Source organism: Micropterus salmoides, unplaced genomic scaffold (assembly GCF_014851395.1).
Source record: "Micropterus salmoides isolate LMB-PRFRI ecotype aquatic unplaced genomic scaffold, ASM1485139v1 Ms_hic_scaffold_18, whole genome shotgun sequence".
Lineage (NCBI taxonomy): Eukaryota > Metazoa > Chordata > Actinopteri > Centrarchiformes > Centrarchidae > Micropterus > Micropterus salmoides.
The window spans coordinates 212,576-284,664 of NW_024040928.1; the positions used below are offsets into that span (position 1 = coordinate 212,576).

Consider the following 72,089-nt stretch of genomic DNA (forward strand, 5'->3'; position numbering starts at 1 on the left):
GAGAGAGAGAGAGAGAAAGAGAGAGAAAAGAGAGTGAAAGAGAGAGAGAGAGAGAAAGAGAGAGGGATGTAAGGAGAGAGAGAGGGGAGGGAGGCAGCCTACACAATATACACACAGAGGTACAGACAGCGAAGGTAATGTTGCTATAAACTAAATGAAAAATGGTACAGATATTTATAATTGTGTTAATGGTAACCATCGTAATGTTAATGATTATAATAACAATAAGACTAGCAACAATAGTCGTTGCAGTAGAGGGTGTCGAGTAGGAACACGGGGGCAGCAGGCGACCCGCAGCCACAGATCCAGACTCCACAGCTCCAGAGCCAGAAAACCTGCAGGAAGTGATAGGAGGAGAGAGGAGAGGGACGAGAAAGCACAAGACTACCAGAAAGGGGAGAAGTTGTGTTAGTAACATGCAATAATGGGATAAGGTTGCATACAGAGGGAGAGAAAGTAGAGGAGAGAGGAGCTCAGTGCATCATGGGAAATCCCCCGGCAGTCTAGGCCTATAGCAGCATAACTAAGGGATGGTTCAGGACTACCTGAGCCAGCCCTAACTATAAGCTTTATCAAAGAGGAAAGTCTTAAGCCTACTCTTAAATGTGGAGATGGTGTCTGCCTCCTGTACCCAAACTGGAACCTGGTTCCACAGGAGAGGAGCTTGATAGCTGAACGCTCTGGCTCCTAGTCTACTTTTGGAGACTCTAGGAACCACAAGTAACCCTGCATTCTGGGAGCGCAGTGCTCTGGTGGGGTAGTAAGGTACTATGAGCTCTTTAAGATAAGATGGTGCCTGACCATTAAGAGCTTTGTAGGTAAGAAGAATGATTTTAAATTCTATTCTGGATTTTACTGGAAGCCAATGCAAAGAAGCTAAAACAGGAGAAATGTGATCTCTTTTCCTGGTTCCTGTCAGAACACGTGCTGCAGCATTCTGGATCAGCTGAAGAGTCTTAATGGACTTTTTCGAGCAGCCTGATAATAAGGAATTGCAGTAATCCAGCCTAGAAGTAACAAATGCATGGACTAGTTTTTCTGCATCATTTTTAGACAGGATGTTCCTGATTTTCGCAATATTACGTAGGTGAAAAAAGGCGGTCCTTGAAATTTGCTTAATGTGGGACTTAAACGACATGTCCTGATCAAAGATAACTCCAAGATTCCTCACAGTGGTGCTGGAGGCCAAGGCGATGCCATCCAGGGAAACTATATCTTTAGATAATGCGTCACGGAGGTGCTTAGGCCCCAGAACAATAACTTCAGTTTTATCTGAGTTTAACATGAGAAAATTACAGGTCATCCAGGTTTTAACATCCTGAAGGCACATTTGAAGTTTAGCTAACTGATGAGTTTCATCTGGCTTGATCGATAGATATAACTGAGTATCATCTGCATAACAATGAAAGCTAATGGAATGTTTCCTGATAATATTGCCTAAAGGAAGCATATATAAAGTGAAGAGGATTGGTCCAAGGACAGATCCTTGAGGAACTCCATGAGTAACTTTGGCATGCATGGAGGACTCATCGTTAACATGTACAAACTGAAATCGATCTGATAAATAGGACTTAAACCAGCTTAGAGCGGTTCCTTTAATGCCAATGAAATATTCCAGTCTCTGCAATAGGATCTGATGGTCAATGGTATCAAATGCAGCACTAAGATCTAATAAAACCAGTACAGAGACAAGTCCTTTGTCTGATGCAATAAGGAGGTCATTAGTAATTTTCACCAGTGCTGTCTCTGTGCTATGATGAGCTCTAAATCCTGACTGAAAATCCTCAAATAAACTATTGCTCTGTAGAAAGTCACACAGCTGTTTAGCAACTGCTTTCTCCAGAACCTTAGAGAGAAATGGAAGGTTAGATATAGGTCTATAGTTTGATAAAACATCCGGATCAAGTTTGGGCTTTTTCAGAAGAGGTTTAATTACAGCTACTTTAAAGTACTGTGGTACATAGCCTGTTGATAAAGATAGATTGATCATATCTAGTATAGAGGTGCTGACTAAGGGTAAAACATCTTTAAGCAGCCTAGTCGGGATGGGGTCTAAGAGGCAGGTTGATGGTTTAGATGAAGAAATTATTGAAGTTAGTTGGTAAAGATTGAGGGAAGCAAAACAGTCTAAACATGTATCTGGTTCTACAGCTGTTTCTAAGGTTCCTGAGTGAGCAATGCAACTGAAATATAGAAGAAACAAATTCGCATTGTCCAAAAGCTGATTACTGCATTGTATTTCATTATATTTTTATTTTATTCTATTTTCCCCTTCATATAAATAAAGACATTTCCTCCATAAATTGGTGCAGAAAATGTGTTCAGTGTTCAGACAGTGTTCGGCTTGAATACCCAAAAGGGTTCCCACCCTAAAGCATACCCTGCTTTATTAGCTATTTACTAAATTAACATCTTTCTTTCATTATATTACATTCAGTTTACAATAAGTTTATTGGAACTGAGTTTCAAACTAATAAATTTAGTTTCACATTATACTATTCAGATCAAGCGGGAAGCTTCCGGTCAGCAAACTGATGCGAACACGGAAGTCACTTAATAAACCTGCATTCTATCAAACGGCCAGCAGGGGGCAACTCTTCTGGTTGCAAAAAGAAGTCTAGATCCATTACAAATAATGGTAAAAGGAGGCTACTTCTCACCTGATTTATTACCTAAATAAACACTTTCCTAATGGGTTTATGGTCTCAATTGCTAGTTTCAAGTCATCTTCAATACAACATGATTTTCATTTAGTAAATTATGGTCCAGTGTAGAGGAAAATAGACCACAAAGCAGAGTATGCTTCAGGGCGGGATTATCTATTATTGACATTGTTAAGTCGTTACCATGGCAACCTGTCAATCATGCTAGAGTGACTCATACCCACAGCACAGTGTAAAATTAACCAGCGCCGTTGAAAAAGCGTATTAGGAGTTGGCTGTTCACTTTCTCTGGTGAGTATATTTAGTTTTAAGACTGTTGTCAGCTGTTAAAATGACGTTGTTAACGTGAATTACAGATGCACCTAGTTAAGCAAGTTAGCTCCACTGTCTCCTTCAAATATGGTCACATCCAGTGCCGCTGGTTGCAAAAACATCAACCCAACGGGTGATGTCACAATGACTATATACACTTCTTATACACAGTCTATGATTCAGATTCAGTTTTTTTCAGATTCAGCACTAGTGGGAATTAGGAGCTCTCACTCTGGCACTCTCAGCAGCTAGCTCTGCCTCCACATGGGACAAGGGAAGAAAGGCTCTGCTCCTCTACTTCAACTTACAGAACAGCACGCAGCTCACATTTCCATCATCCTCATTGTCTTTGTGCTATGTGCTATAAATATGATCCCTGTGCTTGCTTTATTTCCCCTCAGTCCAATCTAATGAGCATCATCTCTGTCTAGGGATGCTGGCTGAGGCTGAAGTCTCCTTTGTGTCGCTGGACAGGTGTCTAACAGAATGATGAATGACCCTCTTTCTCCCCACATAATTGGCTCCTTGCTGTTTGGCCTTAGACTGGCTACTTGTCTGCTGGGGACTCGCCTCCATCTGTCAATCACCAACCTGCTGCTGCCTGGCTGGACCTCTGATAGCTATGCTAATGTACAGTCCTTGCATCCCACTGGCTGAACCTCCTCTGGTCCAAGCTAATCCATTAAAGCTGTGACAGTAATAATCTCCCCCCAAACACAGGGTTCCCAGTGTGCTAAACGTTATTTGACTGTTCCCGTCGCATTGGTGCTGCACGGCACACTGGTAAGGTGATGGATGAGCCCAGCCCTGGCCTACTCATTCATCACCTGCTGACTAGTGTTTGTGTGCTGTTTCAATAATTTAAAAGGTTTTTGTGATTTTTGATTAGTTTCAATTAAGATGCGTCCTCCTACCCTCATACTGCTATTGGGACTGTAAAGTATTTCTTTGTGTGAAGGCCCTTCTTTTCTTCAAGTATGTCAAAATAGGACTCATATATTGATGAATAATATTTTTGATAGGAGTAGACGTTTTTGTGATGAAATATCAAAGGCCCAAATGTTCTGACAAACAAAAAACGTCAAGGTGACTGGCTGATATGTTTATGTTTGGGAGTAATTGCACTGGCTCACAGTGATGATCAAATGGCCTCACCTGACAAGACCAAATATAATCTGGAGCACACCCATTAACTCCACTGTTTTATTTTGCTCTCTCTTTCACGCTTTCAACAGCTGTGGAGGAACGATCACGCTGGTACCTTCACAGATTCACAGGTAGTCTTCACACCTGTGAAGGAATCTTTTTACTTATTAGAGATACAAGTTAAAATCCTGACAACGCCAAATAATTTGGTGTGCTTGTACTTAAGTCACACTGACATTTTATGATACAAATTTGATTCCTTAGACTTATCTTCCTAGTGAGTGCATTCATCTTTAAAAAGTGGCTTGCAAATATGTTCCTATGGCAACTGGCAGCACAGCCGGTAGCTGCTTCAGACTTTGCTACACATTTGTTTTTAATCTGTTTTTTCTGGCTTTGTTGCAAAACATGTGTTACCTATGACAGAAATACAGTCATTGGAAAAGGGAAAGAGGCTTTTTGGATTAAAGAGCAGCGGACCAGCATCCGCCAGCCACAACAACTGGACCAGGCACCATGGCGGGTGTGGTGATCACTCAGCAGAGAGGAAAGAGAGCCAGGATAGGAGCCATGTTGACCCAGCAGTTTGGCTGCTCCTAAAGGTTTGGTCTAGATAAAATGGTACTCATGTTGGCCAAGCAACAGAAATCAGAGACTGTTGTGCCTACATCTTTACAGAAACCTGCCCCATCAACATCTCAGATCAAGCACTCGGTGGGTGGACTGTGTTCCGAGCTGTCAGCGCAAGACTCCGGAAAACTGAGAGGAGGCGGACGCTGTGTTTAACATCCATAGTGCTTGGTGCAAAGACACAGTCAAGATGGACACCGTTTCCCAAATGTCAGACTTTTTAACGTGAACATGAAACCATAGTATCATCTTAACACCACAGAGTACGGTCTAGACCTGCTCTTTTATGAAAAGCGCTGTGAGATAACTGTTGTTGTGATTTGGCGCTATATAAATAAAATTGAATTGAAATTGAATTGAATCTTGTTGCTGCTGCTTACATTCTCCCAGACGCAAATGCAAAAAATACACTGCAGAATGTTCTGGTTGTATATGTGTATGTATATAGCCTTTATATATAAAAAACTGTATATGGCCTATATTATTTTATTTTATATGTTACCATATTTGCCCTGCGATGGACTGGCGATCTGTCTAGGGTGTACCCTGCCTTTTGCCCAATGTCAGCTGGGATAGGCTCCAGCGCCCCAGCGACCCTGTACACAGGATAAGCAGTTGACGATGGATGGAACCATATTTTAATACATATTAAATTATCTGTTAAGTTGTGTAAGTTGTGTGTGTAGTATAAATAGAATACAAACAATTTTTGTTATACAACCTTCTGTTGTGTAGTGGAGCTAATTAGTAGAGTTTTAGGAGCGGGAACACATCAATGATGTCATTGCCAGCATTTTTATAAATACCCACACATCCCATCTCCTCTTTTTAACTCTCACATTCTGCATCCGAACCGAGACCAAGCAATAGCGTGTTGAGCACGCTATGTTAATGCTACTATCCCATAACGTGAATTATTACAAGCTACTCCATCCATTTACTTTCCTCTTTCAGAAAGTATCGGTATATCACTCTCGGACGAAGAATTATTCGAACGGACTCACGACAGTCATTTTCAGTGTTCACATCAGCAGACCCTGCACCAAAAAACAAACTCTTCCCCTCCTGTCTCCATGCCTGAGACCACAATCCTAAAGCCAACCAGGAAGTGGGTGAGTCCAGCTTTAACTCTTCCATGGTCCACTTCTCCTCAACATTTCACCTGACGAATCCTCTGCCTCACAGCATACAGCTGATCACAGAGTTACCCCGCTCCAGCGAGGTCCCATGTATAACAGTCTTCATAAAAATTTTTTAGGAGTCAACCAACACTAGAAATCTAGGGCCTCCTCCTCTCATCAGTGTTTACAGCAACAGCACCACCAGCTTACACCATATAGAACAAACCACATCAAGTCATCAGCACCACTGCCATTTAGCTCCAGCAGCTACATCAGCCAGCCTTAACAGGGGAGCACCCCTGCAAGCACCCCCAGCAATCTACTTCAGCCAACCACAGTAGCCATGTTAACAGTCATTTCAAGCCAACATCAGGCTAACAGTTGTTTTGAGCTCACAGTCGTTTTGAGCTAACCTCCGGCTAAAAGTTGTTTTCGAGCTCACAGTCGTTTCAAGCTAACATCCGGCTAACAGTCGTTTCGAGCTAACATTCAGCTCACAGTTACTACCACTGCTTTTGTACTGTGGCAACCTGAAACATTCTGTTAGCTCCCCATCTGCCACAGCTTGTCATGGGGAGGGTGAGAAGGGTTATCCAGGATGGACTTCTCTCTACCAGTGACCCCAGGCTATCGACATACAGTCCCACAACAGAACTGGGCTTCCTTACTAGCTTTTTTATGTTTTGATAATGCCTGTCTATAATGTTTGTAAGGTTGTTATACTCAGGGGTGCACATAATTGGTGCGCATGCGTGGTAAAATAAATGATGCACAGTGGAAAACATGGTCGACAAGCAATTTGGCTTACCAACATTTTTGGCATTTTTGGGGACAGGGACATGTTTACTTACTAGAGTAGGATTTTTCTCCATCTCTGGTAAGATAGCAATCACGATGATAAGTGTGTTCAGTAATTATTAGTTGTTAAATGTCTTTTGAGTTGGCTTTTCCCAAATTAGCAAGATGTTAAATCCAGCAAATAGATAGCTTAAGTTGCAACTAGTTTATATTACTGGTATTTCACTGGTTTTAATATTTGCAATCATTCATTGAAATTTCCAAGAAGCAAGCCCCTACTTTGGCATTCAACCAACTACAAAGAAACACCAGACTAAACCTGAAAATAAAAAATGTGTTTTTGCAGAAAAGTGGCTTTAGGAGATACCCTGGCACCGGATTGAGATATTGCAGATAAAAGCAACACATTTTACACAGGCACAAAAAAATCTTCCTTTGAAAAAAAACATGAAAAGAGTAAAGAACACATGAACATAGTCCAATCTATTGATAACAGGCGCAGCCTGAGTCAGACATCCTCTCATCCTCTTGACAGGTGGCAGGGCAAAATTAATTAAAGAACAGCTTTGTAATTTTTTCTGTTGGTCTCTCACAAAGTGAAACATGCACTACCTATGCGCTCATATGAGAAAGATATCCTGCTTTTCAAAAGACTTTGAGTCAGTGTCGGGGGCCACATATCACTCACAAGAAGGGGGCATGTGCATTATGCAGTGCATTGCACAGACAATCAGGATATCAAGGATGGGCTTGAGCAATTTTTCCATGCGTGTGATTTAGGGAATTAGTGGAAGAAGAAGTTGGTTTCAGTGTGCACCGATGGCTAAAGTTTAATTTACAGAAAGGGGCTGCAAAAAGAACAGAGGAACTAAAGAAGATAGGTGAAGATAGATAAGTTTCACAATATCAGATGGTCTGCATGGATGCAAGATGTACTGGAAACAATCTGCAAATCACCACCCTCAAGAGAATTTGACTATTGATCATTCTTCTTACCTACAAAGCTCTTAATGGTCAGGCACCATCTTATCTTAAAGAGCTCATAGTACCTTACTACCCCACCAGAGCACTGCGCTCCCAGAATGCAGGGTTACTTGTGGTTCCTAGAGTCTCCAAAAGTAGACTAGGAGCCAGAGCGTTCAGCTATCAAGCTCCTCTCCTGTGGAACCAGGTTCCAGTTTGGGTTCAGGAGGCAGACACCATCTCCACATTTAAGAGTAGGCTTAAGACTTTCCTCTTTGATGAAGCTTATAGTTAGGGCTGGCTCAGGTAGTCCTGAACCATCCCTTAGTTATGCTGCTATAGGCCTAGACTGCCGGGGGATTTCCCATGATGCACTGAGCTCCTCTCTCCTCTACTTTCTCTCCCTCTGTATGGAACCTTATCCCATTATTGCATGTTACTAACACAATTTCTCCCCTTTCTGGTAGTCTTGTGCTTTCTCGTCTCTCTCCTCTCTCCTATCACTTCCTGCAGGTTTTCTGGCTCTGGAGCTGTGGAGTCTGGATCTGTGGCTGCGGGTCACCTGCTGCCCCTGTGTTCCTGCTCGACACCCTCTACTGCAACGACTATTGTTGCTAGTCTTATTGTTATTATTGTTATTATAATCATTAACATTACGATGGTTACCATTAACACTATTATAAATATCTGTACCATTTTTCATTTAGTCTATAGCAACATTACCTTCACTGTCTGTACCTCTGTGTGTATATTGTGTAGGCTGCCTCCCTCCCCTCTCTCTCTCCTTACATCCCTCTCTCTCTCTCTCTCTCTCTCTCTCTCTCACCCCAACCGGTCGAGGCAGATGGCCGCCCACCCTGAGCCATGGTTCTGCTCGAGGTTTCTGCCTCTTAAAAGGAAGTTTTTCCTTGCCTCTGTCGCCTAGTGCTTGCTCTTGGTGGGAACTGTTGGGCTTCTGTAAATATCATCACAGAGTATGGTCTAGACCTGCTCTTTTATGAAAAGCGCTGTGAGATAACTGTTGTTGTGATTTGGCGCTATATAAAATAAAATTGAATTGAATTGAAAATTGAATTGCCAGATGAGCTCATGATAGCTATTGGAAAGCTGACACTTCTGCTGGACAATGAATGCAAGTACAGAATAGAGACTGTTTCAAATTCTGATGCAGACGTGGATAAGATCGATGTATTGAGAGGTCTCCTTTGCGAGTTGGAGAGCAGATATGATATTAATATTTGACCCCTTAGCTTAGACTTGCTCAGTTTTGGCAACCCAACACTTGGTAACATAATTCAGAAATATGAAGCCTGCTTGTGTGTGAGACTCCACTGTAAGATAATGGATGTTGTTTGAAGCAAGCAGGAAAACATATGTCTACTTTTTTGTGAATGACTTTGTCAAGTGAACACAAGCAATCCAGATATCAATTCCAACATTTGGAAAGTCCTTGTGTTGTCACTCACACTGGCACCGAGTAGCACAAGAGGGAATTTTTATATCTCAATATAATCAAAAACAAGTACATATCCGGCCTGTCAGACTTCACCGCTCATCTCTATAGCACATTTACTTGTCTAAGATAACAACAGAGAATTATGACCCAAAGCCAGCTGTTGACTTGCTGATGAAAAGTGATGATTGGGAAAATGCTCCACATAAAGTTTGAGTACCAAGCAACATCTCCAGGTGCTCCATTTCATAAGGGACCAAGAAAGTTATGGGCACCCTATACTGAATAACAGAGATTGCTTTTAATAGAAGCATTTATCACCTGTGAGTGATTCTTGCCAAGAAAGTTCAGTCCATCCAAAAGAAGATTCATTGTGGAGTCTAATTCAGTCCACCCTTGACTCCAACGGTGAAAGTTGTTTCTACGCATCAAAATCAAAACACAAACACCACTTGCTACTACTTCTCACATCTAATCTAATAAGAGCTGACGATTTGGTAACATTTCAAATGCTATCACTCTGACCTGGTGCTGCTGTCATCAGCACTGCCTATACGAGCGACAGGGTGGTAAATACTACTGTAATCTGAGAATAAGTGAAATGGCTGTGAGTTTATAAATCCAGTCTGACTCAGAGTCCCCTGTCTTAATCCCTACTATTTCCCCTCAAGAAAAGCCTCACACATGTTCCCTCTGTTTGACCCGACCATCCATCAGACGAGACCCACACTGTACTGTCGTAACGGAACAGATGAGCTCAGCCAGGTCCCTCACTGGCATTTGACCTGAGGAAGGATCACACCAAAGTGGTTTGAGCTGGGGTTGAATGTCTCGAATGTTTTTGACGTCAGTGATGTGTCAGTGGTGCACACCAAACTGTCGATCGCTGATTTAATCGGCCGTAAAATTGTATGGTGTGACCTAGGCTTTACACTGACTTATGAATACAGACTGCAGCTATTGCCGTGCAGACTTCCCCTGTAAATATAACTAGTGGTAGTTTCTCCATGAGGAGGAGGAGAAGGAGGGTTGGGTAGGTGGGTGGGGGCATTAGAGGCACAGGGTCGGGGGTTGTAGAAATGCGCTAACTATAGTATGAGGGGCTGTCACACATGCTGAACAGTGGCACCAAAAATGTTCGGTGAGAAACCTGGGAGGACATGTGTCACTTTAATTCCAGAGCATAGGCCAGTGCTGCAAGTTTCGTGTCCAGCATGCCTGTCTGAATCCTCCCCTGTCTCCCCCTAATCTGAAGGAAAACACTTAGAGCTGCAGGGGTAGAAGTGCATGGCTGACAGATAATACTGATTTCTTTGTAAAGAAAAAGGAGTGGGGCACTAGATAGATTTCCATCCACAGCGACTATATGCACATTTTCAGTTTGTACATAATGAAACCTGAGTGGAAATACCAAACATTTGAAAGCAAAACACAACAAAGTGCAATGGAAACAGATATAGCGAATAAATCATGACGAACATGAAGCATATGATTTAAACATCCACTGGAGAGACCACATCAATCTGTGTGGAGCAATAAGGAGACTGCAAAGTTCCTCAAATTAGTACATGAAACCGGTTCCATCGTGCTTTGTGATTTGACCGGTGCTCGTTTTTTCCCCTATTTTTTTGGTGCTCTTTAAACTACATAATCTTGTTGCACCCTCTTCTACTGCAGTGGTTAGGCAAGAACATCTTCCACTAAGAAGACACAGCTGTTGAATAACAGTCTGCCAATAAATGTGTAAGTGTTGTTGCATAAATACTTGTGTTTTCATGATGCACAGTTCATAATTGCTGTTATAATTTCAGGTAACAAATATAACTTAATTTGGTGTAAAGATAAAATGTAATACATGTTTAAGAACTAAAGGGTAGAATAAGCTGCTAAATGATATGTGGTTAACAGTGTATCTATCTCATTCTGTATATTTACGTTTGTCCCGGAACTAATGTTTTCTGTCTGTGTTACCGCTACAACGGTTTAAGTCGACACTCACTGCCTTGAATTCCGGCGGAGCAGATAGCTCCGATGCTTGTTAAACTGCATAAAAGTTAAAAATGTGGTTTGAAGTTAATGCAGACGACCAAATGGACATTCAAGAGACTTCAAAGAACTTAGTAACCTCTTTTCACGACAAGCGGCCAACGAGGTATTATTATATTGTCTTTATTGATCTGGATGTTGTTTGTATTTTCTCTGCTAAGCTATAATGTATTGATTTATTTGTACTGTGTTCACTTACAATGTAGTTCTCACGGCGTATAAGGCATATACGACGTTCAAGGCGTACATGGTGTGAAGTTGGATGTACCAAAGAGACCCGATGTGCCCACAGCAATAAACGCCCGTTGCAAAGAACTGACCTGTGTCTGTGTTGTCGCGAAGAGAGCTACAAAATGCTTGGTTTTCATATTTTTACTTCTTATTTATGCTTGAAAAAAGTCCTGCAGGGTCAGTAAATCTAACGGTTTAAACATTTAAAATAGTTTTATTCACTAAACATTTTGCTGCAGGGGTAGAAGATGTACTGCCATATTTTACTTAAGTAGCAATACCTTACTATGTAAAGTCTACTATGAATGCGTCAAAATATGCTTAAAAATATCCAATATAAAGTACAGCAAACAAATGTATCATATGTACGCTATCAGTTTTCATACAGCTTTGTGACAATGCATTTTCCAGATAATCCAATCAATTTGTTTAGCTTATGTTACGAGGGTGGTGTGGTGTGGGGACAGAGAGGACCCAAACGCAGTACTCTGAGCAAAGGAGGTTTATTTAGGGCAAAAGGGGGTTGAGGGACTGGAGTGGAGGATGCCGGGGAAACACTGGCACAGGGAAACCGACGGGACGGGAACCAGGGAACACTGGGGCCGAGGTGTGGCAGGCTGACGAGGTGGCTGATGAGGTGCAGGTGCGGGTCGTTGGCTGGGCTCAGGAGCAGAGGGAGAGAGAGCACACACAGGGGAGAAAACACAGGGAGGCAGGCAGGGAACAGAAAACCAAGGAAAAAGCAGAATAACTGCTGAACTGAAAAAAAACAGGACACTCACCGTCAGCCGGGCTGCCACCACAACAGCTTAAGAAGTAAGCTATAAAGGAACAATCCTTCAGTTTATCTGAAAAATTCAAAACCACCAAAATTGGTGATGCATGATTTTGTGTACAGTGGGTTATCAGAATTTTCTCAATGATAACAGCTGCCTGCTGCTAAAATGTTGGTTGATGAAAGACAGTTCTGTGCCAAGAAAAACAAAATGATGAGGACACTATAAAGCTCTGTAGAGTTAATTCTCTTGTCACAACGAGCACTTTGCACATTGTACATATTCATTTGATCCATATTTCTTAATTAACATAAATAAATATTTTCCCCGTAACAGTTAAAATCATAGATAACATAATTGTTGAGTTGCAAATCACACAAACCTAATACACAAACTACTAATACTGACATGGTATGATGTTGACCGCTAACTGTGTGATCATATGGTTGAGAGCGTTTCATTAGGCCACGACTTCCAGAAGGACCCGTGAAAGTCCACATTCTTTCCAATAAAAGAGCAATTCAAGAATTTCAACTTAAAGAAAATAAAGAAATTACACTGCTCAAAAAAATAAAGGGAACACTAAAATAACACATCCTAGATCTGAATGAATTAAATAATCTGATTAAATACAAATAAAATTACCCACATGACGACCTTTCAAGTGATAAACTCATCCGAGATGAGCCATCACACTCAGACACCTTGATGTCTGAAGGCCTAGTGATTCAGCAGCATTGTCTACACAACACTCTCAATAGCACCGGTATGTTGGGTATGCAGCTTTGTTCTTTTTGTTGGAAATATTTTACAAGAAACTTGTGAAGAGAGACTGCGCAGTTTATATTGCTGTGTGTAGCCTATACAAGTAACGTTAGACGGCAACATTATTTCTACCCACAGCTATATAAACAAATGCTCTGTTCACTTTGTTCTCGCTGTCTGAGGGAGAAAAGTTTCACAGGCGTCGAGGTCTGTTCTTTATAATGTAATTTCAATAAAACTATTCACTTTGAACTATTATTATTCCAGTAGTTAATTTAAAAAAAAACAACGTATTGTTCCATAACAATAAATATAGTATAGTAAGTATAGTTTGCCTGGAGGGCAAAACAACAGACCAACATAGCAGCTCACACTGTGATTCCCCCCCGTAGAGACGCCACAAAAGCAGTCAAATTTTATTTGGATCACCTCTCAACTTAAGAAAAAGAAAGATATGAACATTACAGCATCCGCTGCCACATTTCTACCATTAAAAACCTCCCACTGCGGTAATGTTTATTTTTACCTTCTGGGGAAATCCCTCACCTAATACAGCCCAGGTTTGTCTTCTCCTCAATTAGTGCATACAAAAGCACAACAACCATCCAGCATTTTGGCAAAGCAAAAGTAACAAACTCAAAGTAACAGTGTATCACTTGTTTATCGGTTGTTCAGAGGCCTAAACATGCTCAAAAACTCACTAAACTTTGCACATACAATTCATGCGGGGCAAAGACTTGCGTATTTTACGGGTTTCGCGCATGGGTGTGGCAAAATGGCTTGCATACGTGTATGAAATTTCTGTGCTACATATTCCATATCCAGACGTACAGAAAAGGCCCTTGGAACAATTCCCCACATCCAACAGGAAGTCGGCCATTTTGAATTTTATGGTAATTTTTGGATGATTTACACACTCCATACTTTAACGAACTCCTGCTAGAGAATTAGTCTGACCGTCTTCAGATTTTTGCTGTCTAATCCCACTAACGATTAAAGTTGTACAAACAGGGAGTTTTCATGAAACGGCGTGTCCGTGTCGTGGTGTTCAAAATTGATTATTCGGCATAAAAGAGGAAGTTGTTGTAACTTCGGTGTACATGCTCACATCTGCACCAAATTTTACATGCTTGATAACAATCATGCCCCAAACACATCTACATGTTCAGTTATAGTCGTAGTGCTTTGTAGCGCCACAAGGGGGACACAGGAAGTGATGATTAACACCTTTTCTTTTTAATAACCTACTCCTACAGAATTGATCCGATTGCACTGATGATAAAAAGATGTACTATCTGTGAGTTTTCGTCGATGGGCGTGTCCGTGGTATGGCACCGAAAATAAATGATTTGCCATGAAACAGAAAGTTATTGTAATTTCAGTGTAAATGCTCACGTCTGCACCAAACTTTGCATCTTTAATAAGAGTCCCGTCCTGAACATGACCCCACTCTCTGTGCAGATCACATACTGTCTCTCGGACATATCGGCATGGTTTAGTTGAAGGCTTGCCAACTTAAACTAAACCTCTCTAAGACTGAACTCTTGGTCATTCCAGCCAAGCAATCTATCCACCATAACACCAAACTACAAATTGGCTCCTCAACCATCACTCCAACCAGGGTGGTGAGAAACTTGGGTGTCATGATTGATGACCAGCCTTTCAGATCCTGTTGCTGCTGTCTCTCAGTCATGCCACTTTGCTTTATACAACATAAGAAAAATAAGTCGTTACCTTACTCAGTATGCCACCCAGCTTCTGGTACAGGCTATGACTATCCCTCACCTCAACTATTGCAATGCCCTCCTATTAGGTCTTCCAGAATCTGTGGTGAAACCCCACACACTGTCTTACGGGAGGCGTGGGCAGAGTGAGTTGAGTTCTGGGACTGAGTTTCCAGGGCTGAGATGATTCCTGAGACAGAGAGACACGGTTATTTGTGGGCAACAACAGACAAGAAGTAAATAGCTCAGGCAGGCAGAAACAGGTAACTAAGTTCAATAACTGGCTGGAAAGCGGTAGCATACATAATACTTCACAACGTTCTGGCAGTGACTGGATGTGTGGCTGCTCCTTAAATACTACTGGTTCATTACAAAAAATAATTCCTTCAGTTACAATAAGGTCCTTGCATGTTTTATTCTCGGGCCTTAAATATAATTCCTTCAGTTCTAATAGGGACCTTGCATGTTTCATGCTAATACACTGCTCACAAAAAGGAAGGGAATACTTTAAACAACACAATGTAACTCCTAGTCAATCACACTCCTGTCCACTTGATTGACTATCAATTCCACATGCTGTTGTGCAAATGGAATAGACAACAGGTAGAAATTATAGGCAATTAGCAAGACACCCCCAATAAAGGTGTGGTTCTGCAGGTGGTGACCACAGACCACTTCTCAGTTCCTATGCTTCCTGGCTGATGTTTTGGTCACTTTTGAATGCTGGCGGTGCTTTCACTCTAGTGGTAGCATGAGACAGAGTCTACAACCCACACAAGTGGTTCAGGTAGTGCAGCTCATCCAGGATCGCACATCAATGCGAGCTGTGGCAAGAAGGTTTGCTGTGTCTGTCAGCGTAGTGTCCAGAGCATGGAGGCGCTACCAGGAGACAGGCCAGTACATCAGGAGACGTGGAGGAGGCCGTAGGAGGGCAACAACCCAGCAGCAGGACCGCTACCTCCGACTTTGTGCAAGGAGGAGCAGGAGGAGCACTGCCAGAGCCCTGCAAAATGACCTCCAGCAGGTCACAAATGTGCATGTGTCTGCTCAAACGGTCAGAAACAGACTCCATGAGGGTGGTATGAGGGCCCGACTTCCACAGGTCTTTTGAGTGGTGACTCCAAATCCAGACTTCCATGGTTTGAGAATCTGATTTCCATTGATAATTTTTGTGTGATTTTGTTGTCAGCACATTCAACTATGTAAAGAAAATGCTGGATGGTTGTTGTGCTTTTGTATGCACTAATTGAGGAGAAGACAAACCTGGGCTGTATTAGGTGAGGGATTTCCCCAGAAGGTAAAAATAAACATTACCGCAGTGGGAGGTTTTTAATGGTAGAAATGTGGCAGTGGATGCTGTAATGTTCATATCTTTCTTTTTCTTAAGTTGAGAGGTGCTTTTGTGGCGTCTCTACGGGGGGGAATCACAGTGTGAGCTGCTATGTTGATCTGTTGTTTTGCCCTCCAGGTCACCGCGCATGTCACGTGATTGAAAACTATGAAGGACCTCACATGTTTCATGCTCGGGCCCTAATAATCCTAGCAATTTCAATAGGGTCCTTGCATAGTTCACGCTCAAGCCCTAAAAAGGGCTGACAAGTATAATTCATAGGTATGTAACACCCCTTTTTACCAATGTTGCTATATTTATTGTTATGGAACAATACGTTTTTTTTTTTTTTATTAACTACTGGAATAATAATAGTTCAAAGTGAATAGTTTTATTGAAATTACATTATAAAGAACAGAAAGAAATAATATATATATAAAGAACGCCTGTGAAACTTTTCTCCCTCAGACAGCGAGAACAAAGTGAACAGAGCATTTGTTTATATAGCTGTGGGTAGAAATAATGTTGCCGTCTAACGTTACTTGTATAGGCTACACACAGCAATATAAACTGCGCAGTCTCTCTTCACAAGTTTCTTGTAAAATATTTCCAACAAAAAGAACAAAGCTGCATACCCAACATACCGGTGCTATTGAGAGTGTTGTGTAGACAATGCTGCTGAATCACTAGGCCTTCAGACATCAAGGTGTCTGAGTGTGATGGCTCATCTCGGATGAGTTTATCACTTGAAAGGTCGTCATGTGGGTAATTTTATTTACGGCAAAATTATATTCATTAATTTTACTAATAGTTAGTATTAGTAAAATTAAGTAGGCATTCACAAAAGGGCCTTTACAAAAAATACCAAAAAAAGGAAAGGGCTTTTGTGAGCAAAGGTGCAAGTGCATGTTCAGGATCATTCCTCTTACTACTGGGGTCCAGTTCACATAGTTTTGGTCATTGTTCATTAACATTTTACTCAATAGTGTTAGTAGTGGAGAAGTGGGAACATTATGACAACACTGAAAAGAAGTAGATATATATTGGTGGATATTTTACAAGAGAATTGCAGTGTTTATAGACAGTGTCAAAAATCCCTCCCTAATTCACTACTTCCTATATAAGAGACTCAGTGATAGTGAGTTTATCATTGTGGACGTGTGGATTCACACAGTGGTATAAAATTTGCATTGCATTATGAGATTACCAGCAGAAAGAAGTGTCCACAGGCCCCAGCACACATTTTGACTTTTCATGTGTTGCTAATAGAATTAAGAATTCTGCATTCTATTCAGGTGTCCCAGTAAGACATGACAGTAGATAAATAGAATCCAGACATTGTAATGACATAGTCAGTGCCAGCAGGAGGCCACCAGCCTTTTCATATTTATGTTCTTTTGTAGTCTCTGTAAAAAAATAAAAAATAAAATAAAATTCCTAGATGTAGCCTATGTTTTAGTTTCAACACTGGGAAATAATCATTTGTGCATTTATTGTGTGGCTTATAAAAGAAGCTTAAATTTAAACATATTTAGTGTGTACTGGAAACAGCCAATTAAATGAAGAACCTAGATGAAATGACCTTAGTGTAAGACAGAAAAATTGTAACCAAAACTTCTAGTCTATACTTACTGTAGTGTGCTTACACAATTTCCCTGTACCATGAGGGATTATTAGTGAAATTTCAGGTGCACTCACTTTCAGTTTGACCTTCAGATCAAGTGGTGTCACTAATTTGTATTTTTATTACTGACAGAAATCTATGACTGTAAGACCCAGGTTTATGTATAACGTTCATTTCTGTTACTTGACCATATGGAACACTATAATATTCTTACAATATTCGCCTTTGAATGTTTGCCACTCAGAGACATGTATTTCTATAATGACAGATCTTTTTATGGTATATCTAATAATTCTAATATCACCATATACCTGGAGTGAAAGGAACTCTCTTGAAATACATTGTGTCCCTTTTTAATGCTATCTGTATACCAGACCCTAGTCTTTGGGTGTAGTTCTTCTTATAGTATATGTGTAATGTTCATATAATATCAACATAGACTTGGCAATGGAATTCAATAGTGATATTATACATCTATATATATAATATTATAGAACAATAATAATATAGTAACATTACTATATTTTAATAATTCTATAATATTCCAAATATTTTGGGCATGACCCTTATGATTTAAGAGTGTACTGAATTTATAGTGAATCTGTTTTTTAATTATATGCATGTTTTTTACTTCCTATTTTTGGCCTTTCTATAAAACAATGCATTATCACATTTTTTTTTAAAGTTTATTGTGACCTTATTTCAAGCCAAGTTGGTTTTACAGAGTACCTATAATATGATGCCATCAGTCTAATGTATTTAAAAGGGTTTTATTTCATTATATTAGCTTTTGAATTGTGTTATTCTCTTCGATAGTACGAAGCCTACTGTAGCTTATGCCTTGCTGTTAAGCGGGATTCTGAGTAAAAAAACAGTTTGTAGATCATGTGATGCAGCTTTCTGCAGGAGCTCTGACCCATATTTCATAAAGATATGCGCTTGTTTCCGGCAGCCTTCAAAACACATTTATCTTCAGCACAGTCGGCAGGAATGAATGAATTAGGCCTGTTAGAGCTGCGCTCATATGCACTGCATGAGAGGATGATTTTTACTCTGTATTTGTCTTTTCACTGCTATTTCTCCTGCCAGATGCGGAATATTCGATCATTTCCCTCAGAAGAAGATGAAAACACATTCGTTCTACGCACTAACGGATAGGCCTACGCTTTCTACCCATAAAGGTTAGACCTGGGCCCATATTATCTCATTGTGTGGAAACTGCAGACTTCTGCCATTTTCACCATCTGATTATTAAGTGGAAATAGACCCCTGCAATAAATGTTAATTTGCTGAGATTAAAGCGGATTTACTGGTCAGTATGCCGCCAGACTGTATGGCATTAGAGTTTATGTGTTGTATTTTTTCCACTGGAAATATAGGTCGGAAAATGTTTTTTTTATTTTATTTTTCATGTTTAGATTTTACCACGTTAAGAGCCAGAGCGGGAAGGTTTTAAAACAGGCTTCAGACACACGGTCACACCCGTGCCCGAAAAGAAGTCCATTCAGCAAGAAGTCTATTTAAAGCAGCGATTCCGTCTTAACCGGAAGGGACAGACTAAAATATGGCTTAAAATGTTTTTTTATTTGCGGACAGTGTGACAGCACCTTCCCGAAAACAAGAGCCCTTCATCGGACAGATTCATCCTTTGTAAAAGCCAGCTGCCGAGTCAACTAAATACACGGCTGGTTAGCTATAATAATAATAATAATAATTATTGTGTTATGAATCGAAATTATCCGCGCGTAATAATGGTGGTGGATTGTTGGAGATTAAAATGAATATTTGTCAGTAATCACAAAGCATTCGGGCCTTGATCGGTCAAACCGCGGAGAATCGTTGCAAGCTGACAGTGATAAATTAACATTTATTTATTTGTGGTTTTTGTACCGTATTTATTTTATCCTGGGATGCCGATGTTGAGGTCTACTCCTATTAAAAATGACAAGTGGTTCATTAAAGACGAATGAACGTTTTCATTTTTAGTAAACTGTCTCAGCCACCACTTTCTGTTTTCATGTCTCAACAGCTTTTGCTCTCTTCACACACACTCACTCACTCTCTCAGGCTCTGTGGTTTAGTAAAGCAGCCTCCGCTTAATTCGCTCTGCTTTTCTTGAATTTCGCGGCCGGGCCATCCATCATCCCTGTCACCATCAATCGAATAACGCGAGACAACTGCAATCCCGTCTCATATCGAACCAGACCTGACTACGTGACCTGCTGCACCAACTCATGTTGCTTAAAGCACTTTCTCCCACGCCTACACTGACCTTTCTCTTGCGGATTTTCAACATGAGTCTGCCGATCTTCTCCTCACATGAAACACTCTGCTGAGCATTGTCTATCTTCCTCCATCTTTATTTTGCGTTTAATTCAGACCTCCTCTCTGCTTTGGTGCTATAAAATGATTTGAAATATTGTCAAAAAATTTAACTCAATCCATCAAGTCACCTTCCCTCAGCAAGTAGTTTCAGCCCCTGTCTAAAAACACAAGTAAAGAAGACAGGGATGGAGTGCAGAAATAAACAAAAACAAACATTCAGAGGGTTTTCTTAAAAAAGTTTGGTTTTAGTTGTGATTTAAAAAGAACACATCAGTGGTAAAAGCTCACTGTAACATCTAGTCTAGTGATCGCAAGCGCATACATGGAGACGACCAGCCAAATAAAGAGCACATATTTACACAGCACAACAATTAGGCTAGGCTACAGTTCTCGGCGAGTCTCAGATTTAAAGATATTCCAGTTTTTGTCCTTTATCTTTAAAGGAGGGGGTGTTTCTTTGTACAGTTTCACTCTGTGTTTTATTTTATTTTTTTTGTTTAGGGGAAGGCTAAAGCTTTAGCCTACTTAAAAAAAAACAAAGAGAAGTCGTCTTTTCCGTGGTTCGCCGTTGTAGAAAAATAAATAAATAATTTAAAAGGAAATAGAGGAACTGTGTCAAACTGCTTCTGTTCGCTGTGAAGTCCGCGCAGCCGCCACGCTCCTCGACCACACTGAGTCTATGTTCACTTTACAGTCAAAGTTTGAAGGCGGCCTCTGGTCCAAAGATTGGGCGTTTCCATGGTGATCATCTACATCGCGCTCCGTGCGGGCTCCAGCAAGGTGAGGCAGGAGTGATCAGGTGAGTTTGACAGTCAGGTGGGTTTGATGCGGGGGCAGAGGCAGCTCCATGCTGAGCGCCACAGCCAGGTGGAAGAAGATCCCTGAGCCAACCATGGAGGCCTGGGACAGAGATCAGAGGGTTAGGACACAGAGTCCAGGCCTGCTCTCCCACCACCCTAAAATCACTAAATCATATTCTGTTGAAAGCTCATGCTAGAAAGTTGGGTTAAAAGTATTTTAACCCAATTTGGATTTTTTATTGTCTGTATCAGAATATTTAATGAAAAGCAGACACACTTCATATCTTTTACAATACAGACATAAACAGGATTCACTTCCACCTCTCCAAATCACACATCTCACGCCATCCACAGAATTTCCCTCCTGAATATTTTTGTAACTGTATGAATTGCACTTCTAAAGAGACCATCTATGGCATCTAGATAAGCAAGATGATTCACAGCCATATTTGTGTTGGATATGCATGTGAGTCTTTAGTGTCACTTATGACACCAAAAATTTCTGTTTGAATTGAATTCTATTGAAATTTAGTACTCCTCCTATTACATTTACTAAAGCTTGCAACCACCCCTTAGTCTTAAATCCTGTCTAGTCTATAGTCCTGTTTGCTTGCAGTTGTCACTTTAGTCCATTTGTCTAGGTCTTTGAATGATGACTTTTTCTCAGACATGAGCTCTTCCAGATATTCTCTTGCAAACATGGAAACGAGATGTGCAGTAAATAATAAAGCATATGGTGTATTGTGCATCAGAGAGGAGAGTAAAATAGTGCAGATTCATTGTAATTAAATGTTATAGCTTAGACTTTATCGTGCATGGAAACCCCTCACATGACTCCTGGGGAGATTTACTGCCTCTGTCAGCATACGCTCTCGCCACAGATCAAATTAGTGGAAGCAAAAACAGACGGCTCTACTGAGCTATTATTGTAACCAGCCAATGGTCATTCATTGAGAAATAATTTTGATTTAATGCTTTCCTAAAATATATAGGCAGAATTTATTCAGGTTGAGAGCTGATATGTCTATGCAGATCTGGATGTCTTTTTGTAGTTTTTATAGATGAAGATCACTATCTGCTCTTTGAACTTCATTAGCAAAGCCATGGTAATTATCAGACAGGGAAGATAGGGCTGTGTTGGCGAAAATTGGCTTTGGTGTAGAAAATGGATCAAATGCAGCTCCTATTTACATATAAAGAGCTCTATTAATCAAGGTAAGTGTCATTACAGCGTGGCTCATTGAGCAGTGGAGAGTGGGTGTTAAATAAAATTCTCTGTGCTCGGGTGCCTCCGGCAGGCGATACGTCTTGATTTGAGAACTGTCAGCAGTGGTGGGGACTCATAGAGGTTGGAGGAGGAGGAGGAGTATTACCCCGATTCTTAATCAGATTTGTGGGAGCGAAGAAATGGAGGAAGAGGGGAATGGAGCGGATTGTGTTTCCTACACACTGAATTTATTTAGTCAGACCCAGCTGACAATAAAATAATTCTATAGACCACGTAGCATAATTTTACCTTTATTCCAAAATTATATTTGTTTGTATATTTTCTCAAAATGTCCTGTGCCTTGAACTTTATTTGTGGTGCTTTTGCATGTTTTATCACAGACGGAGTGTCATCGATGTGGGACTTTTCAAGGAAAATTAAAGCTGCATAGCGTAGAGGTGTAAGGCGGCCCTGTTGCAGATTCTGGAGCTCTGCCGGTGTGGCTGTGAATTTACCACACTTCAGACACTGCACAAAGGTGTTAAACATCCCTTACTGTTCCTTTGTGGCGCTACATCGCACTTGGAGCTATAACTGAATATTGGCAGGTAGATATATTGTGGCTCTTATGAAATGACACACCACCGGCACACCGTTCCACAAAAACTCAGTTTGTACAACTTTTAATCGTCAGTGGGTTTTGAGTAGACATCGAAAGTCTGAAGTCAATCGTACTACTTCTCTAGGAGGAGTTTGTTAAAGTACGGAGTTTCTAACTCATCCTGAAATGATCATAAATTTCAAATGAACCAATTTCCTGTTTGGTTTAGGGCATCGCTCCAAGAGGCTTTTTGGTACATCTGGACATGACACGTGCCACAGAAATTTCATACATGTAGGTGAAACGTGCCGTGGGTACTGCTTCGTAAAGGTCATTTTCTGTTGCCAGCAGGTGGCGCTATGACTATGGGTGAATGTTAGCATGTAGATGTGTTCAGGGTTCAGGTTCTGGGACGGCTTTAAAGTTGACATGGCCAACCTGCTAGGAGTAGTCCATCATAGCGTAAAACATGTAATTTCCTGTTGCCAGCAGGTGGTGCTATGCTTTTAAGTGAATGTTGGCATATGGGTGTGTTCACGGCGGGACTGTTATTATCTGTGTCAAATTTGGTAATAAACTATAATTAGGGCCTGAGCATGAAACATGAGAGGTCCCTATTGAAACTGAAGGAATAACTTTTTTCTGCAAAGTAACCTCAATTTTGGGGGCCTAAACATACTCGAAAACTCACCAAACTTTGCACATAATTCAGGCTGGGTGAAAAAATTTTATTCTATGGGTTTTGCGCATTTGTGGCAAGATGGTTCACTAGCATCCCCTACAGAGCAGCCCCCAGACGAAGTTTCACCTACGTGTACAAAAGTTCTGTAGCACACGTATCATGTCCAGGCGTGCCAAAAAGCCTCTTAGAGCAATGCCCTACACCCAACTGGAAGTCAGCCATTTTGAAATTTATGGAATTACACACTCGGTACTTAAACAAACTACTCCTAGAGAATTAGTCTAATCAACTTCAGATTTGTGCTGCGTGGTCTAAACCCATTGACAATTAAAAACTGTACAAATGGTGAGTTTTCGTGGAACAGTGTGCCCATGGTGTGGCATCCAAAATCGATGATTCACCATAAAACAGGAAGTTACTGTATGATGATTCACAATAAAACAGGAAGTTGTTGTAACTTAAGTCTACATGCTCAAATCTGCACCAAATTTGGAATGTGCTACAAGAGTCCCACCCTGAACACATCCATATGCCAATATTCACTCAAAGTCACAGCATCGCCTGCTGGCAACAGGAAGTGACATTTTTTATGTTGTAATGTACTACTCCAAGCAGGTTGGACATATCAACTTCAAAACTGTCCCAGAAAACCCTGAACACACTGATGAAGCCATGTCGTAAAACTTGTGAGTTTGCAGTTAACGGTGTGACGGTGTGACGGTGTGACGGTGTGACGGTGGTGTGGTGGCGAATTTGTTGTAACTGGACTGTACATGCTCAGACCTGTACCAAATTTTACACGTTTAAATCTTCGCACTGCCTGGATTGACTACAAGAAAGCCTACGACTCAATGCCATACATGGATACTGGAATGCTTGGAAATGTACAAGATCAACAGGACACTAATAGCCTTCATCAAGAACTCAATGGGGCTGTGGAAAACAAGTCTGGAAGCCAACTCAAAGCCAATTGCACAAGTCACCATCAAGTGCGGCATATACCAAGGCGATGCACTATCCTCACTGCTGTTCTGCATAGGCCTGAACCCCCTCAGCCAGATCATCACAAAGACTGGCTACAGATACCGGTTCCGAAGTGGAACAACCATCAGTCACTTCCTCTACATGGATGACATCAAGCTGTATGCCAGAAATGAGCAAGACATTGACTCACTGATCCACTGATCTACAGCAACGACATTGGAATGTCGTTCGGACTGGACAAGTGTGGTCGCATAGTATCAAAAAGAGGGAAGATGATCAGAACCGAGGGGACTGAACTACCAGAAGGCCACATTGCAGATGTTCAGGACAGCTACAAATACCTTGGGGTGCCGTGGGCTAACGGAAACCATGAGGAGGCAGCAAGGAAGTCCGCCACAGCCAAATACCTACAGAGAGTGAGGCAGGTCCTGAAAAGTCAGCTGAATGGGGGAAAACAAGATCCGAGCCATCAACACATATGCCCTGCCAGTCATCAGATACCCCGCTGGTATAACAAACTGGCCAAGGAGGAGATAGAGACTACTGACATCAAGACGAGAAAGCTCCTTACAATGCTTGGAGGGTTTCACCCCAAATCCAGCACCCTGAGAATGTACACCAAGCGTAGCGAGGGAGGCCGAGTGTCAAGACCACTGTCCAGGATGAAACGACGAAGATCTGGGAGTACATCAGGAAGATGGCTCCCAAAGATGAAGGGCTTAGTGAATACCTCGGGCAACAGAAACCCAAAGGTGAGGACAAGGAAGATGAAGAATCTTCATGGAGAGACAAGCCGTTGCACGGCATGTACCACAGACAAATAGAAGAAGTGGCTGATATCAAGAAATCCTACCAGTGGCTGGAAAAGGGTGGACTGAAGGACAGCACAGAAGCACTAATCATGGCGGCACAAGAACAGGCAATCAGTACAAGATCAATAGCGGCTGGGGTCTACCACACCAGGCAGGACCCCAGGTGCAGACTGTGCAAGGATGCCACTGAGACAGTACAGCATATAACAGTAGGGTGTAAGATGCAGGCAGGAAGTGTGTACATGGAACGCCATAACCAGGTAGCTGTCATAGTGTACAGGAACATCTGCCATGAGTATGGCCTGAAGTCCCAAGGTCAAAATGGAAGAGACCTCCTAAGGTAGTTGAGAATGACCGAGCTAAGAATCTGTGGGACTTCCAGACTGACAAACTGGTGATGGCTAACCAACCAGACATCGTGTTGATCGACAAACAGCAAAAGAAGGCAGTAGTGATAGATGTGGCAATCCTAAGCGACAGCAACATCAAGAAGAAGGAACACGAGAAGCATGAGAAATACCAAGGGCTGAAAGAGGAGCTAGAAAAGATGTGGAACATAAGAGCAACAGTGGTGCCAGTGGTAATCGGAGCACTGGGAGCTGTGACCCCCAAACTGGGAGAGTGGCTACAGCAGATTCCAGGTAAAACATCAGAGGTCTCTGTCCAGAAGAGTGCAGTCCTAGGAACAGCTAAGATACTGCGCAGAACCCTCAAACTCCCAGGCCTCTGGTAGAGGACCTGAGCTTGAGGATGACACATACCACCCCGCAAGGGGTGAGAGGGGGATTTTATTAATTTATTTATATATATATATATATATATATATATATATATATATATTTTTTTACACACAAAATTTCTGTGGCACATGTATCATGTCCAGATGTAGCAAATAGCCTCTTGGAGTGATGCCCTACACCCAACAGGAAATAAGCCATTTTGAATTTTATGGTAATTTTTGGATGATTGCTGTCCAGTCTAATCCCACTGATTATTAAAAACGGGGTGTTTTTGTGAAAACAGTGTCCCCGTGGCGTGGCAGCCAAAATCGATGATTCAACATGAATGAGGAAGTTGTTGTAACTTCAGTCTACATGCTCACATCGGCATCAAACTTTACATGCTTGATAGCAGTCACGCCCTGAACACATCTACATGCCTGTATTCAGTTATAGTCATAGACGTATGTTTCTTGCTTAAACATGAAAATCACTCCAGCAAACATCCAGGTCGCAGTGTAGTGTTTCCCGGTCTAGATTAGATTGGTAAGGAAGGGAAATATGAGAAAAGGCTGTAGAGGACAAGTGAGTGGGGACTAGTGAAACTGACTCTGTTAAATGAAGAGAGACAAAAAGGGAAACAACAAATTACTTCACCTTGTTTTCCAGCTCGCTTCAGGGTAGCGGGTTTACATGTAGTGCCATTGCCCGTCCATGCCCATGTTCATACCCACGCCACCCATTGGCCCTGAAATGAACATTACATTACATTATTCGTTTAGCTGACGCTTTTTATCCAAAGCGACCACTTTTATCCACTGTGCCATCACCACCCCAAAAATGAAGAGTAACAAGACCAACAAGATGATGGACCACTCACAATGAACTCACAGAAGATGAGTTTTTACAGAAACCATTACCATTTTCAGCTACTGGGCAGCAAAAGTAACGTAAGTATGTTCTTTGTGTGTGTATGTCAAACTGGAACCTGCTATAGAGACAAGTAGTATGAAGACGTTATCCCAACATATTATCATCCTGAAAAGGGTCACTTTTAACCCTGTGAAACTTTGAAATGGAGGCACAAAGTCTGGTAAGAGGTCACTGATTTTAGTAACAGTGTGCCTGCCATCTAGCATCAGTCCAGGGTGGACCATCACAACATCCATAAAGCTTTTACCAGCCAGAGTAATCACACCAACAAGCTCCTAACAACTGTACTAACTGGACAGAACATGGTTAGTCTACAGTTGCTTGGTTTAAATGTGGACTGTCAAGCTATGCTAACTGACTTACATGGATAACTTCTTGTGGCTAGATTAGAGCAGACTTTTTCTGCTCGAAAAAGTCCATTAAGACTTCAGCTTATCCAGAATGCTGCAGCACATGTTCTGAACCAGGAAAAGAGATCATATTTCTCCTGTCTTAGCTTCTCTGCATTGGCTTCCTGTAAAGTCCAGAATTCCTAGACTCTCCAAAAGTAGAATGGGAGCCAGAGCATTCAGCTCCTCTCCTGTGGAACCAGGTTCCAGTTTGAGTTCAGGAGGCAGACACCATCTCCACATTTAAGAGTAGGCTTAAGACTTTCCTCTTTGATAAAGCTTATAGAGCTGGCTCAGGTCAGTCCTGAACCATCCCTTAGTTATAGTGTTTTGTTTTCAATTGTTAGAAGCTCTGCTGGCCACAAGCACAAAATGATCATAAAGATTTTGATAATAATAACCATAATGATGGTTTCATAAATGTTTGAGAGATTGCTCACCTCCAGGTCGGAGACCCATGTGCTGCTGCCCATCAAGAACAAAGCCTCCCATTGGCTGACCATCTGGACTGTAAGTTGTACCCTGACTCACTGTAAGAAGAGAGGAGAAACAAGACGGTCAGCCCCCTCTTCACTCTGCACCTCCTTCATGCAGTGCAGAGTCCAAAGGTCTTAGGTCTCACTGTTCATACTGTCTTTAACTCGTCTCCTCCACTCTGTCTGTAGCTGCAGTGGCTTCAGCAAGTGATATCATTAAGACACAGTTTGATCATTCAACTGAATGGAAGGAAGTATTTAGCACACTGAATACTGAATAGGCTGCAGCTTTACCTGCTCTGTTGGACTGGTCAATCATAGGTTGGACTATTCTCCTCCTTGCATTTATAAACCTGAAAAAAAGAACAATATTATGTGAAGTCGTTGATTCCCTCACTGGTATACTGATAATAATTTAAAGATCGTTCATCTAAAATATCCAGCATTTACCAAAACTGCCAATTTTATTGGGAAGCTTTGAAAGAACTGGAACTGAACTCTGTGTCTCCAGGGATTTGGCTAATAATCTAGTTTATTCCTATTGACATAATGTGGTGCATTCGGAGAAAGTCACATAGCTTAAACAATCTATTGATTTGGGTTTAGCCCAGTAGCCTCAGGCTGTGATGAGGCTAACTGCTTTGCCAATGTTTTGCCATTGATACATCCAGCAAATAACCAGTATGGTGAGCTGTCATGCTTTGATATCTGTATTGGATAGAGCCTTGTCTAAAGCCTGTGATCATATTTACTTGTGGATTAGAGATGGGCGGCCACCATTAAGTCTGTTGGAAACCCGACACACTTTAAAGCAAACTCTTTGGGGGGGATTTTAGAGCAATATTAGAGCAACAAAGTAACGTCTCTCTTGCCATCTCCATACTTGAACCCTGCACAGGCTGACATACAGAAACTAAACTCAGAATGGTTGATTATTTGATTGGACCTGCTTCTAAGTAAGTAGTCTACAAAGGCAGCGAAGCCTGCTTTAATCATTTATACGTATAACGCTAAAATAAGGCTGTGAGGGAGAGGTGGGATATCTCCTCTTTAAACCCATGACCCAGGGATTGTTCCCTTTTATTCAGTCTCTACATCTCAGGCAGGAATGCCATATATTGTTATTTTCAGGTAAGGTAAGCATTAATACTACTAAACTCAACTCTAATGAAAACTCTGTAACTAGCACAAAATTACAAACTTCTTTTCAGGAATCTTCCTAGGGGGGGAAAAAGGTTATTTTTTCAGTATGTCCATAGTCTAGGGACTACTGCCGATGAAAGTATTTAAAGTAAACTGTAACTTTAGATGTACTAACACAAACACCTGGAATACCTGAAGAAAAGGCTACATTTGATAATTATGAGCAGCATGTGTGTATGACATTTGTGTGTCCTCTTTTGGTTAAATTACAACTCTCATCTGAGTCATAGCCAAGACTGTGATTAAGACAGAATATGCACTCTAAAGTCAAGTCAAATGTATTTATAAAAAGCTTTTCAGAAGCAAAGATGTGTGTGGATCTGAAAGCACTCAGGTGTTGATGCACAGATCTGTTTTTAGAGTAACTTACCAGTTGTTCACTTGAAGGATGGTGAGTCCTGTGTCTTGTGCTAGCTGCTTTTTCTGTTCCTCTGAGGGGTACGGGTGCTGTTAGTGACAAAAGATAAAATATTAAATAATCAAAAAGAAATATATGTCAAGGTTTTAGCCAAAAACATCTGTCATTCATTTAGGGGCCTCTGCTTACAGACCCCTTTTGCCGCTAAGTGCAGGCTCTTGTACTTCAAGGGAAAACTTCCACTCAGGTGTAATCATATTTGGTGCCAGTCTCTCCAATGCGCAGTAATTCCTGGAAGTGAGTGCAGAAGTAGACTCTGACTGAAAATGGAGGTTGACCACAGCTTGGCCCCCTGAACACATCAGGCTAAAAGTGCATGCCTTTGTGTGACATTATTTGACATTGCTTGATAAATGATAGGGTGGGATATAAACAGGCACAATGGTGGCTTTTGTTTGGGGCCCCGATAAGACTAGGCCGCCCTGCCTCCCCCAACCCTGTCCCCACCCCTGTCCTTCGGCCCGGTCCCTCCGCTGGCTCTGTGTGTATGTGAGAGACAGTGGGAGGAGGGCAGCAGATGGTAGACAGAGGTGACCCGTGTGCTGAGAGCAGGGTCGTGGGCCAGTCCCCATTCTGCTGCTGTCAGGCCAGCAGCCACCTCCTGTGTTCATCAGTGAAGGATGAGCTTCCAAGCACTTCATTTTTGTGTACACACACACAAACAATATAATTACAATATAATTGTATATATGCATTCATTCATACAACACAGAAACAGTGAGAACAGGTGTAGAACTGGACACAAAAAACTGTGCACACACACCCACAAATGCTGATATTGATACACTCACACGAGTACTGAGGGTGTATTCTGCAGTGACTACAAGCATCCTTCCCAGTTGTGTGGCTTACTTAGTTGAGTGACAGATTACTTTAAGCTCTGCCCTCAAATCAAAGCTCCAAAATGAGGAAAGGGGGGGGGGGGAAAATGCTGGTTCCAAATGCTGTGAAGCTGTTGGTAACTCAGGCTTAACCATTTATTGACCCCTGTTTCATTGGATACAATTTGAAATCCCTCAGTGCATAGATCAATAATCTAATAAAAAAATCACACAATATAAAATGTATAGAAACCTTAACTCCTGGGTCTACACTAATCAAGTTGTATTTTGTTTTCATATTCTCTAGTTAACTTAACAGGAATTATACAGGCTTATGGGACAGTCACTACATGTCTTAGCTAGGCGTGCTATAGAGTTTGCTTTTCAGGATATACTTGCCTACTCACAAATACCATCAGTTGGTGTGAGTGGCACAATACATGGTCACGGGCAAATTATGTGAAAAAAGGCTTTATGTAATTTTAAATTGTTTGGGTTTTTTGTATGTCCACGGGATTTCAACACACATCATGTATTGCTTCAATGAATGGACAGGAGAGAGGCAGTGTTTGGGGATATAAGGACCATGTTCATACTGTCAAAAAAGCACTGATAAAAAGAAAAAAAACATTTTTATTACTATTTCTGTTGTAAACATCTGCGTTTTGGCACAGTTCCCATCATGCTTTGGTTAATCACTCACATGTCTACACAAGTAAAACACTGTTTCTTTAAATGGCTCCATCACTGATGCACAATGTAAACTAGTTGATTTGTCACTAAACTGTGTCGCTGTGAACCGACCAAGTTATCATTGTGGGCTTGGTCAAAATGGACACACATTTTGCGTGTGGCAATGTGTGTGTGTGTGTGTAAGCTATTTATGTCCCATTGAAAACCAGTGAAGAAGGCAATTTCATGAATTCTTATTTCTATTAGCAAGTGAGAAAGAAAGTGCTGCAAATGTTTCTCCAGCTAAATGAAAGCAGATCTGAAATCATTAATTTTGGTTGTCCAAGTTCTATCCCCATTTTACAAAAACATCATGATTCCTTGGCTAAAGCTATCACACCTGCAGCCAGAATCCTGGGTGTAATATTTGACATTTTACCTCTTGTTTGAGAAACAAGGCCCCATCTACACTACTACATTTTCGTTCTAAAACACAGACCTTTTGCTACGTTTCGTCCAGACTAAAACCGCAAATCAGAAGACCTAAAATGGAGAAATTTAAAAACGCTGCCAACCTTGTTTTCTTTTTAAAAAACGGAAGACTTTCTCTCTCTCTCTACATATATATATTCTTTTGAGGGTACCTTCCCTCCAAGCAACATAGCCATCAATGTACAAACAACAATCACTTAATTCATTTGATACTGATGAAGAAATGTGTGCCATTTGTTAATGATATGTATGAAACGGCACATTCTACAAATTCCAGCAGAATATATACAATCCTGAAGAAGGGATGAGACTTTAATTATAAAATGCGAAGAGCCAATCCATTGAAAGAAAAACCTTTAGGTGATTTGTTTTTGTAATTTGATTCTGGGGGATTTCTACATAATTAAGGTGTGGCAGATGCACAAATGTCACATATAAATAGGTAACTCAGTCTTTTATCTCAACTTTCAGTTGACTCTGACATGACACTTGTCACTTTCAGTGGATTCCATGTTGGCTCCCCAAACTCAGATTTTGGCATCAATCTTTGAATGAGGACAAATGCAGGGCTGCATAGAAACCAACAGTTACGACCAGGCTAATGAGCTGATAATGAATAATATAATGAATCAAAACCTTTCACAGCTGCTTTCTCTATAGCTTCCTCAGAGGGGGATCTTTAAAGGGTCTTCAGAATGGACGACAAAAGCAGGAGGCTACAACTAGCTGTGGATAGAACCACCCCCCCGACAGCCTTCTAACTGCGGGCCTCACACTGCAATGTCTGACAAAACATAATCCCGCTCCTTTCACACCCTCAACGACTGATGAATGCATGATCGCTTGGGTGTTGCAATAGGCCTTTCAGATGCCAAAGTCCCCCTGCACACTTTCATAGGCACATCCTGCCACGGCAAACACTTGTGCTTAACAAATTAGGCCTGAAAGGGGATGGGGAACAGAGAGGGGATAATTCAATTATCCTCCTTTTTTATCTGGAAAATCTAAAGGTGGGCTTTGGAAAGGAAGGGATTACTCAAAGTACAGGACCTGTGTGGGACTTTTACAAACTAAACAACTGAGGGGTTATAATACATCTAAAAGCAGAAGAGGTAGAAACACTGAGGAGGCTGCAGTGGTGGTATCTATTGGACTTTGGATAAAAGGTAATGCTCTCCTCATAGAGACTTGCTCACCCCTCTTACAAAGCTCCAAAACAGTGCTGCTTCTTCTGAACGGAAGGTTTCTGATGTTGATTTCTGTACAAACCCTGGACTGGTATTTCAAAAAGGGTTGAGTTTGTGTTTGCTCCATTCTCTTCTCTCTAAGATGAACTTAGTCTCAAGATGCCTTTGGGAGATCTAGCCTGAGCTCATTCCTGGGCCTTTTGCCTGATGTAGGAGCTGGGATTATACAACATTCATATCAAGCATTAAGTGAAGTCAATGTAACATTACAAAGAAGAAAAGGGTTTGAGTTTGAAAAAAGTCACATGATGTGGCTTGTATAGAAAAACCATTTACGGTAAATTCCCTTACCGTAAGATGTTGGAAGAGCCATGCTCTCATTATATTTGTGGCCACTTTGGGGAAGATGCCTCGTTTCTTCTGCCTCTTTTTGTCCTGGTCATCCTCGTCTCCCGTGCCTGGTGATGCCAAGCTGTTGTCGAGGCCATCTCCTGTGATCAGATACATTCAGAGACATAAGGATTCACATTACAAGAAAGTTTTTAATTTGGCCCTGTCACCTTCATGCTCTTCTATGAAAATGTGCTGCAAAAAAGCAGACAGAGAAAGATGACATTTCCCCAAGATTCTTCGACTCCCTGGCCGCTGGATAATGAAGAGGAGTTTGTAGTGTGAGAGCTATTAATTCAATCTGTGCCACGCGTTTGACATGAGGTAATGGCTGCGGGAGCTGCTAGCCTGACATGAAATAATGAACGTTCAAACTGCAGTTGGACTCCGTGCTATGTACTCTTTTATATGTGACCTCTGTTTGAAATAAGACTAATGATTTCCTTATAAGTAAAAGGAAGAAAAAACAAAAGTCTAGCCTGTGAATACAGTGTAAACCAATAACATCAAACCCGGTGCTGTTTAAAGTCAGAAATGAGGTTTTCATTTGGGGTACTGAGAATGAGCTAGGTGTGGGTGGGTGGGTTAATAGGGCGTGAAGCCATCACCCCTGCGTTCCCATGTGTTCACGGACTGACCCCCGGCCTCTTTAACCCCAACCCTGACTGACAACGTCTGTGGTGGATTGTCTGCAGTGAAGCGTCATGCCAGTTTCTGGATCCTGCCATCAGCAGCATCTCTGTTTGATTTCAGCAGGAAGCTGGTGTGGATCGAGGCAGGAGGCTTCCTTTAAACTGAGTTTTCCGCCGCTGCTAGCTAACTCACACCATTTCACAACACAAGGTGCACTCCACTCCCACTCCCTCGCTGCCATTAATTGTGCATCAGCCAAGATGATTTACTTTTAACAGTGGTGGTTATTTTTCTTGCCCTCGGGGCAGAGAAGCCTTGAAAGCCTGCCTGGAGGGCATGTGAATAATGCATCTGAGAGACTCCTCCCCTGAGGCAGGACAGGAACCCTACTTTCTTAAGATTTGCCCTAGCATGTCTTTTTGTTTTTAGAGATGCATCAATCAAACGCGCCTATATGAGCCATATTCATGCATAAATATTTCAGCTAATGAATATTGACATTAAAAAGGAAGTGTTCTAGAGTCAGGGGGCCCTGGGGGTTGTGGGAGTTTTGACGGATGGTGTCCAGCTCTGAGTCATGGACAGGGTACAGGGTTCACACTGTGTCTTTCCTCTACTCTTTACATTGCTTTGTCCTTAACTTCTCCTACAGTCTGCCGGTTAAGGTACTTCTTTCTGAAAGGTTCCCATGGGTGGCGTTTGTGTTTACAGTTTCTGTAACTTTTTTTAAATGGTTGGAGACATGGGGTGTCATCTTCTCACATTACCAACTATATAGCTACATCAATGTACATAAACATACAGAAAGGCATTGCAACTTAGAAAGTTAGCAACTCTTAAATCGACAAATTTGTTTAACAATCCTAAAAAAATATTGACAGCTTTTAGCAACCACTACCCCACATCAGTCTCTGTTCTGTCAGTCTGTCCTCATTGGGTAGGGCTCAAAAGGGCAAAACAAAACAAAATAACCCCAATTCCCATCAAGAAATAACCTACGATGAACACAGTGCCAAGCTGACTGAATGAAGATTAACCAAACGACAATTCAGTCTGATTACCAGGCTCTCTACAATTATCAGGCTATCAATAACAAACAGTGCTACTGTAGTATTTTTCATCTTCAGATCATAAAGATATAGTTCATATGAGGTAACAAAATCATCATAAAAAGTTAGAGAACGAAAGAAAAACGAAAAAAAAAGAACAAACAGGATTTGTACAGCCTAATTTTATCTAGGGAAGGCACGCTGGTCTCCCCTCCACCCCCCACCTGGTCCACCTCCATTCCTCTCCTCATTCCTCTTTCTTCTGCTCCAGAGAGGGGAAAGCCGCAGGGCAGATCCTCTGCTACACTAATCACTTCTGACGGTTCCCCGGCAACTTGGCCAATCAAACCCGTGTGTGACGGTACAGTCTCAAAGTCATACACCCTTGCAAGTCTCCCATGCCCCCCTTTAGCCCAGGCCCCCGCTCCACCCTGCCTGCCACTGTCTGCACGCGTGACTCCAGAGGGTGTGAGTGGTGGTGGGGTGTGTATGTGTGTGTGTGTGTGTGTGTGTGTGTGTGTGTGTGTGTGTGTGTTGGGGGGGGGGGGGTACAGGAGTGAATGGAGGGATGGGCATTACCCCAGGGATGGCTGGAGTATTGCCCAAGGGCTAAGAAGAAAAACACACAAAAAACAGAACCCGAAGATATGAAGAGAAGTCTATGCTGCTCTTACACTCAACTCTCCTTAACCTGTGTTCTTATAGATTTATATGTCTTTATACCATTTAGGTAATTCCAATTCAGCCTAAATTGCTTTCTTCTTTTCTATTATCGTCCTTGCTACATTCAAAACCTTCACAAGCCATTGAGATATTGTGAACAGGGCCATTTTACCGCCTTAGCCTAAGTTTGTTGATGAATGAGTTCAGACAGCTTTTATATTGGGCAGAAATTTAATAGTATAACACTGGACACTGGAACAGACACTGTACCTACTCTGAGTCAATGGTATCTCTTACTGAATAAAATTACAAGTTATATTAATGGTTTGCCACAGGGCTGCTCATGCATGCCAGACTTTTCAATCCCAGTAGTGTTCTTTTATATTCTTTATGTAGTTACTTATCAAGTACTTATTGATATATGTTTCCTTGTTTTCATTCTGATTCAAAAAATTTTTGGACACAGTAAATCTATGAATTTATACAGTATGAACTGCATGCATGTACATGTGGGGATTGCTGCAGGTGTCTATTATTAGTAGGCCCCGAGCACGATGGTGCCAGGGTACAAATGGTGTTTGTTTGGATTTTTTTTTTTTTCTCCACGGGAAACTCATTTCATCCTCACGAAAATTTGCACACACCTATGGTATGGTGCGGTAAATGGAGTCGAGTGTGGCCAGTGGGCTCAATAGCGCCCCCAAACACACACATGTTTCTTGGCTCTTCTTGAGATCTGGCACTCATTATAAAGAACACATTTCTGTTTCTTTTATGAGATTTTGCTCAACAGGAAGTCAACTATCTTGCACTTCCTGCGTCATTTTAATTATTTTAAACAGATGTCACAAAACTTTGCAGCCACACTTGAACTAGTAATGTTTCAATTTGAGTCATTTTTGGAATTGGACGTTGCACGTTGGCTTTTTAGCCTTCACATGGCTAGGGATACTCAGAATGTTTTGTCTTTTATTGTCTTATATGGTTTGGGGCTGTCGTTGTGGAAAATGGCCTCAATAGCGCCCCTACAAAATTTCAACAAAGCAGCCCCTGTTGTACGTTTTACAGAGACATATGAAATTCCGAGGGCAGATGCAACATCTCTAGACTTCTTCTATAAAAAAGTCTCTTGGAGCCATACCCTAAACCCAACAGGAAGTCAGCCATTTTTATTCGAATATTATTGTTTTTGGCATTTACACGCAACATACTTTAACAAACTCCTCCCAGAGAATTTCTTTGATCAACATCAAATATGAGTAGTGCAATCTAAAGACCTACTCGATGCTAAATTGTAAAGCTTTTCACAATTCGTCTAACTCTGTTGCCGATTTGGGCCTGTGGTTGTGTAAGATTGGCTCAATAGTGCCCCCTACAAAATTTCAACAAAGCAGCCCCTGCCGTACATTTTACCTATCTGTACGAAATATGAGAGACTAATGTATCATCTCTGGACTTAAAAATAAGCCTCTTGGAGCCACACCTTAAATCCAACAATAAGTCGGCACAAGTTTGCATTTTGGCAAGAATGGTTAAAAATTGATGCACTGGTTGGTAACTTGTGTAAACTTCATTTCGGCATTCAAGCAAGGGGCTGAAAGAATCTGAGAGAGAGGCAAACAACAGAACGTTTTGTACTATTTTTGTACGTTGTTTCATCACTAAATCCACTTCTGAGAAGGTTTGAGAAATCAACTGTGTAGATGTCGAATATTGGCAGTTTTACTACAAATGCCAGCCCTCAGACACGCAGACCACTGCAGCCAATCCAGCGCTAACGGCAGTGTAGTAGTTCCTACCGCTGTTATTCTGTCATTACATTCTGAGAAATTTTGCAAGATTTTAACTTTATTATTATATTAGACATTACATTGCTAGTGTACAGTAGAGTTGTGGTCACAGTATTTGCTTTTTATTTGCATTTATTTTATATTATTTGTTTTATGTGCAAAGATATCTTGGTAAGTTAATACAATAACAATAAACCCAATTCTGAGCTTTTTGTTTTGGGGGATAAAGCCTGGCTGTCATAATTAGAGGGTTGCAGGCGGCCTCTGTGCTGGGGATATTGTGCAATACCAGCATTACATTACATTTACTCATTTGGCAGACGCTTTTATCCAAAGCTACTTACATTTGAGGAACAACATACAATCATTAACAGAGCATAAAATACTGCACGAGATCTGCAACTGACAATACATATTAATAAAAGCAGCAATAAATACTAGTAAGCACTAATGGCACATATTGCATCAATGGGGTAAATAGCTAGGGAAAGAAGTTAGAGTTCACAAAAAGTGCAATCAATACAAGGTAGGGGATAGAAGAAGAAGAGCACAGGATGTGGATGTTAGATGTTAGGAGTTAGAGGTGTTATAAGAGGAAGTGTTCTCAGAAGAGATGAGTTTTCTAGAGCTTCTTGAAGTTAGAGAGGGACGCCCCTGCACTGATGGCATGTGGTAACTCGTTCCACCATCGTGGTGTAACAGATGCGATCAGCCGGGACTGGGATTGCTTTGTGGAAGGGATGGCAGAGCCAGGCGGCGTTCGTTGCAGGAGCGGCCGAGAAGGAACATGAACTTGTATTATGAAGTTTAGGTAGATGGGTGCAAACCCCATAGTCACTCTGTATGCAAGCATTAGTGACTTGAATCTGATTCTGGAGGCCATGGGTAGCAAGTGGAGATCACACAGCAATGGGGTGAAATACGTCCTTTTGGGCTGATCAAAAACCAGACACGCTGCTGCGTTCTGAACCATTTGTAGGGGTTTCACCACACAAGCTGGAAGACCTGCTAGACGGGCATTGCAATAGTCAAGGCAAGAGGTAACCATGGCCTGTACCAGAAGCTGGTTGGCATATTGAATAAGGTAGGCTTGATTTTTCGGATGTTGTATAGAGCAAAGCGGCACGACAGAGAGACAGCACCAACATGGTCTGAAAAGGACAGCTGGTCATCAATCATGACACCCAAGTTTCTCACCACCCTGGCTGGAGTGATGGTTGAGGAGCCAATTTGTAGTTTGATGTTATGGTATGGTATGTTATGGTGGATAGATTGCTGGAATGACCAAGAGTTCAGTCTTAGAGAGGTTTAGTTGAAGGTGGCAAGCCTTCATCCATGCAGATATGAACGAGAGACAGTCCGTGATCTGCGCCGAGATGGTGGGGTCGTCTGGTGGGAAGGATAGGTATAGTTGCGTATCGTCAGCATAGCAGTGGTAAGAGAAGCCGTGCGAGCGAATGATCGGCCCCAGTGAGGTGGTGTAAATTGAGAAGAGAACGGGCCCAAGCACTGAGCCTTGGGGTACCCCTGTGGGAGGAGGATAATTGTCCTTGCCACAAAACATTGTAGGAACGCCCTGAGAGGTAGGATTTGAACCACAGGAGTGCTTTACCCAAGATGCCCATAGCTGAGAGTGTGGATAGGAGGATCATGTGATCTACTGTGTCAAAGGCAGCTGATAGGTCAAGCAGGATAAGAACAGAGGATTGGGCTGCAGCTTTAGCTGACCTTAGGGCTTCTGTTACAGACAAAAGAGCCGTTTCAGTAGAGTGGCTACTCTTAAAACCGGACTGGTATGGATCTAGGAGGTCATTCTGTGAGAGGAATTCTGAGACCTGTTTGAAGACTGCCCATTCGATAGTTTTGGATAATGGTAGAAGAGAAACTGGCCGACAGTTCTCAAATTGAGTTTGATCAAGTGAGAGCCTTTTAAGCAAGGGTGTACCCCGAGCCATTTTGAAAGTGGTCGGGAAGGTTCCTGAAGCCGGAGGAGTATTTATCACGTGAGTGATTGCTGGGACCACAGTAGGAGATATGGCTTGGAGGAGATTTGTAGGAATCGGGTCCAGTGGGCATGTAGTGGAATGGCTATGGGTCAAGAGTTCTGATACTTCGTTCTCCGTTAGAGGTGTAAACGAGGAGAGTGAAGTGCCATTGTCCTAGGAAGGCAGAAGAACAGATGTAGTAGGACTGCTACATGTTAGCCTTGGTGTTGAGCCTTTAGCGCCATTTCCCGAGGGAGAATAGGTTTTCCTGTGCCTTGCTCACACAGTGGGGGCTGTCCAGGGCGGGAATACAATGGTTGATTTTGAGAGATTTAGAGAATTGGCTAGTTGTAGCTGCCACTTTCCCTGTGAAGAAGGCAGCAAAGGTATCAGCAGACAAGTTTGTGGGTGGAGGAGGATTTAGTAGTGTTTAAAAAGTGGAAAATAATTTCCTTGAGTCAGTGGCACTGCTTATTCTGTCATTATAGAAAGCAGTTTTGGCAGCACTGATGCTTGTTGAGAAGGAGGATAGGAGCAGTTGGTCGGCAGGGTCTTTGGTTTTTCGCCATTTTCTTTCAGCGGCTCTGAAACCAGCAAGAACGCATCGTCTCAAACCGTCAGGAGTGTTTTGTGTGATCATGACATTGTAAGTTCATTCTTCCAAGAACGACTACCAAGAACGTTCTCCCCTAAGTCCGTTCTTTGTATTCTTGGTTTTGAGAAACACCCCTAGTTTACACGCTCTGTACTTTAATGTACTCCTGTGTACTCACCTGTGTGATATGTGCAGTGTTAACTTCAGAGCCCTGTCAGCCGGCATGCAGTGTAGAAGCCAGCTGTAACTACACCCGAGGCACACATGGGGCATGGGACTCGTTCAACGCTGCTTGCAGCTTTAATTATTATTATTATGTCTTTCTCTTCACTACAGGTGGTGGGTTTGGTTAGATGTTTTGGAGATAGACTAAGATAAGTAATTTGTATTTAAAGTATGCTGTATACAGTTTCTTAACATGTGTTCACACACAGTATTCAAGCAAACTGCTGTGCATCAACCTGTGAATAAGTTCCTACAAAAAAACAGATATAAGATATAAGATATCTACATCTTACCAAGTCACATTATCTTTTATTTTCTTAAAAAGTTCCCTGTCCAGTGAAATCATTTAAAGTGACACAGTCTCCTTCAGAATGTCCTTGAGATATTCTTGACATTTGAAACTATTTATTTAAATTTAGTTTTTATTCTCCCTCATCTCCTTCATTTTAGTCTCTGCTCTCTGTAGCTCAGCGGCTGTGAACGCCAGGCGAGTCAGTTAGTGGATGACGTGTCCATAAGAGAAAGAGCTGAGCAGCTAGCAGAACTGATTGCAGGATTCAGCTCACAGATGCATCAGTGAAGCAAAGCCAGCGCCAGTCTAATGAGCTCAGCGGGGAACTGATCCATCATCAATGACACCTCGCAACACCTCCCCTTATTAGGCATGATACACAGATCTAAATACAGTAGTCTGGAAGATTTCCAAAACATGAGAATGTGTGAATTGTACAAACTGATGACGGGCTGTTTAAAACTGCTTAAAGCCAAGTAGTTTGCATGTGGCAGCACCAAATGGCAGTGAGGTACATCTGGCAAACAGTGAAAATGTACAGGGAAGACAGGGCATAATATTGTGTTCTGTGATGCAGCACCACTTTGTGCTTAACACCAACAGACCTGCTATGTTTTTCAGGTAAGGGAAGGTATATTTTATTGTCACCTACACATAGCGAAATTCATTCTCTGCATTTAAACCATCCCTCAATGGAGTAGTGGGCAGCCACTGTGCAGTGCCCGGAGACCAACTCCATATCTGAGCCAGTGTCAATGGTCAATGGCACTGACTGGAGAAGCTAACATGTTTTTAAGGGTGGGCAAACCAGAGCACCTGGAGGAAACCCACGCAGACACAGGGAGAACATGCAAACTCGACACAGAAAGGCCAGGACAACCAGGGTTTAAACCCGTGACCTTCTTGTTGTGAGGCCACAGTGCTATCCACTGGGCCACTGTGCCATCAACAACTTGTCCTTCATTATGTTTAAAAGGGTTGGTTGATATGAATTGTAATTTTAAAAATAATTTCTCTCTTCTCTCAAATCTGGAGGTGAACAGAATTGTTTGTGATGCTGACAGCAGTGAAGAACAGTATTAAAGAAGTTCAACAGCAGCATGTCTTTCCCGAAAACGTCCCTTAAGAGCTCTACATGGTCTTTACACAGATTTGCACACCATCCCCTCTGCAGTCGTGTGCACAGTATCTGCAATCACTGATGGGTACCCAGGACGTGCTCTTGTCCATGGGAATTGTGATTGCACTCTGGTTCTGTACTGTACTGGTAATGTAGTTTGTGCTGTGGACAAATCTAGTTGTTGTTGGCGTAAAACTGGAGCAATACAAGAATTGCTTCGTACAATCCTTTTCATTTGGTAACATTTAAAAATGTAGACTACATATCACAACAGCATAAAAATGAAACAGCATACATCTTATTTGTGTTTAACACATTTGCTATAGCAGACCTACAGATAAGTAACCACTGAGAAGCAGATAAATCAATATCAAGATTGTGTTTCCCGAGCTGTGTGTGGCCATCAGCTAAAACTAGTCACACAAACCAGAAGCCAATCACCAAAAAACAGCCACATTCCTTTTTTCGTGACTCTTGACTCTGGATGTGACAAAAAGGTGCAATGCATCCTGAAATTCCATTTCTCAACAATCACTCCTACTGCCTTTTGTTTTATTTAGTTCTTTGTGATTTGACATTTCAAGTCTTCTCCTTGTCCTCCCGCAGACCCTGTCCAAACATTCCTGGGAGAGCTCAGCCACTTTAGCTTTGGTCAGCAACAATCACCCTGGGGGTTGAGCTATCAGTGACAGTACTCTGAATATCACATAGTTTACAAGGCAACAACCAAAACCTGGGAGCTTATAGAGGAGCAGTTAACCATGAGCCAAACCAGCAGCCACATAGTGGATGGATTGTCTACCTGTGATTGGCCAGGGATGGCAGCCACATCACCACCACTTTGGTGTTCCCAAATGGCAGTGGAATTTAAAAGGTTTTGTCAGACCAGCACAATCAGGCCCTATCTTCTGTTGGTTTTTCATTCAGTTTCTTTTCATGTTTACTTTCAAAATGATTCCACCAAAGGAATATTGGAACACCTCGTGATCCTCTTTGTCATTTGTCATTTTGATGTGATCTGAATATTCTGTTACGGCCTTTGAATCATTCTGAGTATTGTTCTTTCTGTAGCCTACCAAGATTTTATATGGATTGCTTCCATTGGGGTACATTAATACAAATGAATATATAAGATTTGTAACTAATAAGCTTTTTAGCTGTGAAAGTCCTTTAATCATCAGTTATGACTTCATTGTACTTGATAGATGGCGTCCCTGAACATGTGGTCATACACTGTGACCACATATTGTGGTCTTGATAAATATTGAAAAAGCAAGACTATCGCCAGACAGGACACATTATCTGCACATGGTTGATTGAGGTTAGGGGACAATTGTGGTTATAGTTTAGAAATACCTGTAAGTCCATGATGGGACATGAGATCTGGTCTGCAGCATAAAAGTTGTATGCCCTACACATATATCCTCCACCACCGTCAAAGTACACGCTACTTCCAGCATTGATGCTGAATGTTGGCTCTGGATGTATTATGTGTGCTGCAATTTGGTGCCATTTGAATGTAATTCCTAATGGAAAAGCCATAGCAGACATAAAACACAAGATGAAATGCATTGACGTTTTTTAAATGATCACATGTTGTTAAGTTTCAGTGTTTAGTCACCGGGACACAGGATGTAGACGAAGTGTTGAACTTTGTCTCGCCCCATGACTTCTGTGCCATGTGTAAAAATATCAACAGTGAAGAGGGAGGACACTTTTTGGATCTGGAGGCGATAATGGTCAAAAGGAGCCAAAAATATGCAACGCTGACTGCTGGAAAGACAAGGCATACAAACCTGGCAATCCATCCATTAGTCTGTAACCACAATGCCGAGTAGTTATATGTGAACATAATCTAAAGCAGACTTGATGATATTAAGATGACATCTTAATACCATGATGCTCACATCAGTGTATCTCATGAAAAAGGGGGCTGTCCTTTCCAAGCAATGAACTTATTATAAAAGCCTGTCCTCCACAGAAAAAACACACAAAAGTCATGTTTACATTTACTGTGGCAGCGACCCTTATTGGCTGTACAATGCAAATACATGACTCCTTTCACCCAGGAGACCAGCGTTCAATTCCCATGTTAAACAAGATTCATTTGTTCCCCTCCTTTGTGTCGCTGTCACTGTGGGCTCCACATGTTTGTCATCTTACGTAGGTCATGTGATTTTCGTAACGTAGGTCCGGTCGGAAAACCGGGTTTGTAATTGCAGTTTTGAGAGGCATGGACAAATGCCACCGGTAGGAGCGCTATTTTAGGATACGCTTACATGAGCCGTATTTGGAGGGTGGTTAAAACAACCTATGCTGTCATTTAGGTTGAAGGACTTGTTGCATTAAAAATATGTGACGATATCTGTATAACCACATTATTAAAACTCTATGGAGGCCATCTACCTGCTCAAAATCAGATTAGCATGACAAGCCTCTCACTGTTCTTTCAATCCTATCAGGTTGTGTGTTTGACTCTTCCCTGGCATGAGAATAGACTGGAAACAAGGCCAAGAGGCCTGGGGAGAAGCAGCAGGTAGCATGCAGAAGATCCTGCAGCAATACCACAGCTCTGATCATTCTGCCCTCTTCTTTTCCTTTGTTCCTCATACATAAAATACTCTGCCCTTACATCCCTACGGGGGGGCATTCTGCACCCCCATCCTCTATGCATTCTCTCCCAGGTCAAAAGGGCAGGGACCTTGGGTTTTCCCCCCATTGTTGTTTTAAAAAAACTAATGGAAAGAAGCTATTCACACTGCTGCCTTCTCAACTCAAAGCAACATACACTTTCTGAATCCTGAATGGGTGAATTAAGATTTTGGAAAACAAACATGTCTCACACTCAGGGTATCTTCGATGATTTTCAAAAGCGTTGGGTGTAAAATCAAGGGTCTTGATCTGTTTCTGATTGTCTCTTAATCCTCTGAGTTTCTCTTGTCTTGCAAAGCATCCTCCTATTGTTCTCGTCAATGCTCTGCTCCTTGATGCATGATGGGCAGAGGGTGGAAAGTTGCTTTAAAGTCCAGTCTGTTTTTACTACGCCCAAAGGGTAGAAAAACGAAAACAAGTAATAAAACCCGTATAGCGTCCAATTAGCACATCAGAAATCACATTAAGCACAGGAAGACCAGGGCTGGATGCCATCAGAGGGAAAGAGCAGCAGACAGCTATAAGTTCAGAAGCTGTCTTCGTCAGTACTAACTGACCTGAAACTGAGAATGCACACTGGCTGCAAAAGCAAGGGAGCCATAATCAACAGTAATTGCCCTTTTGATGTTTTCTCTTACTTCAAGTCAAAATTCAGATTATTCACATTTGTTAAACTCCCAGAGGTGGGGTGCAAACAAGCACCACTAATTTCGGAGAAAATGTCCTCTAAAAGCAGCAGTGTATATTTCATATTTTCCATTCTGTCAACAATTCCCACAAAAGGTCAAAACCCACAATGCATTAGTTTATAATCCAGCCCGTAGCCAGGATTTTAGAAATACCAAGGTTATCAATCAAATCTTGACCAATTATAGTTTCTATAGACACAATTTGCTATCACAGAAGTCTAAATCCTGGTAGGAAAGTAATGAATCCTTTATCTATATAGTCATTATTTTATGTATAAAGTAGTACACATATATGCTAAATCTTATATTATTGGGTCAAAGGTCAGGTTGCCAAAACTTCCACATTCCCAGAAAAAAAAATACAGAGGACATAACCTCCTTGTCCTTAGTGGTAATTACAGTCCTTCTCTCAATACTTTCTGACTTTCCTGCCATGTCCGTAGCACTCAGCCTAAAGCCCATTGGTTCATACTGAAGATGTAAATCTTAAAAAAAATGGCTCACATACTATAGTACTTTAGTAGTGCAGCTTGACATAACATTTTGGGGGAATTTTCAGTGTCATAATGATGCACATTATGATTACTGTCAGGGTAAATAGTCCCAAGAGCAGTCCTCCCTAATCTTAGATTATGTTTTTATCGATGCAATTAAGGTAACTGAAGTGATTAGATGAACTAAGACCAAAGTCGAAGCTTTGATATAAAATAGGATGCACAAGGCCTGCGGGCGCTCTTACCGAGTTCACTGGTGTTGTCTCCGCTCTGGGAGACATGTCCCCCACTGGACGGTCCCGGGGTGCCCACAGAGGGTGTGGAGTGGGCGTCATCCATGTCTCTCCAGGAAGCTGGGTTCTAAGAGGTCAGGGAGAGGTCCGCACACCAGGGGACAGGAGATATGGAAATAGAGGACAGGAAGACAGGAGAGGGGAAAAAATAGATGAGAAAGGTCTAGTAGGTCCAGTATGAGGTCTCCCAGACACAAAGATAGCTACATGGCATGATTAGCATAGTAAGGCTGAAACCAAGTTGTCAGAGATGTGAGACACGAACAACATTACCATTCTGTCCAAGAGGGAGGTTTAAATATAATTGCAGAACAGTTTAGAGAACAGTCTGTAACCCTGCAGCATGTGGACCCTCCTGTGTCAAGGCTGTGTCTGTGACCGTGTTGGGGGAAACCCTGTATTTATTGGGCTGATCGGCCTTGCCACTCAGACAGCCATAGGCCCAAACCAAACAGCAGATCTCCCCCTTCAGCCTCTCTGCGTCAGCTGTTTGCCGGATGGTGATCAGATGAAGAGGTTGGCAGATGACAAGAAGAAGCACAGGGATAATGGAACAGTGTGAATGAGGCCTCTCAATGATGGCCCCTCTTTTCTTGTCCAGCCACACAATAATTACAACTCCTCAGTACACACAGTTACTCAAAGAGGCGCCATGTGTTTCCATGTTTATCAAGTTAATGAAGGCTTTATTTCCTAACACCCCATCTGTTAAAACCTAATTAACAGGAATGGAGGGTAATGTGCAACCAGGACCAGCGTGTGTATGAAATTCATACATAGATAAAGAAAATTCTACCAAACATTCAAGCTTCTGTTTACCTTATACAGTTTCTTTTTGCAGATTATCCAGATTACTCTCTGTAAAGACAGGTTGAATTCCTACACCAAATGACCACTAGCTACAAACACAAACCAAACAAAGTTCTGTTTCAGGAAAAGCACATACATTTATCGCATTTAACTAGAGGATTTGTTCCACATAAACCAAAGCAGTCAAGCTTAAGGAGGACTTTTCAGGTACCTGTTGATCCATCTTCTACCCTGTCAAAGTGGATGTCGATTCTACAAAACTGACTTTGGGTTTTGGTGTTCATTTTAGGGTTTAAAGCACTGACCATGTATATCAACATCCCTGTTTTGATTCAGACCAGGGATCTTTGCTGCATGGCATGTCCTTGCCCAACCCTTGACCTTCTACAATTCAATAAAGACAAAAGTTCATTATTTTTCATATTTACAATAATTACAGTGAAGCAGTCATTGGAAATAATATTCTTTGTTCTCAGGCTCCTCCAAAATGCATAGTTTGAGTATCAGTATGCTGAGAGTAAAGGTTTTACAATGATTCTGTTGAACTAGTCTCACAGGTGTCAGTAAAACATGCATGGCAGGTATATGTCATACGATGGTCTAAATCTATTTTTAGATGCTTTTTCATCCTTTAAGAATAAATGAAAGAAACTTTGTTTTTGTTTTGTTGGTCGATAATTGTCTTGAATGAGTGCCAGTATCTTGTGCAGATCACAGAAAATGACACTACAGCTGATTCAAATTGGAATCAGATGAAATTAAATTGTACTGCCAGGTTTTCGCTTGCTTTCATAAAATGAGACACTCTGACTCAAAAGACAAAATGTTTAAATTGGGATATTTTTTGCACAACACAAAAGATCAGCCATCAGGAGCTACAGTCCAAACCATCAGCATGAGCCTTCACATGGGTGATGGCTGCAAAACACATAGAGTCACATTAACCTACCTGTACACTCACCCCACACTCACACAATAAACTGATCATGGTGCATCTATGTTACACAGCTATGCACGTCTTTCTACCCAGAGGAGAGTAGCACATGCATTTTGTAGCAGCCGTTAGGAGGAAGGCAAAACAGCCAGAGAGCGTCCTGTCACATCAACTGGTGGCCCCTCACACACACACACACACACACACACACACACACAAACTGCATTCTGTCACTTGATTCAGAAGGAAGCGTCTCTCAAAAGAATAAAGACGATGTATGTTTCTAAAGTCACTGAAGTCAGTAATGATGTTTTTCACTGAATCTGCACCTATACAATTGATGATGCCAGTATTCATATTTGATTGAATTTACACTTTGCATGGTAAACATTACAATAAAACAGCATTTTAGTCAGGGTTTCTCAGCCTTTCCTGGCCCATGGTTTGATTTTTGGGTGGTGCAAACCTCATAATCCCATGAGTTGCCATGCGCATTTGGATAAGACATTTTATGTTAACTTTATCCCATTGCATATTTCTATATTTCTATATTTATTTATATTGATTGTATGTTTGTCTACGTGTAGCACCTTATCACCACAGCAAATTTCTCGTATGTGTAAAACTACTTGGCAATAACTTTTTTTTTTTTAAATCAATGAATCAAATGACTGTTTGATATCAATTTTAGACATCTTTCTTGAGACCATCTGTAGCAGCCATGAACTCCTACATGTTGAGAGGTTAAGTGTCGGGCATCCGATGAATACATGAATAATTTGCAGACATTCATGGAAATTATACTATATATATATATGTTTTTTGCACATAGTCCAATACTGCTGCTAAACTGCAACTCAAAATCACTTCAACATCTGAATTTGCTTCTTTGTGAAGAAAAGCAGGGGCCCAAAGTAGGAACAAATAGCTGTATTAATATTAATTGCTGAGAAACAGAAGACTGAAGCAAACACCAATCATCATCTTCATCAATAAAGTTACAAATTGTCATTGACAAACACAACAAATCTCAAGTGTGCATACTGTGAGCAGTTTCTCTTTGTTCCACTGAGGCTCTGCTGCACCAGCAGCATCAAACTGCAAACAGCACTCGGCTTCATTAATGCCACAAACTCGTCAAATGAAGCAATGTCATGCATCCCCAGTCAGAAGCTGCAACATGTTAACATGCTGTGAGAAATTCACTCTCCAGCATGTTATTTTTAAAAAGTGCAGTGTTTAAGAATAAAATAAGAATACAATAAAAAAGGGGAGAATGCAGTGGGTTTTTTTTCCTTCTCTCAAGACCCCTAAAATTTATTTGGTGACCCCTTGGATTGGCCCCACCCCAGGGTTTGGTAACCAGTGGTCAACAGAAACAGCTATTAGCCACTTGTATAGGTAAACAACAACTGTAAGCTATTTTTTCAATAATAAGAGTTAGACCTGCAAGCAGCTCACACACCTTCAAAAGTAGAGAGAATTCTTGACTGAAGGAGACACTTGCATGCAAGCTTCTCCTCCTGAGAAATATAACCCTTTCCATGAGACTTACGTGATCTGTCAGGTTGGTGGAGGATCCCGAGAGGTCGTCAAAGTCCGACTTGCAGACATCTCGCTCCTCTATGACCAGGTCAATGGGCATTTTGCCTTTCAGGCAGCTGATGTACCGGTGGCAGAAGTTATCACAAAGCTCGTGGACCTGCAAATCAAGTCTTTATTTAGACTTACCGAGTTTTCTGGAATAATATTAATATTAAAGGTGAACAAAGAAAATATTTACCTTCTCTAATTCCAGGAGGTGAAATCGTAGGACTTGAATAGCTTGAATCATCTAAAAAATATATACCCCCCCCCCCCCGCGCGCGCGCACACACACACACACACACACACACATAATTTTCTTTTTTAATAAAAACCATGATAACGGCATTATTTTAGACATCATAATAATGACTGTGTGCATTTGATAATTACCAACATAATAAAAATATTTTTCTTTTATTACAGAGAGAGAAATCTGGCGGCTGCAGAGGACTCACCAAGTTATCCAGCTCTGGGTTGGAAGAAAATAAAGGCTTCTCTGCGCGAATCTGAACCAAGACAGAAAATAAGACGTCACTTGGTGTTTTCAAACGGATAACGTTTTTTTTTTTACTTAAACCTGGAGGTTTAAATTAATCAAACTGACAAAATTATAATCAAATTAGTATTTAAGTTAATGTGGTTCCAGAAAATGAAATGTTGCAGTTTTGGTCGTGAACACATTCGGCTGCAGATTATTTTCTTACTCTCTGTATATTCAGCGCACCTGTCTGTGTCTGTCCTACCTGTTTTGCAAACACAGCTATGTCTTCGTTGAAGGAGTCAGAGGAGCAGACGTCTCCTCCCGCCACCCCGGGCTCTCTGGGCGTGCAGGTCGCCAGCTCGCACTTCTCGAACACCAGAGCCAGCAGAGGGAATAAAGGGTGGCTGCAACAGGCGAAGACAGGCCCATTGTTAGGCCTGAACATGAACTACAGCGGCGGCAGATTTCGTTTCACATTAAGGTCGGTGATGTCAACAAAAGAATACCGCTTTGTAAGATGTACAAAAATGTATTTATTCCTCCTTAATGTGTGGGAACAAATGCGCCGCAGCATTGAGATTATTTCATCTGTTTCAAATGCAAACAATTTGTCAGAGATATTAAGAAATTACATTCACTGCTGAGGTATAAGTGCATTATTTCAAGCTGCAAAAATAGATCCAACTGGAACTGCATCGAAACTTACTTCATCTTATGAGCAGAGTATATTATTAATTGTAAGATAAAAAATGAATTTATGTGAAATGTCATTGTGGATTTCTGCTCAACAGCTGAAATGTGTAAAAAAATACAACAGTTTCATTTCTTTCTCTATAACATCAGAATAAAAAAATGCATTTTATTAGTAGTAGCCTAGTAGCAGTAGCAGTATTAGTTTTAGTATTATTATTATATCCACACCCATAGATTTGGTCCTTGTCTCTCTTCAGTGCGTCGTTGACGGCGCTGCCCATGCTGCTGGGCATGATGTTGTGCGGCGCGTGGGCTCCATAATGCTGCGTCGGGTGCGGCGGCGGCCCGTGGTTCAGATGGTGGACCTGGGACAGGGGCCGTGGGGCGTGCGGTTCTCCGTACATGGAAGTGGGGACTCCGACTCCGTCCATCGCGCCTCCGTAATGAGCCAACTCATCGTACTGCGGGGAAAGTTGAAGATGACATTAGGCATGAACATATGACAGGAGGGCAAGTGTAGGAAAAAAAACTTTCCGTCTAAATTAAGACATACTCTTCCTGTTTATTGTATGCAATACGGGCATTAGACCTGGCCTCCTGTAGAGGCTGGGGCATTTATATAGAAGCACTTACTGAATTAGCTTTTGTGGGTCCACATCATAGTTTTCATTCATGTACCTGTGATTACACAGTGTACACAGTGACCTGTGCAGGAAAGGAATAATCTTGTGCTGTAAGTGTTGTAATAATGAAAAATCAAAAATTACCCGTTGCGCCATCCCGTGCGCAATTTCCAGATGTGTAAAGAGAAGTTGGCGTTGATGGATAGTTAAAACGATGAAAAGTGTATTAAATCCAAACGAGAGTTATAATCCTATCCTGTTCTGTGGCATGGAGCAAGTCAATAATAATTCAAATCAACGAAGAGACCAAAAACAGGATTAGTCCTCACGTTAGCACAGTGCCAAAACGCGCATTGGCAACTGCTTTCCTGTGGTTCTTCAACAAGAGGATTAGTAGTAATCTGTCAGATCTGAGTGTTTGATGTTAGTTCCGAGTTGATGGTTCGTGGCTCAGTCCTGTTGTCAGTGTCTCTGCGCGCCGACACGCTCACTGTCCGCAGGTCTGCTGGAGAAGCGCTTATAGGACCGCTCCGCGATCTGCAGGACTCGCTGATGACGGGCCGTGGAGGAGCAGGGTGGGTGCAACCAGCCCCTGCCCACTTACAAGTCACTGCTTGTTGTTTTCCGGTCATGACTTTCAAAATAAACCCGGACTGTTAAACCTTTATTGACCCTACCCTAAAAAGTTATGGGGTCTTAAGCACCCAGTCCCCTTTAACAATTTATGTTTTGGAAACAGGCACCTATTTCTAGGAAAAACGCATAAAATAACATACCCATAATGAATTTGGAATAACTCAACCAACTCAGGCCTAGATGCATAATTCTAGTCTCCTTTGATAGGTCGGAAGCTGGAATATGAATCAACTGTAAATGAACCTATTTATTCTGCTATTAAGGAGTAAATGGAGATGCAATAAAGGAAAACATGATATTTTCATCCTCGCCTAGTATAAGATCTATATTTTAATAGCAATATCACCATCAAAACCATCATCCAACTGATTACAATGCAACTGAATATATTCTAATAAATCTGGAATACAACTGTAACTGTAAATTTAATAATAAAATAAAATAATATAGAACAGTTATTACACAATTTTTCAAAAATATACCAGGCGAATGTCTGTTGTTTTGGCCATATTTACTGTTTAGTATATGATCACTTTTTGTTAGGACTGTGGTATTGTGTTCATTCTTTTTCGTGTTTTAGTCTGTTTTCATAGGTTTGGTTTTGGGTTCTGTGTTTCTTCAAGTTTTATTTGATCTTGTCATGGTTTAGGGTTTTGTGTTTTGTAGCCTAGTTCTTTTGTTCATTCGCATGTTTAGTTTACATAGTTTCTGTCTTGTCTCTTATCTTAGTTCTTAGTCTTGCAATTTAGTTCTGTGCCTTAGTTCTTAGTCCTGTGTCTTAGTGTATGTTTTCCTGGTCTTGTCTACTTTGTGTTCTGGTTATCCTAGTCTTAGTCTGTTCCTTGTTAGGTTGTAGTTTATTTCAGTTAATTTGTTTTTTGTCTGCTAAGTGTTGGTTTGCGTCTTCTGTCTGGTGATTGTTTATTTGACAGTGTTTAGTCTTGAGTGCTTGTTTCCTGTTATGTTTAGTTTGTCTCTTAGTGTTCAGTCTGCTTGTTTGATGTCCTGTTTAGTTTTCATATATTGAGTGTTCAGTTTGTGTTTCTGCATTTTGGTCTGGACCTGTCTGTTCCCCTCAATTGGTTTCACCTGCTTGCCTGTTTGTCTGTGTCTGATTGCCTCCACCTGGTGTTGGTCCTGCCCTGCCCTTCGTTACCTAGCGTTTAAATATTGCTTGTTCTGTTCAGTCTTTGTGATGTCATCGTCTGTGTTGAGTGTTCTGTCCTGTTCCTGCGCTTTTTGAATTTATCCTTTCGATTGTACCTTGTTATTTGTTTATGGATTTTCCTGTGCTCCCAGCGTAAGCCTGCTTAGTTTTCTTTAATAAATGTTTTATTGAACTGCATCCCGCTGACTGTAGTCTGCATTTGGGTCCACACATCAGTTCTCAGCTACTTGCACTCGGCTACACATGACACACAATTGGGAGTTTTCTTCAAAACAGTATTTCTGTCCATGCAACCACATTCTAAATAACATACAGCTTCTGATGGTTGTGGTAAGGGTAGGGGCTGTCAACACCTTTATCACGAATGTAGCTAGCTAGCTAGCTACCGCTTGCTAACTAGCACTTCCGGTCTGTACGGGATGCCGTCTGGGGAGTCTCACACATAACTACACTTTGTCACTCTTTCTCAAATCGCCGGTAGATGAAAACGGGCTGAATATGGATATGGATGTCTGTGTAGCTACTACGGGTCAGCCAGCAGATGACGATAAAGACTATCTGTTCCAAAGCAACACTTCACCTCTGCTTCAGTCCCTGGCGAAAACAGCGAAAACAGCTTATTGTTGTCTTATTGTTGCTTATTGTTAACCATTTTTTCCAGTCATTCACTGGCTTGTGCTGAGTTTTGCGTGCATTTGCGGTTCCTCGCTGGTCTGTTTCAAATAGCCGGCTGCTTAAAAATGATATCAGAATCATTTCGAATGTCAGCTGCGAACAACATGCACGCACAGCAAGTGTTCCTCTACTACCACTACACACATACACGCAACGCCTACACATGCGCACCGACAACCCAGGGTTAGCATTACAATTTTGGATTATATTTATTTAAAAACATTTATTGAAGGCTACCCATAACACACAGACAGAAATACTGTTTTGAAAAAAACTCCCTTTCTTTTTACATCTTTATTTATGATAATAAGATAAACAATGGGCCTTACACCCAGCATGAAGTGAAGTATTGAAGATCCCCTTGTTTGCTGTATTGATATAAGTCTAGTTTAAACACAAAAGAATGTGCAGACATCCAAACCAACCTGTGGGTAAGTGGTGAAACAAAGAATTACCTGCACAAATAATTATGAATTCCACTAGGTGGTAACATTAATTGTGAAGCTGCAATCTCTGAGGTTACAGAGCGGATGGACCTATAGTAATACAACCCTCACAGTTTTGTAAAAATTTGATTAGATCTTTTCATGTGAGAACACTGAAGAAATGACACTTTGCTACAATGTAAAGTAGTGAGTGTACAGCTTGTAACAGTGTAAATTTGCTGTCCCCTCAAAGTAACACATCACACAGCCATTAATGTCTAAACCGCTGGCAACAAAAGTGAGTACACCCCTAAGTGAAAATGTCCAAATTGGGCCCAATTAGCCATTTTCACTCCCCAGTGTCATGTGACTTGTTAGTGTTACAAGGTCTCAGGTGTGAATGGGAAGCAGGTGTGATAAATGTGGTGTTATCGCTCTCACACTCCCTCATACTGGTCACTGGAAGTTCAACGTGGCACCTCATGGCAAAGAACTCTGTGAGGATCTGAAAAAATTTCAAGAATGATTGCTCTACACACAGATAAATCAAGGTACAGGAATGGACCTAAAAGGGTACAAATGCTTTGTCGCTCCAGCTGTACCCCAGCACGGTATGAGGACTGTACCTTTAAATGTTGGTACATTTTTGTACCTCTAAAAGAACAGTTCTGCACCCCTAGTGACAAAAATTTACCTTTACAATTATTCATTTAGCTGAGACTTTCATCCAAAGTGACTTACAATTGCTACATGAATCAGAGGTCACACACCTCTGCAGCACCTAGAGGTGTGCTCAAGGACACATTGGTGGATGTGTCACTGTGGGAATTGAACCCAGGTCTCTCACACCAAAGGGATGTGTCTCATCCACTGTTCTGGTGGCAGAGGATCACTGATTTTCTGCATCATTTGCCTGTACCTTAAGCTTGTTAAAAGTACAGTTATGTACCCTTTGCTGTCAGCAATGCTTCTGTACCTTTAAAAAATAAACAAAGGTCCATGGTTAACACCTTAAGGACCATTTCCGTACCTTACAGGGTACTTTTTTGACAAATGTACCTAAAGATGGCCTAGGCTTTAAGAAGACTGCTAAGACCCTGAATCTAAGCTGCAGATCGGCGGCCAAGACAATACAGCAGTTCAACAGGACAGGTTCCATTCAGAACAGTCCTTGCCATGTTTGACCAAAGAAGTTGAGTGCACATGCTGGATGTCATATCCAGAGGTTGTCTTTCGGAAATAGATGTATGAGTGCTGCCAGTATTGCTGCAGAGATTGAAGGGGTGGGGGGTCAGCTTGTCAGTGCTCAGACCATACACCGTACAGCACCGCTAGAGCGTCAAATTGGTCGTCCCAGAAGGAAGACCAAAATAAACACCTTTCGCTCAATGTCAGCTGGGATAGGCTCCAGCCTTACTTTGAGGGGATAGCAAATTTACACTGTTATACAAGCTGTACGCTCACTACTTTACATTGTAGCAAAGTGTCATTTCTTCAGTGTCCTCACATGAAAAGATATAATCAAATATTTAACAAAATGTGAGGAGTGTACTCACATTTGTTAGATACTGTAGGTAAATAGGTGCATGTCTACAGCCTCACAATACCTGTGCAATCGCCACAAGATCTTCACAGAGGTCTTGTGGTATTTGCCCCTAGGGGGCTTCAAAACTATTCAGTGTGCAGATAATTCTTTGTTTTTCACGATAGAGTGAAACGTCACATTGAACTCTTAAAGAAATGTCCAACTAAAACCAGCACCTCTAATTTTTTATGTTTTATTACTTTCTACTAACCACCTAATATATTCTACATACCACCTTAATATTTTCATTTACAATTATCATATTTTGTTAAAAGTGTAGATCACACTACTTCCAAAGGTAGGTAAGTAGATAGGTAGGCAGACTATATATATTAATACAGAAGCAATTAATAAAAAGGGAAACAGAAATAAACAATATTCAATGATCAATGGAGCAGTGTTGAGGATGATTTTGAGTTTAAGAGCCTGATAGCTTAGGGGGGAAAAGATGTAGTCTGGTCACCACTGCAGAGTCCTCCAGTCCTGGGCTGTGCACATCCCATGCCAGTTACTGATGTTTACAGTCAGGATGCTTTCAGTTGCACCTGTATAAAAGCTGACAATAACTTGGTACAGGAATTTGAAGAACGAGTTGGATGATTAATAAGTTGGAAAGAAGTTGGCTAAGAATTGGGTGATAATTTATACATTATGTTTTATAAACAGACAAACCAGTTGGGGTCAATTATTACCTGAGTGACAACAAGTGTTGCCATTAAAAATAATTAAATGGTTTTAAAACAGTATCCTGAGCAAACTTTGACATATACCTGTCTGTGATATTCCATCAACATATAGTCCTCTGATCTCAACTATTAGTCAAATTAATTAATAATTTCTACTTTTTTAACTTAAAAATTTGGTATAGTTTCATATAAATGAGACATACTGACCATGAATTCCACCAAGAAGTGTGAAAGTGGAGGTAATGAGTTGGAATGAAGTTGGCTAAAGAAGGTGTAACACAGAATTGGGTAATAATTTAAACTGGATGCCTAAAAAAAGGCAAACCAAACCAGGTCAATGTTGATTGATTGACTCCCTTTTGGAGACAGCCCCAAGTGGCCATTTGATGAATTGCAGTTTTTGGCACTCGCTGGATGGCTTCACTTTTGAGACTGGGGTTTTCACCGTTGCGTGGTGTCCAAAATCAATGCTTAAGAAGGCCAAATTCCCGTGTCAAGTTCTTGTCAGCTTTTACAGAGGCGCAATAATAATAATAATAATAATCTTTATTTGTAGAGCACTTTTCAAAAATAAGTTACAAAGTGCTTTAACAAGCTTTTAACAATAATACCCAAAAGACAATAATACAAAAACAATACAAGATAAAAGCAAGAAAACATTGAAAAGACTAAAATAAACGTTTAAGATAAATATAAATAAAGATAAAGATAAGTAAAATAGAATAAAATAAAAGGGATAAAATCAAGTCAAATAAGATCAGGAAAGGCTCTCCTATAAAAGTATGTTTTAAGAAGGGACTTAAAAGAGTTCACTGATTCAGCCGACCTGATTTCCTCAGGCAGGCTGTTCCAGAGCCTCAGGGCCCTGACAGCAAACGCTCTGTCCCCTTTAGTTTTCAGTCGAGACTCTGGAACAGACAACAGACCTCTGCCCGAGGATCTCAAGGTACGTGCTGGTGTGTATGGGACTAAAAGGTCAGAAATACAACAAGGCGAGAGGCCATGAAGAGCTTTAAAAGTGATCAATAGAATTTCTAAATTCTATTCGTCAATTCTAAAACACACTGGGAGCCAGTGTAATGAAGCTAAAATAGGGGTAATGTGGTCAGATTTCTTTGTTCTGGTTAAAAGCCTGGCAGCTGAGTTCTGGACAGTCTGGAGTCGAACATAGATTTTTGGTTAAAGAGGTGAAAAGGCTGTTGCAATAATCCAGGCATGATGAGATGAAGGCATATAAAATGGTCTCGGTGTCCTTAAAAGTTAACATAGATCAAAGTCTCTAACTCTGCCTGTCAGCTCACTCTGCTCCGTTAAAACTGAATTTACTATACAGAATTGAATACAAGTGCACTCCAGATTTAGCTGCAGCCAGCTGACCGTGTGCTTCTCCCTATACCGCAGTTCTGTGTCCATGCATGCAGCAAACTGAAAGCACTGTCTGTCGGAGCGTCTACATGAAAAGAGAAGGAAGACATGGCTGGTAGTGTCTTCAGAGTTGTTAAACACCTCAGCGCACTGAAGGAAGCCATCTGACTGTGTGAGGAGCAAGATCGTTGATGTTTGCAGGCAGAGTAGGCCTAGAGCTCTCCTGTCTGACTGGTCCACCAATAGCAGAGAAGATGACCCCTTGAGACACAGCACCTCCTCATTTGCATAATGAGGCAGAAATACATACAGAAATTAAATAAATAATAAAAATAAATACCATGGGTGAAAATAAATAAGGTAAAAAAAAATACAAAGGAAGAATAAAACAGACAAAAATATTAAAACACACACATAAATAAATACATTTAAAAAATTAAAGCTGCAAGCAGCGTTGGGCGGGCCCTCGCACTTGTAGCGCGTCCGCGCGTGAACCGGCCGAGTTGCATATTCTGGAGCTCTGCCGGTGCAAGCTGTGAATTTCCTACGCGGTTCCGACGCCGCATGAAGGTGCTATATGTCACTTCCTGTGTCCCCTATGTGGAGCTACATAGCACTTGCCGCTATGAATATAAATCATTATTGGTGTGTAGATGTCTGCGGGGTGGGAGAGTTATCAAGCACGTAAAGTTTGTTTCAGATGTGAGCATGTACACTGAACAATAATGTACCCAAACAATAAAATAAATTCCTTTTATATTTCCCTGCCTTGTTGTTTATGTGTAGATACAGAGGAAGAATGTGAGAACAGCACACATTTCATCGTTACTGTGTGTTAGAGCATGGGAGAACAGTGGATACTTTTAATACAGCCCACACCCCTAATACTGTGTAACTATAACAAGTAGAGAACAGAAGAAAAAGATGTTCTTTCTTTACAACTGTCTGCATAGCTTATTCATATTGTGTAATGAATGAAAATAAATAGGCCTACTAGGATCCTCTCTACTTTGACATTTAAGATTAGCTTGTTTGATCCACCTTCATACACATGTGACATTACTGTACAACTTGAGAAAGGTGAGTTGTTTTCTGCTCCAGCCTGCCTAAAAGAAAAGCGTTTTTGGGATTAAATGGACTTTATTAGCTGCTGCAGTGCCATATGAACTCAGAATAGACCCATTTCTCACCTTATTATTCTAAATCATGCAACGAAGAAGAAGAAATGCATAATAAATCCTGGGACAAAATCTGTAGTCAAATACTGTACAGCATGTAGTCTAATGAACAAGACTTGTGTTATAGCTTACTTGGGCAGTGAAATGTTTAATTTTTTTAATTCATGTGGTCATAGTTGTCCACAACTCAAATCAGAATATAAGAAGAAATGTTTTATACCACCTCAAGAAGGCTTCCTATCAGAAAGGTAGGAAGGTATTTCAAATGTACAACTGCAGTACTTAAATCTAAGTAAAGTAATTTCCCTGACATTTTTGTGTTACTTTACTTTTAATAGACCCATGAAAGAGGTTTTATACTTCCTGTGAGTATAATCCAATCAATCTTATTTTCATACTGTATATCCGATGTGTAATTTGATAAATTGTGTTGTATGTCGTGCTCGCATCTCAGAGAAGACTCTGACTGCAACATGCGTCTTTGTAAAGAGAGAAACGGACAGAAAAAGTCTCTAACTCTGCCTGTCAGCTCGCTCTGCTCCGTTAAAACTGAATTTACCATACAGAATTGAATACGAGTGCACTCCAGATTTAGCTGCAGCCAGCTGACTGTGCTTCTCCCTATACCGCAGTTCTGTGTCCATGCATGCAGCAAACTGAAAGCACTGTCTGTCGGAGCGTCTACGTGAAAAGAGAAGGAAGACATTGCTGGTAGTATTGTCTTCAGAGTTGTTAAACACCTCAGCGCACTGAAGGAAGCCATCTGACTGTGTGAGGGGCAAGATCGTTGATGTCTGCAGGCAGAGTAGGAGCTCTCCTGTCTGACTGGTCCACCAATAGCAGAGAAGATGACCCCTTGAGACACAGCCCCTCCTCATTTGCATAATGAGGCAGAAATGCATACAAAAATTTAAAAAGACAGGCAGAAATAAATACCATGGGTGAAAATAAATAAGGTAAATAAATACAAAGGAAGAATAAAACAGACAAAAATATTAAAACACACACATAAATAATGCATTAAAAAAATTAGTAATAAATAAAGTTGAATAAACAAATAAGGTAATTATAACAAAGGTGAATAAGTAAAGGTACTAATTAATTACTACCTACATTTATTTATTTATTTTTTTGTGTATTTAATTGGATGCTTATTTATTTATTGAGCATTTATTTATTTCTGTATTTATTTCTGACTGTGTCAGGATCGGTCCTCCATAACGGGGTGGGAGAGTTATCAAGCACGTAAAGTTTGGTTAAGATGTGAGCATGTACACGTAAGTTACAACAACTTCCTGTGTCATGGCGAAGACTTGATCTCTGACGCCACGCCACGGACACACCCATTGACGAAAATCGCAAATAGCACAACTTTTCATCTTCAATGCCTTTAGAAGGCACAGCACAAATTTGAAGTCGGTCGGACTAATCCCTAGGAGGAGTTCGTTAAAGTACGAAGTGTGTAAATCATCCAAAATTTGACGTAAAATTCAAAATGGCCGACTTCCTGTTGATTTTAGGGCATCGCTCCGAGAGGCTTTTTTGTGCGTCTGGACAAGATACACGTACCACAGAAAATTCGTGCACGTAGGTGAAACGTGCGGCGGGGGCTGCTTCGTTAAAAGTCACTTCCTGTTGCCAGCAGGTGGCGCTATGACTGTGGGTGAATGTCAGCATGTACATGTGTTCAGGGCGGGACTCTCATCCTACATGTACAGTTTGGTCCAGATGTGAGCATGTACACTGAAGCTACGACAACTTCCGTGTCATGGCGAAGAGTTGATCTTTGACGCCACGCCACGGACACGCCCATTGACGAAAACTTGCAAATAGCACAACTTTTCATCTTCAATGCCTTTAGAAGGCACAGCAGAAATTTGAGGTCAGTCGGACTAAATCCCTAGGAGGAGTTCGTTAAAGTACGAAGTGTGTAAATCATCCAAAATTTGACGTAAAATTCAAAATGGCCGACTTCCTGTTGGGTTTAGGCTATGGCTCCAAGAGACTTTTTTGTGCGTCTGGACAAGATACACGTACCACAGAAAATTCGTGCACGTAGGTGAAACGTGCGGCGGGGGCTGCTTCGTTAAAAGTCACTTCCTGTTGCCAGCAGGTGGCGCTATGACTGTGGGTGAATGTCAGCATGTACATGTGTTCAGGGCGGGACTCTCATCCTACATGTACAGTTTGGTCCAGATGTGAGCATGTACACTGAAGCTACGACAACTTCCGTGTCATGGCGAAGAGTTGATCTTTGACGCCACGCCACGGACACGCCCATTGACGAAAACTTGCAAATAGCACAACTTTTCATCTTCAATGCCTTTAGAAGGCACAGCACAAATTTGAAGTCGGTCGGACTAATCCCTAGGAGGAGTTCGTTAAAGTACGAAGTGTGTAAATCATCCAAAATTTGACGTAAAATTCAAAATGGCCGACTTCCTGTTGGGTTTAGGCTATGGCTCCAAGAGGCTTTTTTGTGCGTCTGGACAAGATACACGTACCACAGAAAATTCGTGCACGTAGGTAAAACGTGCGGCGGGGGCTGCTTCGTTAAAAGTCACTTCCTGTTGCCAGCAGGTGGCGCTATGACTGTGGGTGAATGTCAGCATGTACATGTGTTCAGGGCGGGACTCTCATCCTACATGTACAGTTTGGTCCAGATGTGAGCATGTACACTGAAGTTACGACAACTTCCGTGTCATGGCGAAGAGCTGATCTTTGACGCCACGCCACGGACACGCCCATTGACGAAAACTTGCAAATAGCACAACTTTTCATCTTCAATGCCTTTAGAAGGCACAGCAAAATTTGAGGTCGGTCGGACTAAATCCCTAGGAGGAGTTCGTTAAAGTACGAAGTGTGTAAATCATCCAAAATTTGACGTAAAATTCAAAATGGCTGACTTCCTGTTGGGTTTAGGCTATGGCTCCAAGAGACTTTTTTGTGCGTCTGGACAAGATACACATACCACAGAAAATTCGTGCACGTAGGTGAAACGTGCGGCGGGGGCTGCTTCGTTAAAGGTCACTTTCTGTTGCCAGCAGGTGGCGCTATGACTGTGGGTGAATGTCGGCATGTACATGTGTTCAGGGCGGGACTCTCATCCTACATGTACACTTTGGTCCGGATGTGAGCATGTACACTGAAGTTACAACAACTTCCTGTTTCATTGCGAATCATCGACGCCACGGACACGCCCATTGACGAAAACGCGCAAACAGCACAACTTTTCATCGTCAATGCCTTTAGAAGGCACAGCACAAATTTGACGTCGATCCGACTAAATCCCTAGGAGGAGTTCGTTAAAGTACGAAGTGTGTAAATCATCCAAAAATGGCCGTAAAATTCAAAATGGCCGACTTCCTGTTTACTTTAGGCTATGGGTTCTTGAGGCTTTTTTGTGCGTCTTGATACGATACATGTCCCCAGAAAATTTCGTACATGTAGGTTGAACGTGAACGAGGGGCTAATCATTTCCAATTTTCTAGGTGGCGCTAGCGAGTCATTTTGCCATGCCCATGTGCGAAACTTGTAGAATACGAAATTTTTCACCGGTTCTGACATGTTTGCAAATTTTGGTGAGTTTTCGAGTATGTTTAGGCCATGTCATTTGGGCCTACTTGGCAGAAAAAAAAAAAAAAAAAAAAAAAAAATATATATATATCCGAGCAAATTCAATAGGGACCTCGCACGGTCGTGCTCGGGCCCTAAATATATATATATATATATATATATATATAATCCGAGCAAATTCAATAGGGACCTCACACGGTCGTGCTCGGGCCCTAATAATCCGAGCAAATTCAATAGGGACCTCGCACGGTCGTGCTCGGGCCCTAATTAAAGCTGCAAGCAGCGTTGGGCGGGCCCTCGCACTTGTAAGCGCGTCCGCGTGTGAGCCGGCCGAGTTGCATATTCTGGAGCTCTGCCAGTGAGGCTGTGAATTTGCTTGAATTTACTTTGACATTTGAGATTAGCTTGTTTGATCCACCTTCATACACATGTGAAATTACTGTACAACTTGAGAAAGGTGAGTTGTTTTCTGCTCCAGCCTGCCTAAAAGAAAAGCGTTTTTGGGATTAAATGGACTTTATTAGCTGCTGCAGTGCAGGATGAACTCAGAACAGACCCATTTCTCACCTTATTATTCTAAATCATGCAACGAAGAAGAAGAAATGCATAATTAAAGCTGCAAGCAGCGTTGGGCGGGCCCTCGCACTTGTAGCGCGTCCGCGTGTGAGCCGGCCGAGTTGCATATTCTGGAGCTCTGCCGGTGTGGCTGTGAATTTCCTACGCGGTTCCGACGCCGCATGAAGGTGTTATATGTCACTTCCTGTGTCCCCTATGTGGAGCTACATAGCACTTGCCGCTATGAATATAAATCGGTATTGGCGTGTAGATGTCTGTGGGGTGGGACAGTTATCAAGCACGTAAAGTTTGTTTCAGATGTGAGCATGTACACTGAACAATAATGTACCCAAACAATAAAATAAATTCCTTTTATATTTCCCTGCCTTGTTGTTTATGTGTACATACAGAGGGAGAATGTGAGAACAGCACACATTTCATCGTTACTGTGTGTTAGAGCATGGGAGAACAGTGGATACTTTTAATACAGCCCACACCCCTAATAGGGTTAGGGGTTACCCCCTAACGGTCGTGCTCGGGCCCTAAAAAAAAAAATAAAAATAATAATCCGAGCAAATTCAATAGGGACCTCGCACGGTCGTGCTCGGGCCCTAAAAATAATAATAATCCGAGCAAATTCAATAGGGACCTCACACGGTCGTGCTCGGGCCCTAAAAATAATCCGAGCAAATTCAATAGGGACCTCACACGGTCGTGCTCGGGCCCTAAATATATATAATCCGAGCAAATTCAATAGGGACCTCACACGGTCGTGCTCGGGCCCTAATAATAATCCGAGCAAATTCAATAGGGACCTCGCACGGTCGTGCTCGGGCCCTAAAAATAATCCGACCAAATTCAATAGGGACCTCGCACGGTCGTGCTCGGGCCCTAATAATCCGAGCAAATTCAATAGGGACCTCGCACGGTCGTGCTCGGGCGCTAATAATCCGAGCAAATTCAATAGGGACCTCACACGGTCGTGCTCGGACCCTAAATATATAATCTTAGCAAATTCAATAGGGACCTCACACGGTCGTGCTCGGGCCCTAATAAATAAATGTAGGTATTAATTAAATTATACAAGGAGACATAAATGTATATATTTTAATTAGTGCCTTTACTTATTCACCTTTGTTATAATTACCTTATTTATTTATTCTCCGTTATAATCTTCAACTTTATTTATTACTAATTTTTTAAATGTATTTATTTATGTGTGTGTTTTAATATTTTTGTCTGTTTTATTCTTCCTATTCCTGTATTTATTTACCTTATTTATTTTCTTTCTCTTTTATTTCTTCCTGTCCTTTTTAAATTTCTGTATGCATTTCTGCCTCATTATGCAAATGAGGAGGTGCTGTGTCTCAAGGGGTCATCTTCTCTGCTATTGGTGGACCAGTCAGACAGGAGAGCTCTAGGCCTACTCTGCCTGCAGACATCAACGATCTTGCTCCTCACACAGTCAGATGGCTTCCTTCAGTGCGCTGAGGTGTTTAACAACTCTGAAGACACTACCAGCCATGTCTTCCTTCTCTTTTCACGTAGACGCTCCGACAGACAGTGCTTTCAGTTTGCTGCATGCATGGACACAGAACTGCGGTATAGGGAGAAGCACACGGTCAGCTGGCTGCAGCTAAATCTGGAGTGCACTCGTATTCAATTCTGTATGGTAAATTCAGTTTTAACGGAGCAGAGCGAGCTGACAGGCAGAGTTAGAGACTTTTTCTGTCCGTTTCTCTCTTTACAAAGACGCATGGTGCAGTCAGAGTCTTCTCTGAGATGCGAGCACGACATACAACACAATTTATCAAATTACACATCGGATATACAGTATGAAAATAATATTGATTGGATTATACTCACAGGAAGTATAAAACCTCTTACATAGGTCTATTAAAAGTAAAGTAACACAAAAATGTCAGGGAAATTACTTTACTTAGATTAAAGTACTGCAGTTGTACATTTGAAATACCTTCCTACCTTTCTGATAGGAAGCCTTCTTGAGGTGGTATAAAACATTTCTTCTTATATTCTGATTTGAGTTGTGGACAACTATGACCACATGATTTAAAAAAACATTTCACTGCCCAAGTCAGCTATAACACAAGTCTTGTTCATCAGACTACATGCTGTACAGTATTTGACTACAGATTTTGTCCCAGGATTTATTATGCATTTCTTCTTCTTCGTTGCATGATTTAGAATAATAAGGTGAGAAATGGGTCTATTCTGAGTTCATCCCGCACTGCAGCAGCTAATAAAGTCCATTTAATCCCAAAAACGCTTTTCTTTTAGGCAGGCTGGAGCAGAAAACAACTCACCTTTCTCAAGTTGTACAGTAATGTCACATGTGTATGAAGGTGGATCAAACAAGCTAATCTTAAATGTCAAAGTAGAGAGGAGCCTAGTAGGCCTATTTATTTTCATTCATTACACAATATGAATAAGCTATGCAGACAGTTGTAAAGAAAGAACATCTTTTTCTTCTGTTCTCTACTTGTTATAGTTACACAGTATTAGGGGTGTGGGCTGTATTAAAAGTATCCACTGTTCTCCCATGCTCTAACACACGGTAACGATGAAATGTGCGCTGTTCTCACATTCTTCCTCTGTATGTACACATAAACAACAAGGCAGGGAAATATAAAAGGAATTTATTTTATTGTTTGGGTACATTATTGTTCAGTGTACATGCTCACATCTGAAACAAACTTTACGTGCTTGATAACTGTCCCACCCCGCAGACATCTACACGCCAATACCGATTTATATTCATAGCGGCAAGTGCTATGTAGCTCCACATAGGGGACACAGGAAGTGACATATAACACCTTCATGCGGCGTCGGAACCGCGTAGCAAATTCACAGCCGCACCGGCAGAGCTCCAGAATGTGCAACTCGGCCGGCTCACACCCGGACGCGCTACAAGTGCGAGGGCCCGCCCAACGCTGCTTGCAGCTTTAATTCATTTTGTTTCACATAAAAACTATAATTTAAAATCAACCATAACAGATATTAGCAACACAGGACAAACAGCGCACGAGAAGATAGACGCCAACAATGGGGTTATATATAATAAATAATAAAAAACGAAGACAACTAAAGTGTGAGAGCTACAGCTGAGCTACAGGGAGAGTTGTGCTTCCTATGAAATAAGGCAAGTGGAAGAAGTCCCTTTTGTGAACAAACTTTCACTTTGGCTGCTTGTAGCTTATTAGTGACTTGTGTCTTACCACAATTTTTGAGTTTGGACACTCAGGTCGCATTTGATGTGACTTTGACGTCACTGTATAGCAGCTATTCTGCTGTAGATGGAGCCACGCTGAACGAAAAAGCTCCACAAAAAGCCATTATTAAACATGTGGCTCTCTTTCTTCTATACCTCGCTATCATCTGCTCACAAATTCTGAGTTGTGAGCCATTGGTACTGCTGACGTATTGCGGTAAGCGTGTCGACTCATTTCCGTTTCCGGTGCTTGTGTGTTGGTACCGTGTTGTGCTGCTCTCGCTAAATAACAGTTACATTTGTTTGATTACAGCGGCCAACTGTTCGCTAAACACTTATTCTTTACAGTAATTTTGCCTAAGCACTCACAGTTCTTTCCATCTTTTAGTGACTGCTGTTCAATCTCATAGTTGTTCTAAAGTTTTGGTAACTGACGCTACAGTAATTTAGCTTAGCCGTTAGCGACTTTAGCTTAGCAGCTAGCGATGGCTTCTCCTTCTCCCTCTCTCTCTCCTACTTTCTCCTGCTCGGTGTGTCAGATGTTTAGTTACTCCTCTGCCTCCTTTAGCGGTAATGGTACATGTAATAAGTGTAGTTTATTTATAGGCATGGAGGCGAGGCTCAGTGATTTAGAAGTCCGGCTCCGCACCTTGGTAGATCAGTCTTTAGCTACTGTAGCTAGCCAGTCCCCGGTAGTCGGTGCGGAACGGCCTGAGTTAGCCTGTGGTAGCCGCCCCCCGGCATCCCCTGTGCAGCCAGGAAAGGGGGGGGGGCTGGGTGACTGTCCGAAGGAGGAATAGTCGTAAGCATTCAAAGTCCACGGGGCATCATCAACCTGTTCACGTTTCTAACAGATTTTCCCCACTCAGCGACACACCCGCTGAGAAACCAACTCTGATCATTGGCAGCTCCATTTTGAGAAACGTGAAGTTAGCGAAGCCAGCGGCCATAGTTAAGTGCATCCCTGGGGCCAGAGCGGGCGACATTGAGTCTTATTTGAAACTGCTGGCTAAGGATAAACGTAAATACAGTAAGATTGTTATTCACGTCGGCGGTAATGACTCCCGGTTACGCCAATCGGAGGTCACTAAGATTAATGTTGAGTCGGTGTGTACATATGCAAAAACAATGTCGGACAATGTCTCCTCCATTTCAGGAGTTACTTAGTGAAAAGCCTATAGTGACGGTGTCTGCCCCCCGACCATCAAAATTATTTAAAAAGGTAAACAGAAGAGGAGCTGTGCATAAAAACCTCATAAAAATTAAAACCACAAGAGCAATAGTGCAAACGAATAGGAGAGTTAAATGTGGACTCTTAAACATCAGATCTCTCTCTTCTAAAGGTGTACTAGTAAATGAACTAATATCAGATTATGATATTGATTTATTTGGTCTTACTGAAACCTGGCTGGGTGATGGAGAATATGTTAGCCTAAATGAATCCACCCCTCCCAGTCATATTAATACTCACATTCCTCGAGGCACAGGCCGAGGAGGTGGAGTTGCAGCTATCTTCGACTCTAGCCTACTAATCAGCTCTAAACCTAAACTAAACTATAACTCATTTGAAAGTCTTGTTCTTAGTCTTTCGCACCCAAGTTGGAAATCACTGCAACCAATTCTTTTTGTTATAGTGTACCGAGCACCTGGCCCGTACTCTGAATTCTTATCTGAATTTGCAGAGTTTTTGTCAACTTTAGTCCTTAAAACGGACAAAGTTATTATTGTAGGGGATTTTAATATTCATGTGGATGTTGAGAATGACAGCTTCAGTACTGCGTTTATCTCTTTGTTAGATTCCATCGGCTTCTCTCAGAGTGTTCATGAACCGACTCACTGTTTTAACCACACCCTCGACCTTGTTTTGGTGTATGGTATTGAAATTGAACATTTAATAGTGTTCCCACAGAATCCCTCTTTATCCGACCACTGTTTGATAACTTTTGAGAGACAAAATTCTCCAAGACCTGCCCTCAACTGGCACCAACTTATCTCTTAACTCAGGAACCTTAGAAACAGCTGTAGAACCAGATACATGTTTAGACTGTTTTGCTTCCCTCAATCTTTACCAACTAACTTCAATAATTTCTTCATCTAAACCATCAACCTGCCTCTTAGACCCCATCCCGACTAGGCTGCTTAAAGATGTTTTACCCTTAGTCAGCACCTCTATACTAGATATGATCAATCTATCTTTATCAACAGGCTATGTACCACAGTACTTTAAAGTAGCTGTAATTAAACCTCTTCTGAAAAAGCCCAAACTTGATCCGGATGTTTTAGCCAACTATAGACCTATATCTAACCTTCCATTTCTCTCTAAGGTTCTGGAGAAAGCAGTTGCTAAACAGCTGTGTGACTTTCTACAGAGCAATAGTTTATTTGAGGATTTTCAGTCAGGATTTAGAGCTCATCATAGCACAGAGACAGCACTGGTGAAAATTACTAATGACCTCCTTATTGCATCAGACAAAGGACTTGTCTCTGTACTGGTTTTATTAGATCTTAGTGCTGCATTTGATACCATTGACCATCAGATCCTATTGCAGAGACTGGAATATTTCATTGGCATTAAAGGAACCGCTCTAAGCTGGTTTAAGTCCTATTTATCAGATCGATTTCAGTTTGTACATGTTAACGATGAGTCCTCCATGCACGCCAAAGTTACTCATGGAGTTCCTCAAGGATCTGTCCTTGGACCAATCCTCTTCACTTTATATATGCTTCCTTTAGGCAATATTATCAGGAAACATTCCATAAGCTTTCATTGTTATGCAGATGATACTCAGTTATATCTATCGATCAAGCCAGATGAAACTCATCAGTTAGCTAAACTTCAAATGTGCCTTCAGGATGTTAAAACCTGGATGACCTGTAATTTTCTCATGTTAAACTCAGATAAAACTGAAGTTATTGCTCTGGGGCCTAAGCACCTCCGTGACGCATTATCTAAAGATATAGTTTCCCTGGATGGCATCGCCTTGGCCTCCAGCACCACTGTGAGGAATCTTGGAGTTATCTTTGATCAGGACATGTCGTTTAAGTCTCACATTAAGCAAATTTCAAGGACCGCCTTTTTTCACCTACGTAATATTGCGAAAATCAGGAACATCCTGTCTAAAAATGATGCAGAAAAACTAGTCCATGCATTTGTTACTTCTAGGCTGGATTACTGCAATTCCTTATTATCAGGCTGCTCGAAAAAGTCCATTAAGACTCTTCAGCTGATCCAGAATGCTGCAGCACGTGTTCTGACAGGAACCAGGAAAAGAGATCACATTTCTCCTGTTTTAGCTTCTTTGCATTGGCTTCCAGTAAAATCCAGAATAGAATTTAAAATCATTATTCTTACCTACAAAGCTCTTAATGGTCAGGCACCATCTTATCTTAAAGAGCTCATAGTACCTTACTACCCCACCAGAGCACTGCGCTCCCAGAATGCAGGGTTACTTGTGGTTCCTAGAGTCTCCAAAAGTAGACTAGGAGCCAGAGCGTTCAGCTATCAAGCTCCTCTCCTGTGGAACCAGGTTCCAGTTTGGGTTCAGGAGGCAGACACCATCTCCACATTTAAGAGTAGGCTTAAGACTTTCCTCTTTGATAAAGCTTATAGTTAGGGCTGGCTCAGGTAGTCCTGAACCATCCCTTAGTTATGCTGCTATAGGCCTAGACTGCCGGGGGATTTCCCATGATGCACTGAGCTCCTCTCTCCTCTACTTTCTCTCCCTCTGTATGCAACCTTATCCCATTATTGCATGTTACTAACACAACTTCTCCCCTTTCTGGTAGTCTTGTGCTTTCTCGTCTCTCTCCTCTCTCCTATCACTTCCTGCAGGTTTTCTGGCTCTGGAGCTGTGGAGTCTGGAGCTGTGGCTGCGGGTCACCTGCTGCCCCTGTGTTCCTGCTCGACACCCTCTGCTGCAACGACTATTGTTGCTAGTCTTATTGTTATTATAATCATTAACATTACGATGGTTACCATTAACACTACTATAAATATCTGTACCATTTTTCATTTAGTCTATAGCAACATTACCTTCACTGTGTGTACCTCTGTGTGTACCTCTGTGTGTATATTGTGTAGGCTGCCTCCCTCCTCTCTCTCTCTCTACATCTCTCTCTCTCTCTCTCTCATCTCTCTCTCTCTCTCTCTCTCTCTCTCTCTCTCTCTCTCTCACACACACACCCCAACCGGTCGAGGCAGATGGCCGCCCACCCTGAGCCATGGTTCTGCTCGAGGTTTCTGCCTCTTAAAAGGAAGTTTTTCCTTGCCTCTGTCGCCTAGTGCTTGCTCTTGGTGGGAACTGTTGGGCTTCTGTAAATAACATCACAGAGTACAGTCTAGACCTGCTCTTTTATGAAAAGCGCTGTGAGATAACTGTTGTTGTGATTTGGCGCTATATAAATAAAATTGAATTGAAATTCCCTTTCTTATACCTAAAATCCACAAGACAGTTCTGTTCTGAGTTGCAAGCATGCTACTTGTCCGAACGGACACAGTGGGGAGAGAGAGAGATGGGAGGGAGTGAGTTGTGGGGCAGTGCGTTGTACAGCGCCAGAAACCATAATGAAACGAACAGAAAGTTGTGAACACTTGTCATAAACGGTGAGTTTTCGTGGAATGGCGTGGCTTCCAAAATCGATAATTCATCATAAAACAGGAAGTTGTAATAACTTGAGTGTGCATACTTACATTTGCACTAAATTATATGATATACAATGATATGTACAATAAGAGTCCCGCCCTGAACACATCCACATGCCAACATTCACTCAAAGCCATATAGCGCCACTTGCTGGCAACAGGAAGTGACTTTTAACGAAGCGGCCCCGTGGAACGTTTCACCTACATGTACGAAATTTCTGTGGCACGTGTATCATGTCCAGACGTACCAAAAGCCTCTTGGAGTGATGCCCTAATCACAACAGGAAGTCGGCCATTTTGAAACGTATGGTGATTTTTGGATGAGTTAAAGGGCCATGTACTTTAACAAACTCCTCCTAAAGAATTAGTCCGACCAACTTCAGATTTTCGACGTCTATTGTAAAACCATTGACAATTAAAAGTTTTACAAATGCTGAGTTTTTGAGGAACGGTGTGCCCGTGGCGTGGGGTTCAAAATTGATGATATTGGAACAGTAAGGCCAATTCCTGTGTTTTTGTTGTTCACAGAAGACATTTGGGTTTAAGACCAAAAGAAGAGTATGAGGCAAGAGTTCAGAATTCCAGCTCTCATTTCCTGGTATTCACATATTCACACAACTCAGGACATACCACCCTTTGTTTGAACCCACCCATTTTTCAAGTGAGCAAAACTAGTGGAACATGTGACTGACAGATGTTTCTTGTTGCCCAGGTGTTGCCTTTTAGGTTGATTGTCCAAACATTAAATAGCTCTGCAGTTAGTTTTCATGTTTTCATGCTTGGTTCAAACCTATAAAGACTGCATTTCCTGTTAAAGAGGATAAACCATCATGAAGACCAGAGAGCTGTCTATGGGAGAAAAGCAAGCCATTGTCAAGTTGAGAAAAGAAGGAAAATTGACCAGAGCCATTGGACAAACATTGTGCATAGCAAGCACAACAATTTGGAATGTCCTGAAAAAGAAAGAAACTACTGGTGTACTGAGCAACAGACGTCCAACAGGTCGGCCAAGGAAAACAACAGTAGTTGATGACTTCATCAGGGGGAAAAGTGGAAGGTTTTAGACTGGCCAAGTCAATCACCTGACCTTAACCCAATAGAGCATGCATTTCACCTCCTTAAGAGGAGACTGAAGGGAGAAACACCCCGAAACAAAGAAGAACTGAAAGAAGCTGCGGTAAAAGCCTGGAATAGCATCACAAATAAAGAATGCAACAGTTTGGTGATGTCGATGGGTCACAGGTTATTTACTTTAAATTATTTGTTTTGCCCACAAAGGAAACACAGGAAGGGATGTATAACACCTTCATGCAGCATCCGAAGCGCTGAACTTGTTTTTTTTTTTTTCAGTACAGTTGTATTGTGCTGTGTCTTTATCAGCTGTTTCGGATAAGGCTTTTGCTTGAAAAGTCAAATGTTATTTATTTTATCAGAAATATCGTACACACTGTTGTATAGTTCAATTCAATTCAATTCAATTCAATTCAATTCAATTCAATTTTATTTATATAGCGCCAAATCACAACAACAGTTATCTCACAGCGCTTTTCATAAAAGAGCAGGTCTAGACCGTACTCTGTGATGATATTTACAGAAGCCCAACAGTTCCCACCAAGAGCAAGCACTAGGCGACAGAGGCAAGGAAAAACTTCCTTTTAAGAGGCAGAAACCTCGAGCAGAACCATGGCTCAGGGTGGGCGGCCATCTGCCTCGACCGGTTGGGGTGAGAGAGAGAGAGAGAGAGAAAGAGAGAGAAAAAGAGAGTGAAAGAGAGAGAGAGAGAGAAAGAGAGAGAGAGAGGGATGTAAGGAGAGAGAGAGGGGAGGGAGGCAGCCTACACAATATACACACAGAGGTACAGACAGCGAAGGTAATGTTGCTATAAACTAAATGAAAAATGGTACAGATATTTATAATAGTGTTAATGGTAACCATCGTAATGTTAATGATTATAATAACAATAAGACTAGCAACAATAGTCGTTGCAGTAGAGGGTGTCGAGCAGGAACACGGGGGCAGCAGGCGACCCGCAGCCACAGATCCAGACTCCACAGCTCCAGAGCCAGAA

General features: G+C 41.6%; 1 protein-coding gene and 1 long non-coding RNA gene across 2 annotated transcripts; one reads left to right on the top strand and one right to left on the bottom strand.

Annotated features, from left to right (window-relative positions):
* Nucleotides 1–10,875: 10,875 nt before the first annotated feature.
* LOC119909021 lies at nucleotides 10,876–11,448 on the top strand. The gene is made up of 2 exons (XR_005445365.1): nucleotides 10,876–11,238; nucleotides 11,339–11,448. It is a non-coding gene; the product is annotated as an uncharacterized LOC119909021 (long non-coding RNA).
* Nucleotides 11,449–20,022: 8,574 nt separating this feature from the next.
* meis2b (Meis homeobox 2b) lies at nucleotides 20,023–50,933 on the bottom strand. The gene is made up of 13 exons (XM_038727475.1): nucleotides 50,793–50,933; nucleotides 49,907–50,151; nucleotides 49,248–49,389; nucleotides 48,960–49,010; nucleotides 48,701–48,751; nucleotides 48,473–48,619; nucleotides 45,126–45,240; nucleotides 32,655–32,794; nucleotides 29,084–29,160; nucleotides 27,805–27,863; nucleotides 27,475–27,564; nucleotides 26,370–26,460; nucleotides 20,023–20,807 (listed from the first exon to the last, which is right to left on the bottom strand). The coding sequence occupies exons 1-12, from the start codon at nucleotides 50,931–50,933 to the stop codon at nucleotides 26,402–26,404; spliced, it is 1,317 nt and encodes a 438-aa protein (XP_038583403.1). The 3' UTR covers nucleotides 20,023–20,807; nucleotides 26,370–26,401.
* Nucleotides 50,934–72,089: the final 21,156 nt, after the last annotated feature.

Coding starts and splice junctions, on each gene's coding strand:
- meis2b (XM_038727475.1), bottom strand. CDS start 50,933: ATGACCGGAAAACAACAAGCAGTGACTTGTAAGTGGGCAGGGGCTGGT. Junction 50,152..50,792: donor CTCCAGCAGACCTGCGGACA/GTGAGCGTGTCG, acceptor TGTCATCTTCAA/CTTTCCCCGCAGTACGATGA. Junction 45,241..48,472: donor CCACCAACCTGACAGATCAC/GTAAGTCTCATG, acceptor CTGACCTCTTAG/AACCCAGCTTCCTGGAGAGA.